Here is a 72,089-nt window from a genome sequence, read left to right as displayed (position 1 = left end):
GGGTGGTTTCCTGGGCTGGGTCTATATGGAAGGGGTACTTTCCTGGGTTGGGTCTATAGGAAAAGGGTGGTTTCTTGGGCTGTGTCTGTAGGGAAGGGGTAGTTTCCTGGGTTGGGTCTGTAGAGAAGGGGTGGTTTCCTAGACAGGTCTATATGGAAGGTTTCCTGGGCTGTGTCTATAGGGGAGGGGTGGTTTCCTGGGCTAGGTCTATAGGAAAGGGTGGTTTCCTGGGCTGGAGTCTATATGGAAGAATTGGTTTCCTGGGCTGGGTTTTATAGGGAGGGTGGTCTCTAGGCTGGGTCTGTAGGGGAAGGGTGGTCTCCTGGGCTGGGTGTGTGTAGGAAGGGTGGTCTCCTGGGCTGGGTCTGTAGGGAAGGGGTGGTCTCCTGGGCTGGGTGTGTAGGGAAGGGGTGGTTTCCTGGGCTGGGTTTATAGGGAAGGGGTGGTTTCCTGGGCTGGGTGTGTAGGGAAGGGGATGGTTTCCTAGGCTGGGTGTGTAGGGAAGGGGTGGTTTCCTGGGCTGGGTCTGTAGGGAAGGGGTGGTTTCCTGGACCTGTCTCTAGAGAAGGGACCATTTCCTGGGCTGGTGCTGCAGGTCGTGGGTCAGAGCTCTCTTTGTCCATTTGTAAGTTTAAACATTTTCCGTAGACAGAATTTGGCAGCACTTGTGCCTGCTCCCATCCCCTTCGCAGCTCCCCAGGCAGCCACGGTCCTTCCTGGGGCGTCCCTGGGGACTTGTCGTCTGTGCTGCCTCTGGTGCTTGATGTGTGTGCTGTAGCTGTTACGCGTGTGCACTATGCAGCGTGTGCACTATGCAGCGTGTGCACTATGCAGAGTGTGCATCACACAGGAGTGTACATCACACTGGCTCTCAGGCTGCTCCTGGGATAGGGGTTCAGCACCCACATGCCAAAAGCCCCTCGGGGCAGGGTGCTGAGAGTGGGAGCTGCAGGGCTCAGCTGGGAAGGCATGGGAGACCTTTGTTTGGAAGACTCAGGAGGAGAGGAGAGGGCCTGGAAGCAGGACGCTGTCCCAGGAGCTGTGCCCCACTGAAGGGTCCTGATTAGCAACCGAGAAGCACTCGCGTTTTCCTCTTAATAGAGAATAATGATCAAGACCAAATTTCTATTTTGTTTTTAAATTTATACTGAAAAGAGTATTAGAAATGAAACATTAATGGAATGTGAAAAATGAACTCTGCATTCAACTCCCATTAACTCAATTGCTGGAGCTGGTGGATGGGAAGGGAGGGGATAACTATGCCCAGAAACAGCATTTCCACCACACGCACGGCCGCCCGCCGCCCAGCCAAATGGATCAATATTTTATGTGCTTTAATTTTCTCATCCACGGGCTTGATGTTCTGACTCATCTTTTGTTTTATTTTCCTACTTCATAAATATTAAAAGTGCGCATCCGTTTTCCCAAGAAGAGCAAGGTTCCCGGTTTCTGTTTGGGGGCCCGTTCCTCGTCCCCAAGAGGACAAAGACGCTGTGACTCCTGAGAGCTCCCTTCCTTCCCCGGCAGTTCCCACCCTCCTGTTCTAGTCAGGGCTCTCCAGAGAAGCACAACATGCTTGAGGACATGTAGACATCTATAAAGAGATTTATTTTGAGGAACTGGCTCCCACCATTACGGAGGACCCAGGAGCTGCAAGGTGAGCGGGGCAGGCCAGCAGGGAACCCAGGAGAGCTCCAAGCTCTTGGTTGAGTTCCTGTCCCAAGGCCAGTGGGCTTGAGAACCAGGAAGCGCTAATGTTTCAGTCTGAGTCTGAAGAGAGGAAAAAAGCTGACAATCCAGTTTGAAGGCCATTTGAGGCAGAAAAGGATTCCCTGTTGCTCCAGGGAAGGGGAACCATTTAGGTCTATTTGGGCCTCAGCTGATCAGATGACACCCATCCCAGGGGAGGGGCATCTGCTGGTTTAAGAGCTAATCTTATCCAGAAACGCTCTCACAGATGCGCCCAGGGTAACAGGGTTGACCAGATGCCTGGTCACCCCGGGATCCCATCAGAATGACTCCAGACTTACTTCCTGTCCTGCCTGCCTTTGCTCTCCTCTTCCTACCGCATCTCTCATTCCCAAGTTTGCTGTATTTGGAGCACAGCTCTCCTTAATTCATTTAATTTTTTTCTGACTGGACCCTTCAGCCCCTTGCAGCATGTCCACATTCCCCTTTTTTGTTTCCTTTCTTTCCCCCTTGTTATCGTTTTCTCCTGTTTCTCGGCTCCTTTTTCCCTCCCTGGTCCCAGGCTCTGCAGAATATACCAGGGGCCCCGGGGAGCGGTCCCTCATTCCTTGGAATTTATTATTTGCCCCACATCTTCCCCTTAGCCTGCCTGCTTTCCACAATGCAAAAGCCATCTTCGAAGTGACAAAGGTCCCTGTCTGCAAGTGACAGTCTCAGCTTCCTGCTCACACACAGTTAGGCCACTGGGCACAGGCAGTCCCCACTCTGTTCTCCTGCAGGGTGGGAGTTTAGCAGAGACCCCAGTACAGCCAGGATGGGGCCTCATGGAGGCTTGGGGCTGCATTTCACCAGAATTCCTCTTATCTGTGGCAGTCTTAACCCCCGCCAGGGTTTTTGTGTGGCAGAAGATTTGCATGGCCCTACACGATCTTTTACTGTTATGCATTTAAAAAATCATAATTGAGAAAGCAATGCAGTAGCACTATTAAAGGAATTTAAAAGACATCACAAGCACCTGCTAATCCTGCCACCCTAACACAGCCACTATTTTTACTGGAGTAATAAGGTCTTCATTTAAAATCTCCCCATTAGTGAAATGCCTATGCTCTGAAGGAAAATGAAATGTACATGCAGCCGAGCAGAACGTACTCAGGCCCCACATGACCCCTGCCCCCCACCAAGCAGCACTTCCCTACAGCCCTGGAAAATGGGGATTGTGTTTGGGGAGGAAGCTGGGAGGCCTCCAGGGCCTTCCAAACTGAAGGGTGATTGAACTGTGGTCCACGCTGTCCCTTAGCCGAGGCTAAAAGTAGGATTCAGTCTTTCGCAGAAGGGTTTTCCATGAGGTTGGAGATGACAGGGTGGCCATGTTGTTCCTTGAGGGACCAGAGCCCTGATTCACCTGCTGACTGCTGAGGGCTGTGGGACACATGACTCTCCTTACCCCATGGGAAGGAAGTCTCCCTTCAGAGCCGCAATCAACACCTCAGACCTCTCACCTGGATTCTGGCAAAAAAAAAAAAAATCCCAGCTGGTATTTCTTTCCCCTTTCTCTGAGCTCTCCCCTATAGGAGAGAATTATAAGCTCACCCAGCACCCCCAGCCTCCCATCCATAGCGGAGGGTGTGACCAGCAGCATTCACAGCAACGTGTGCTCCAGGCATGGACCCGGGTTCTAGGTCTGTAGGACAAGGCAGGAAGGACGTGTGCTCCAGGCATAGACCTGGGCTTTAGGCACAGGTAACACAGGAATGACATGTGCTCCAGGCATGGACCCGGGTTCTAGGCACAGGTGAGGCAGGCAGGACATGTGCGGGAGGCCTAGGGACATGGAGGTGAGACCATTTACACCCCTCATGGCCCTTCACAGTCACTGGGACAGAGGCTGTATCAGACACTGCCGTTCTTCATGTCTGAACAACTTATCTCCCTGAAAACAGACCAATGGCTCCTCCCACCTACAGCAGTCCGGCTTCCTCCCCATCCTATCTATGCCCCCTCTGCTTCCGCAGTGGTCCCCACTCCGCTCTGACCACACCAGGCCAGGTGCCCTCCACATGCCCGGGGCTGCTCCTCTCACCGGTGCTCCTGGGCCTGCCAGATTCCCTCCCTGGAAATCCCTGTCTTGTCTCCAGTTCCAGCTCAGGCATCTTCCCCTCCAGAGGCTGGGTAGGAGTGAGCAGGTGCCACTGTCACCTTGGTGACTCCATCATATCCAGGTAAGCCTCTGTCTTGGCATCTGTCTCATTGCACAGCAGTCATGTCTTCTGGACCAGCCCCACTCTGAGTGTGGCCCTGGCGCCGAGCAGCATCTCCAAGACACAACAGGTGCTCATTAAATGTCTGTTGTACTGACTGGAACCAGAAGGGTCTAGTTTCCCCTCGGGAAACTGCTGGGTGTGTTTGTAAGGGAGGGGGCAGGACCATGGGGTAGGGAGCAGTGTGGCAGTCACACGCACGGGCTTCGGAGTCCTCAGACTGGGCTCCACCCTGAGAGGCCCAGTGTGCACCTGCTTTCGAGGCAATGCTAACCTCTGGTACCTCTGAGTGCTAAGGAAGACCTGAGATGGGGCAGGTGAACCGCTGGACACAATGCCAGGCATGCAACTAATTTTGACAAATGTGAGCCTTCGGTGGTCATTGTAGCTACAGCAGTGCCTCCAGCTGGGCTGGCCTGTTGTGGCCAATCCCAGCCTCCTACCTCCAATCCACAACCCTCACAATCACATTCCAGATTTGCTGGAGAAGACTCAGCAATCACCGTCTCCCTGGTCCCAGGGAAGGCATGAGGAGCTGTCTCCGAGACACCGCACCTGTCCTTCAAAGGCAAAGTCAGCTGAGCTGGAAGAAACACAGAAGCTACACACCCCCCAGAATAAAGCCACAGCCTCGAGGTGGGAGCACCAAGACAGAGTCTCGTGGCAAGGGCGGTGGCGGTGGGGGGAGAAGGGTGGCCAACGTGCTCAACGACAGCGATCAGACCCAGAGGGAAGGTGTTTTGATGCAGTCTCATGACAAGGGCGGTGGCGGTGGGGGGAGAAGGGTGGCCATTGCACCCAAAGCCGGAGATCAGACCAGGAGGGAAAGTGTTTTAGTCCATTCGTGAACTGCTATAAATAAATACCTAAGACTGGGTAATTTATGAAGAAAAGGGGTTTAATTCGCTCACAGTTCTGCAGGCTGCACAGGAAGCATGGCTGGGGAAGCCTCGGGAAACATTCAATCATGGCAGAAGGCAAAGGGGAAGCAGCTCATTCCCACTCTCCCATGGCAGAGTGGGAACAAGAGAGAGAAGAGGGAGGTTCCACATGTTTTTAAACAACCGAATCTCCTGAGAACTCTATAATGAGAGCAGCACTAGGGGAATGGTGCTAAAGCACTAGAACCCATCCCCGGATCCAATCACCTCGCACCAGGCCCCATCTCCAGCACTGGGGATTACCTTTCAACAGGAGATCTGGGTGAGAACACAGACCCAAACCATATCAAGAGGCAAGACGGGAGCCCTGCAGCCTGACAGTGTCCAGCTCTGCTGTGTCCACCCAGCTGCAGCAGTCACTTCTAATGCTCTGCCCAGATCCCCATGCCATTTCCATGTGCACATCCTGGCATCTGTGGGCTTTGCTTCCACAGCCCCATACCTGAGACCCTCTTCAGAGGACCAATGTTTGGGCGAGGTCTTGACCTCTTCCCCCTGTTGGTGGGGGAAGGATAACCCCATCCTAGGGTTATGGGGCTGGCTGGACACACACCTGACACTGGGCAGATGAAATGACAGCAGCTTCTCAGTATTGTGTACTCACAGCCCGGGGTGGGGTCCCTGCCCACACAGGCCCACACGGAGACTGCACTGGGTACAGAGTGAACAGAGACTGGCCCTGGCTGTGGGAGGTGGGCTTTGCTGTATCAGGAGACTGGTCCCCTGGTTCCCACGGGAGGATGTGACTTCCTTATTTCAAGAGTCCTGAGATCTGGCAGGAAACTGAAGCTCACTCTTCCGGGATAAACAGGCAAAGATAAAGGGTGTGGTTTGGCTGAGGGCGGGGTCTTATCTGGGAGAGTAGCGTTGAGGAAGGGAGCTTGCTGTTAGGCCATCTGAGGCCTTCTCGTTTCAGATATCAAGGTAGCACATAATATTGGGCTTATGGCTGGGGGCGGTGGCTCACGCCTGTAATCCCAGCACTTTGGGAGGCGGAGGTGGGTGGATCACCTAAGGCCAGGAGTTGAAGACCAGCCTGGCCGACATAGTGAAACCCCGTCCCTACTAAAAATACAAAAAATTAGCCAGGTGTGGTGGCAGGTGCCCATAATTCCAGCTACTTGGGAGGCTGAGTCAGGAGAATCACCTGAACCCAGGAGGCGGTGGTTGTGGTGAGCTGAGATTATACCACTGCACTCCAGCATGGGCCACAGAACGAGACTCTGTCTCGAAAAATATATTTATGTACACACACATATACATATACGTACACGTATACATATACATATACATATACATATATTAGGCTTACACCAACGGCTGCTGGGACTGCTTTTCCTACAGACCAGCAAGCCAGAATGTCCAGAAGTTTACTTTCTTCCCTCTCAACCTCCACTTCATCCCCAGAATTTCCTAGGTCAAGGGCTGGCCAGTTCAGTACTAGAACAGCACAGCTCTCTCACTTCTAATAGGGATAAACTCAGAGGGACAACCTACACCCAGGAGCTCCCTGCAGAGGCAGGCTGAGGCTGGATTTCCCCTAAAATTGTCCCTTTACTCCTCTTTTTTTTTTTTTTTTTCGTGTTCTTCTCACATCAGCTCTCTTACTGGTTTTTCCTGGAAGACCCAAGTCCTTATCTCAGGGCCTGCTTCTGGGGACTGACCCAGGACATGTTACCCTTCACAAGGATTTGCCATCTGCTGAGCGTTTCACACACTTCCACTCATTTGATTCTTGCAATAGACCTGGGAACTCAGCAAACGAGAACCATTAAACCCATTTTATGGGTGAGAAGACTGAGACCCAGGCAGACGCTGAGATTTGCCCAAGGTCTCACAATGAATGAGGAGAGAGAGCTGAGCATGGGGGTTCATGCTTGTAATCCCAACCCTTTGGGAGGCCAAGGCAGGAGGATTGCTGGGGCTCAGGAGTTCAAGACCAGCCTGGGAAACATGGTGAGAACTCATCTCTGCCAAATTTTTTTTAAAAATAGCTGGACATGGTGGCATGTGCCTATAGTCCCAGCTACTTTGGAGGCTACAGCAAGAGGATTTCTTGAGGCCAGGAGATGGAGGCTATATTGAGCTGTGATTGCTCCAGAGATGTGATTCCAACTCAGATCTGAGCTGTGCCTCCAAAATTAAAGAAATGCCAAGTATACCATAAAGCTTTACATGAAGTTCTCAACCTCAGAGAAGGACCCAGCATCTCCCTGGCCTCCTCCTTGTGCTCATTCGAGTTCCAGCTGACACGTCTCCTCTGAATCCTGCTCCCAATCGGAAGCTGTCCCGCAGTCAAGCTCCTCCACTCTGTCCTGTTTTCTTATGAATGTTTGCTCTGCCCACCTCCTCCCAGACGACTGTGAGCCCCGTAAAGACAGGCTCGTCACTGTGATTCAGTCTAAGTCACCACGTGAGTGTTCAGTAAAGGTCTGTTGAATAAGTTAGATGATTAATTCTGCAAAACCAGCTTATAAGGGCTTGAGGGAACTGTTGGTGTAACCTCACCACACTGTGGCCACAGCCTCACTACTGTGCTACCTTCTCTGGGGTCCGTCCACTCACACGGAGCAATGATGGAGCTCAGCACCCCACCGTCTAACCACGAGGCCGCACATCCTCACATCACTCCCACCACTTTCCTGAGGCCAGACACCAGCACATTGCAGTGCCAAGTTTTGAGTCTGAGGCTGAGAGAGGAGACACAGCACCTTCACTAATGACCTGGAAGATGGACAGGGTGGGGACCAAGAATGATTGATGTTTGGAGGTGGAGAGCCTGACAGGGGTACCAGGAAAGGACTTTCACCTTGTGAATAATAAATATAATTGGGCTTCAATGTATTTATCACCCTTCTCCCAAGAAGGGCAACGTTGGAGAGAAAATGGTCCATGTTACACAGAATAATGAAGAAAAGGTTGTAGGAGGTGCTGGTATCATAAATGTTCATCTTCAATGAAGCACATCAGCGTGGTGTCATCTCCTCAGTTAGCCGTGGGTTGAGTGGGGACGGGCGCCCCTCACTGGTCCCCAGGCATCCTCTGGGTGATTCTCGTGATTGACCTCAGCCGTTCTAGGTCATTGCCGCTGCAGACCCACCTTGCTGTGCCCTGCACTGCACTTCTTCTGTTCATTTCCCCCATCGAGCTGGAAATATCCTGAGTAAACACCTTTAAAAATAAGAAACTCTGGACTTTCTCTAATTAGATAATTTGAAATCGGGCCAAATTAGGATGTAACTATTTTTACATGACTCCTCTTTATTCTGTGCTCGAAAAATTATTAACAGAACTAATACCTGGGACGGTGAAGGGCGGTATGCATTCCCCCATTAAATCCATAACAATTCTACTTTGCTAAAAATAGACGGGAAAATGAAGAGACTTACAAATCTCCTTCTCCTTTCTCAGGTGCCTGATACTCAACATCAAGATAAATGCAGAGCTGTGGCTGTGGCTCACAGAATCTGTTCACTTTAGGCCACTCCAGGCCAGTCGCTCCATCCCTTTCCTGACTCCTTCTTGGGGCTGATTTCTGATGTCTTTTTGGCTCAGTCCCTCAAGTTATTCATTTTCCTAGGCCATTTCCCATTCCTTTTATTTAGTGAAGTGTGTTTTAAAAGTTGGTGGATATTTGCATATCCCCGCCACAGTTCTGTGTGGAGAACCCACCCCACGCAGGACACAGGGCAAATCTTGGGGTCACAAAGATGAAAATCCTGGGTGCTTCCCTGAAGAAACCGATAGTGTGACAGGCAAGATCAAGTCATTGTGAAATACTACAGTGGGCCCTAAAGCAGTGGGGACCCTCAACAGGAGGGCAGAGAACTGCTTCTTGCAGGACACCTCTACTCTAATGAGGTTCTGGGGGGCACTAATGAGTGCAATGGGATTTCAGACCTGGGTGCAGAGCACTGAGCAGGCAGAGGCTGTGAGCGAAGGGGTCACTGGGTGGCAGGAGGTGGAGACAGAGGGTCTTCAGGGACCAGGTTCCGGAGGGCCCTGTGGGCTGCACCAAGGTGCCTGGGGTGTGTCCAGAAAGTAGCAAGAAGGGCTGGATACATGGGAAAGGAAGGAGTCCCACACTTCTGTACACGGCTGCTTTCCCGCTCCTTGCCAGCTTCAAAGTCGAATTCTTGATTTGCCCTTACCCCTGGCTCTAGCCCAGGGGGCCACTTTGAGGCTTAGCTTCAGGCACAGGGCAGGGTGCTAAGCAGAACCAGTTCCTGGGGAGGGCTCAGATGTGAAAGGAGATAGGGAATGAAGTCACCCCTGGAGGACCCAGTCTGACAGCTCACGCCCTTGCTCTGGGTCCCCACTCCATGCTGATTTTGAACCACCTGCATCACAAGTACTCCTACTCGCTCACACCTTGAGTTACCTTCAGTATTCCTCAACCATGTCCAGTGGTGACTGCCCCACAGACTCTGACTCCGTGGTGCCCCCACCTCAGTCACCTCATTACCGAGCTTCAGTTCTTCCACAAGCTCCCTGCTCCCCAGCACGTGGTTCCTGATTCCCTGAGGGCTATGGACATGCTTACCAACTGCCAGGCTGCCTTCCCCTGGCTAAAAGGTCCTTGGAGCTGCAATTTGGACTGTTTTGCTCATCAGTTTATCCCCTGCCTTCAGAGCAGCGCCAGTGACATTGTTGATGTTCAGTGGAGATTTGTTGAATGAGTGAATGAATGAATGAATGAATGAACTTCAAAGATGGCCAGGAAGCTATGGGTGTGCAGAGGATAAGCACAGGGCATCGTCTTAAATGCTAAAACTTTAAGCATCAGAAGGGTCTGCTGTCTGCCCCAGGTTCCCTGCGGTGCTCTAAGAACCAGGAAGAGGGGCTTTAATCACTTCTGGTTGGTGGGGAAGTGGCTGGGTGGATCTTGACGGGTACCTTACCAGGTCCTGTGATTTTTTTCATCTTGCTTCCCCATGTTCACCAAAAGAGACTATGCCTTCCGCCTTCCCTTTTGGCTTCTCTGAAAGCTCCTTCATCTGGGGGGAGATGATTGTGAGGGAAGGAAGGTGGGTGGCTGGAAACGTAGGTGAATCCATGGGGTGGGGTGGGGGGTCGTTCCACGGGTTATTTTTCTAAACAGTGACGCTGCGTCCTTTATCTCTTTCACTGACCACCATCAGATGCAAACCTAGTTACTGCCCCCTGGAAAAGCAGGAAGAAGTTCTGTTGCTGGCACAAGATTCAGGTGAAAGGTGTAGTCCCAGGAGGGGGGCCTCTGAGGGAGGGGATTTCACTTGGCCCAAAGCCTTGTGAGGATGGAAGGGTCCACTGCCTCCCCTGCCCTGCTCTGACCTCCAGGGATGCTGACACAGAGAGAGAAGGGGAGACAAACAGAAAGAGAGACAGAGAGAGAGAGAGAGAGAGAAAAGGCAGTCAGAAGGTTGTATGACTTCAAAGAAAAAATTTGAAATTCCAGAATAATAATTCAAAATACACCACATGCCTCCTGTGTTTCAGAAACAGTTGGCCTAGGGGAGATAAGATGTTCAAATGTGGCCCTCTCCAGGAGGTCCCAGGAGGTAATGAGAGTAAAGTTACAATAGTGAGGACTCCCCCTGCACCAGGCTCACCCCCAACCAACCCCACACTCTAACTAGCCTCACGCTAAACAGCCCCACCCCCAACCAACTCCACCTCAGCTTGATAGGGTTTGGTTGTGTCCTCATCCAAATTTCATCTTGAACTGTAGTTCCCATAATCCCCAGCTGTCATGGGAGGGACCTGTTGGGAGGCAGTTGAATCATGGGGGTGGCTACCCTCATGCTGTTCTCATGATAGTGAGTGACTTCTCATGAGATCTGATGGTTTATAAGGGGCTTTCCCCCGACTTTGCTCGGCACTTCTCCTTCCTGCCGCCATGTGAAGAAGGACATGTTTGATTCCCCTTCCACCATGATTGTAAGTTTCCTGAGGCTTCCCCAGCCATGCATAACTGTGAGTCAATTAAACCTCTTTCCTTTATAAATTACCCACTGTTGGTATGTTCTTATTAGCAGCATGAGAATGGATGAATACATGGCCCTAGGCCCAAATAACCTCACCCCCCAAAATAGCTCCACCTCAAACAGCTCTACCCCCTCAACCAACCAGTCAGCATCACCCTGCACCAGCCCCACCTTCTCAGGGACCTCTGGACTCAGACAAAGGTTCTGAGTCAGAAACAAGATTTCCTTCTGTGTACTCCACACAGATAATTTACATTTGAGTTTTTGGTTTTTTTCATGTTGAGGTTTTAAGGGGCCAATAAACCCCCTTTTCCTGACCAACATTTGAAAGAAGATCAATTGAGAGAGACAGAAATCAGGTAGGTAGCCCTGATAAAAGCTGGGAGACCCACCAAGTCAGCTGTGTGGCCTCAGTGGGGCTCCTGAATTGTACAGACACCTCAACAAGCTGCCAGCTCCGAAGGCGACTGCAACCCCCACCCCAAACCAGCTTCCACAGCACAGTAGCACAGTGGGAAGGAAGACCAAGGCACACTCTCCAGGCCAGCCCCCATGGGATGTGAGAGGAAGGGAAGAGCTACACATGCATACACACACCTCCCTTCCAATCAAGGGTCACTCCTGGGCAGGTTGGAAGCTGAGCTCCTCTTCCCAGTTCTTTCCCTTTCAGAGCGGGGCAGTGAAGTTAATTCCCTCACCTCTGTGAAATAACGCAGGAGGAAGTGCTCCATGCTCACACATGCATGCACACACACATAGGCATGCATACATACATGCACACACACAGGCACCGGGGAAGCCTCTGATTCTGTGGACCTGTGGGAAACCTCTGAGTACTGACTGGGTAGGTCTCATTACATGGCTCCAGTTGCAAACCAGCTTTTCTCTAGGAGCACAGATGACAACTGGAAGTTGAGACCTACTTATTTTCACATCTCTCTTTTTCTGGAGATTATGAGCTCCTTGTGGGGAGGGCCCCCCCAGCCCCCCACCTGCTATAGATCTCTAGAGTGAGCAACTAAGCCTGGTTTGCCCGACATTTCCCAGGTGTGGCACTCAAAGTTTCACGTCCCAGGAAACTGCCTTAATTCTGGGCCCACCTGGATATTTGGTCATCTTGAAATAGTCAATACATATTTGTTGACTGAATGAACTCAGGGCTGCATCCCCCACTCACTCCTGAGACGTTGAAGAACAAGGACTCAGTCGCAGGCGGCAATGGCCACGAGGTGGTCTCAGCCCCGTTACCTGTCTAGGGGACAAAAGTTGCTTCTTTCCACACAGTTGTCAGCAAGATCCTCTTTTGACTTGGTGGAAGTGGAGAGGTGGGGGGTAAGTGTAACAAATATCATTGTTTTATTTGGTGGCTGAGACCTGCAGACCAAAGCTCTGGAGGTTGCAGAAAATTCCCCAGGAAGTGAATGCCCTCCATCCTTTATCCTCAGCAGATGCAGAACAATGCACAAGAAGCCGATGTGGGAAGTGTGTGTGCTGGGGACTGCATGGAGGCAAGTCTGAGCAGTGTTAATTACGACACCAGCCCTAACATGCAGAATTGTTTTTAACTCAGTTTCAGGCAGTTGATTTGCCTGCATGAGATGCTTTCGAAATTTCCACAAGGCTGACAAATGGCATTCCATGAAAAGTCAGGAAAATTGGCATTTGCAGGCATTTGCCAGCATTTGTGGAAACCCATGGCATGCTAGGTAGGGACTGAGGAGGAACAAGTTTCCTCAGGGGTCCTAAGAAAATCCTGGCCACCGTTTGCACCCTGACAGAGTTCACTGATTCCGCACAAAAGAAGAGCCTTGAGGATCTTTGCCATGTTTGCCTACAGCTGTGAAATCAGAGACGGCCAGGGTGAATGAGTGCCAGCCGGTGCAGCATGCGTCCTGGTGATCAGGGGCGGGGGATGCAGGGGAGCAGAAGGGACGTTCTGGATGGTGTGGGTTCAAGTTGGGCTTTAATGAAAAAAAATGCAGGCAAAGTTTCCAGCTAGGAGAACCAACTGGAGCAAAAGCCCAGAGAATGAAATACAGGATCAGGTTAAAGTATGCTGAGGTACACAGGTAGGGGAGGATGAAAGATGGAACAGAAGGTGAGCTGGAGGAAGGGTCCCATCCAGAGCCCACCCTCGCCATTCCATCCCCAAGCTCCAGGCCTGCCTGGGGGAGGTCAGGGAAGCCCTTGACTGGCAGAGTGGTCTAGGTGGCAGCCACCAGGCTCCCCACCCTGAGTGTCAGACCCTCCTCGTGCTATACTTTGGGGACCAATAAGGGACACCACGTTTAGAATAACTCAAGAAATAAAACCCCAATTGTGACAGCTGGCACCAAGCAGAGTGAGCCGACAGGGCAGTGAAGCCGAGATGGGGGCTGTGAGGTTTCCTAATCCTCTCCCAGATTCAACCCACAAGAGGCCAGGCAGGCCTCCCCCAGGAGCAGGGCCTGCCCAGCAAATTCTCCCTGTGGCTGTGATATCATGAAAATATGTATATTTGGGCTGGACGTAGTGGCTCACACCTGTAATCCCAGCACTTGGGGAGGCTGAAGCGGGCAGATCAGGAGGTCAAGAGATGCAGACCATCCTGGTCAACGTGATGAAACCCCATCTCTACTAAAAATACAAAAATTAGCTGGGCATGGTGGCACATGCCTGCAGTCCCAGCTACTCAGGAGGCTGAGGCAGAAGAATCACTTGAAACTGGGAGACAGAGGCTGCATGCAGTGAGCCGAGATGGCGCCACTGCATTCCAACCTGGTGATAGAGTGAGACCCCGTCTCAAAAAATGTGTGTATATATAATATATAAATATAATATATATACACATTATACATATATATTTATACATACATATGTATATGTATATGTATGTTTGGTCTCTGCCCCCTGTCCCTGTTTCATGCACAGACCTCCTAAAACCCTTGGAATTTCTTGAGCAGTAGGGGTGCTGGGAGAATCTTTTGTTCTATTATTTGGTCTTTGACCCTGTTTCCTGACACAGAGCTGCTAAATCCCTCAGAATTTCCTGGGTAACAGGAGCGTCTTCTGTTGTAATGAGGTGACTCTTTGTGGGTTCCTGGATTGGTTCTGGTCACTTGAGAGACCCAGCCAGGATTAGCAGCATGGAGAGGAGAGACAGGCTGGAGATGGAGTTCATAATGAATCATGCTTATGTGATGAAAATCCCTAAACTGCAGAGTTTGGGAAACTTCCAGGCTGGTGAACAAGAACACGTCCACACGCTGGGAGGGAGTGTACCCCAACTCTGCAGGGAAAGAAGCTCCTGCATGGGGAGCCTCTGGACCTCACCCTGTGCCCCTGTTCATCTATCTTATCCTTTATTAAAGAGTAAACTGGTAAACCTAAGGAAGTGTTTCCTTGAGTTCTGTGAGCCCTAATAGTAAATTCTCACACCCGGAGGGGGTCTTTTATGCAGGTGGATCAGAAGTACGTACCGGTCACAACCTGGGACTCGTGCTTGGTGTCTGCAGTGGGGAACAGTCTTATTGGACGGTGTCCTTTACTCTGAGTCTATACTAATTCCAGTTGATGTCAGAATTGAATGATATGGTGGAAAACCCAGTTCCTCTCCCACTTACCCTACAGACGAGAAGCAGTGAGCAATGGTGATAAGGCACCTCCCCCTCTAGCTCCTACCCAGGCCACCGGTGGATTCAGGAAGTTTTTAGAAGAAAAAATTTCTTCTAAATTTAGGCCTTTTGTTCATCAAAGGACAGCACCAAAACCAGCCATTGAATGAAAGCCGATATTTCTAACATATATGTCAGACAGAAATCCTACACCCTGGATATATACGTAAAAGTCTATCACAAATCAATAATAAAGAGACAACTTCCCTCTAAATCTGCAAGAGACTTAACAAGAATAAGTGGTCAAGAAATGATTGAAAAAAAGAATAAAGTCAGAAGATTTAGTCTACCTTATTTCAAGTGCACAAAATAACTGAATGCATAATAACCACAGGAAAAGTTGCTCAACATCCCTGACCATTAGAGAAATGCATATTAAAACCACAGTAAAGAACCACTACACACCCACCACAATGGCAAAAATTACAAATCCCAAAAACCACAGAGCTGGCAAGGGTGTGGGTAGGCTGGAATACTTACCATTGCTGGTGCGTGTGTGGGGATGGTTACACCACTTTGGAAAGCTTTTTGACAGTTTCTTTTCTTTTCTTTTTTTTTTTGAGATGGAGTCTCATTCTGTCACCCAGGCTGGAATGCAGTGGCACAATCTCGGCTCACTGCAACCTCCACCTCCCAGATTCACACCATTCTCCTGCCTCAGCCTCCCGAGTAGCTGGGACTACAGGCACCTGCCACCACACCCAGCAAATTTTTATATTTTTAGTAGAGATGTGGTTTCACTATGTTAGCCAGGATGGTCTCGATCTCGTGACCTTGTGATCCGCCTGCCTTGGCCTCCCAGAGTGCTGGGATTACAGGCATGAGCCACTGTGCCCGGCCAACAGTTTCTTATATGGCTGAACATACATTTACCCTAATATTCAGCAATTCTTATACGTCTATACCAACGATAAATAGGCCTATGAGATACTTGTACAAGAATGTAGGTTCATAGCAACTTTATTTAGAGTAGCAAAAAACTAGGAACAACCCCAATGCCCATCAACAAGAGAACTGATCAACAAACTGTAGTATATCCATTCAATGAAAATCTACTCAGAAAGAAGGGGAAGAAAGACGGAGAAAAAGAAATTGCTGATGCATGCAGCTACTTAGATGAGTCTTGAAAACATGAGTAGAATGAAGGAAGTCAGACAAGACAGAGTGCAGACGATATGGTTCCATTTATATGAAGTTTAAGAGCAAGCAGGACGCACTTAAGGTGATAAAATTCGGATCAGTGGCTGCCTGCAGAGGGAGTGGGGACGGAATATGGCTGCCAAGGGCAGGGTCTTTCTGGCATGATAAAAATGTTCACTCAATCTGGGTAAGGTTCCATTGTCAAAATTCAACTAATTTTTCACTTGAAACTGTGCATTTTACAGTATTGAGACTATACCCCCATAAAGTACTGTTTAAAATAACTTACAAACAGGCTGGGTGTGGCCTGTAATCCCAGCATTTCAGGAGGCCGAGGTGGGTGGATCACTTGAGGACAGGAGTTTGAGACCAGCCTGGCCAACATAGTGAAACCCCATCTCTACTAAAAATGGAAAAAGTGAGTCAGGTGTGGTGGTGGGCACCTGCAATCGCAGCTACTTAGGAGGCTGAGGTAGGAGAATCGCTTGAGCCAAGGAGGCGGAGGTGGCAGTGAGCTGAGATCACACCACTGCACTCCAGCCTGGGCGACAGAGAGACTCAGCCTCAAAATAAATAAGTAAATAAAAAATAACTAAGAAACAAACTGAAGAATGGTTTGCATATTACAACAGAACATAGGAAGGAATATTCTAGCACAGAAGCTATCTGCCCCTTCTTGAGCATCTCAACTTTTCCAGGCACGATGCAACACGCCTGTGTGCATTACCGCAGGTAGTGTATCATAAGCCCTTGAAGCAAGGGGCTTTCCGGGACCCAGAGAGACTCGGTGACTCCCCTGAGGGCCCCCGAGCTGTGCACAGTGGCAGAACCAAAACACAAGGCAAACATGCTGATACCAAGCTGTCAGCCTCCACATGCCTTCCAGGTGCTGGGCTGCTTTCTGTTTCTTTGTGTGAATCCCATGGCAGTCAGCAAGATCACTATGATTGCCCATTTTAAAGGTGAGGCAGCAGACTCAGACACGAAGTGGAGTGAGGATGTAAGCCCAAGCCCAGCCCGCTCTCCCACTAATACCACCCCTGCTCCCTGCCCCGCTCCCAGCCACCATTGCTGTCACCTCCCAAAGGTGCCACCTGTGCCCTCCCAAGACCTTGAGATGCAAACAGGAAAAGCCTCAGCAGCTCCAGAGGCAGAAGCACAGGTCAGGGATTCTCAGCACGGAAAAGGCCATGTCCCAGGCAGCCAAGGGGCAGAAGCACAGCCCCTGCGCAGCACCCGGTGCTTGGAGGAGATGCGCTGGCCCGTAGAACAAAGGGTCAGGTGAATATAGGGCGTTACGGCTTCCCCGGAGCTGTGTGCACTTCACTCCCCCTCCGGACTGGGAGGTCTAGCACACCGTGCCCATGCCTGGGGTGCAGGCCATCCCCAGCAAGTGTCCCTAGACTGAATGGCTACAGTAGAGTTCCTCTGTTGCCCTGTTGATGGCATTTAACAATGAGCAGGGTGCTGGACTGTCCCACTCGCTCTCAGGCGGACCACCAGTTCTGAGCCCCCCAGAACAGGCAGCTTCCCACCCTGTGGGAAGGGTTCGTTGAACTGGAGGAGGGTTTGCAGAGGGACTGCTGGGACACTGAAGGCCCCTGGGGAGGAAGGAGTTTCAGAAGGGAGCCAGTGGCTGGCCCAGGTGCAGCAGGGGTGCGGTTGAGAGAAGACAGACCACACGTTTGTTGTTCTTGGGACGGGTCACCCTGTCCAGTCAGACAGTGGACTGGCTCCATGCCTCACCCTGAGCCCCAGCCAGCAAGCATCCTGGATGCAGCCAGGCACCTCCAATATCTCCTTCCTCTGGGTGGGTCCCAGCGGGAGGGAGGACCCTGGCTCCTTGAATCCCTCCCACCCCAAATCCATTGAGGGGACATGGCCCCACTCCCAGACACCCAAAGAGACACTCTTGCTGTCCCTCATGCAGTCTGCTCTGTCACGTGGCTCCCCTGAGGACCCTCAGTGACAGGCAGACAGTGTCATCACCAGTCCTTGAGAAACCTCTGGGTCTCAGTTCGGTTGAGAAAGGACGGCAGCCCTGCCCAGGTGCTGACCAGGAAATTGTAAGCAGGAAAGGAGTAAGATTAGAGACAGCAGCAGTGTCTAATGGAATTTTCTGGGTGGATAAGTGTTCACAATGTTAAATGAGTGTTCAAATACTCACAACTGAGTATTTGAAATGTGACTGCTGTGTCTGAGGAATTCAATTTTTTATGTAACTACATTCATGTGAATTTAAATTAACATTGCCACAGGTGGCCAGGGGCCATGTCCGAGGGCACAACCTGGGAGTAGCACCAGTTCTGCTGGGAGTGTCCCCCAGGAGTCTCTCTGGGTCCAGGAAAACTCCACTCCATCTCCACCCAGGCTGTGACTGCGCCCTGCCCTTTGCCCTGCCCGCCAGGCCTGGTTTTGAAGGTCTGCAGGAACAAGAAGGCATCTCTGGTCACCTAGGGTGGTCTTGGAAGGCCGAGCTAGGAACCTCTCAGAGGAGAGGGACAGACAGGGGTCCTATGGGAAGGGAGAGGGCAGGGCTGGTGACACCATAATGCTCGAAAGAAGCCACTGCTCCCACCCAGCTCCCACTCCGTGCACCCCATCCTGGACATCCAGAGCCACTGTGATGTCCCTGATTCCTTTTCCAAAAAGTGAGGAATAAACTGCCCAGCACATTCTCCCCAGTCCCTCCCAGCTGAGCCCACCTTCTGGTGTGACCATCACTGGAGGGTGGATGACCTCGTGGCGGGGCTGCATCCACCCTCCACAGTCTCAGCCGTACAGCCCCAACATAGGCTACTGCAGAAAAGCGTTCTTTCCATCCCCACATCCCAGAATACCTGCCAGCTGTAACAGGCCCTGTCTTTAGGGGGCTTTTTTTCAACCCAGTTTTTCAATGGCCTTTCATTGGCTTCCGTGTTCTCTGGTATCCACTCCCTTCCCTTCAAGCAGACCCTGATTCGGAAAAGGAAACCATATTTGTTGTGAGTCGCTCCTGCTGCTGTTTCCCCAGCACCCGGGACCCTGTCATCCGGGCAGACAGGGCTGTTTGTCAAGCTCAGGAGAGTCACCAAAAGACTTGTTGTTCCTGTGGGGAAGCTCAGCCAGTGCCTCCTCCAAGCAAACCTGAAGGGCTAAAAAACAATGCTCACCATCTAAGCCCGCTGCCTCCGTTGAAAGGGAGAGAGGGATGCAGAAGAAATGCGACTTTGATCCGTCATTCACACCCCGAAGACGTCACTTCAGTTTGCAGCGGGAGAGACGCATCTCTCTTTACAGATGACTGAGACGTTGAGACGGCCACTGTCTAGAGAGGAGTTCAGCATGGACGTGCTTAGTCACACTGGCGGTGGGAGAAAGAAATAGGGCAGCTGCCAGCCTGGGGACCAGGAGATGACAGCTTCAGTGACATCAGAGAGGGCTCTGAGCTCGACGGATACCCCTCTCTCTGCTTTGAAATATCCAAATTATGGCCGTCCCTGCAGGAAAAACACCAGCCTGCATCTCTGCAGCCACCTCCTTGACACCTGAATTTTGATGGGTCACTTTTACGTGTGGGTCCAAGCACCGAGCTGGCGTTTGGCTTCCATTAAGGGCAAGTTGTACGTGTTTTTCTCTTTTACCCAAATAAGTGTTCCTCGCCCGTGTCACCTCCTCAATCCCCCAGGCATGTGCTGGCATCACTGAAGGGCTTTCATCTTGGCCACAAGGACAGGATGGCAGCCCCGATGACACCTGCAGAAGTATCCAGGGAAGCCTCTCCTCTGCTCCAGCACTGGGCAAGACTTGAGTCTCCACATTCTGCAGAAAAGTCCATTTTGGTCACTGAGGGAGCTGGAAGGGGAAGATGAAAGAGGCGTTGGTTCTGGCAGGGTGCCCAGCACATGCAGAGACTATAGGGAAATGGCCTCTCCTTAGGAATGAGAAGGACACCCAGGGCTCTGCATTTGTGGCCCCCTGGCATAGCTCACTGGGGCCAAGAGGAAAAAAACACCGGATTCAAGTCAGAGGACAGTGCTGCTTCTAAAAAGAGGGCAGAGACTTCAGACAGGCAGACATGGAAGGGGCTTGGAATCTCCCATGTTGATGGAGGGGACTGAGAAGCCTCTCTGGGCTGTGCACACCTGAACCAGATGCTTCTCACTAGTGTCCCTATTCTGAGGCCAGCCAGTTCTGCAAAGAACCCACATCAGCGCAGTCCACACCAGGCAGTTCTGAGCTGTCAGAAACAAAGAGCTTTTGTTTCTGTGCTGAGCATTTTCTATGTGCTTAATTCTCTGCACCAATCTCCAAATAGCCAAATTCTGACAATAATAGTGACAGTAGGAACTGCTGTGTGTTCTTGAGCTCACGTCACATGCCAGGAATTGTACTGAAGCTCTTGCTTCTCTCACTTATCTGACCCTCCTACCCTTTGAGGTGGCACAGCTGTCGATTGCACTTCACAGGCAGCTCAGAAGAGCTGACAAAATATGCCTGGCACTCCTGCCAGCCCTCTCAGGTCCCTGCTAACTATGCATGCAAAGAGCCACCTATTTTCTACTGTCCAGCCAAATGCCCCACCACCGGGCAGACTGCCATTCCCAAGGCCCTATTGCTCTTCCACGCCTGTTCTGTGGTGAGGATGTCACCTCCACTGCTGGTCAGCGTGGCACCCAAACAAGGCTTGCAGGCTTGGGAGTCACACAGCCTAAGCGTGAGTCCCAACTTCATCACCTCCCCTCTGCAGGCCTACCTGGACCTCAGCTCCTCCACTCCCATCCTCTGGATGCTGCCTGCTCTCCGGTGCACCTTGAGGGTCAGGTGAGAGACCAGGCACTTTGTCGAGAACCGCGTCTGCTGCACATGCACTGATATTGTTTGACTGTGTCCCCACCCAAATCTCATCTTGAATTGTAGCTCCCATAATTCCCATGTCTTGTTGGAGGGACCTGATGGGAGATAATTGAATCATAGGGGTGGTTTCCCCCATACTCTTCTCATGGCAGTGAGTAAGTCTCACAAGATCTCATGGTTTTATAAGGGCGATCTTGGTTCTTATTCTTTCTTATCTGCTGCCATGTAAGCTGTGCCTTTCACCTTCCACCATGATTGTGAGGTCTCCCCAGCCATGCGGAACTGTGAGTCCATTAAACCTCTTTTTCTTTATAAATTACCAGTCTCGGGTTTGTCTTTATCAGCAGAATGAAAACAGACTAATACATGTTGCTCCAGCATCCATTCTGTCTGTCAGGGCAAGAAGGCCCAAGCCCATGTCTTGGTACCTTCTCCCTAGCATCCCCACTCTGATGCCTGGAAACCCCCTTGCAGGTTTCCACACCTCTGTGTGCCTGGGTGGTCTTGAGGTGGGAGGCAGGACTCAACTTCATAGGCAGGGCTCAAGCACCAGACCAGATTGAGAACTAGCTAAAACAAAAACGAGATGGAAACCACTTTCTAGAAGCCATGCCCAGCAGTGCGCCATGTCAGTTTACCATTGCCATGGCAACACCTGAATGTTACCACCCTTTTCCAAGGCAGGGATCCAATGACCAGGAAGTTACTACCATTTTTCTACAAATTTATGCATAATCTGTCCCTAAATTTGCACGTAGTTAACAGTGGGTATAAATATGACTGCAGCACTGTTATTGCGCTGTTATTGCTCCCAGCACACTGCCTATGGGGCAGCTCAGCCCTTCAGGAGCAGTCATGGAGCTGGAACATGGTAGCCTCAATAAAGCCGTTTTCTTCCACCACCGGCCACTCTTGAATTCTTTCCTGAATGAAGCCAAGAACCCTCCCAGGCTAAGCCCCAGTTTGGGCATCAGTCTGAGCACCCCTCGCCTGACCAAGGCTCGGAGTAAAATTTAGGAGAGATTTGGTGCTTTGGTCAGATGTTTAGATGCTGTAGTCTTGTCAGCTTAGAGGGCAGCAGAGCCTGAAGGCCACATTGTGGCACAGACCGGTGGCTGGCATGGGAGCTGGTAGCCATGGACCCACCTTTCTGACCATTGCCAGATGGGGCTGCCTTGGCTGTCCTTGCTGCAGAGGGACTTAGAGACTGGGGCCTGGACGTCCAGCTTGGACCCTCAGCTCTCCTACGATCCTGTAAGTTATTTGGACCCTGATCCAGCCCCAGGGGACAATTCTCTGCAGTTTCTCCCTCCCCCAGAGCATCCTGGCCACTCTCCCAGGCAGGGACTCCTCCTGGCCAGCTCTTGCCTCTGACCTGGCCTCTTGACCACCACAGTAGGTCCTCCCTCAATTCCCTCACCTTCCATTTCTGTCTTTTCAGCTAAGCCAGGTGGAAGCCCAGGGCCACAGCTTCCCTGCCCAGGAACCTTGCTGGAGGATACATCTCAGGCCCCTTTCTTCCTCCCCTTTGTTCTTTGCCACATCACTGGGGGCCTTCAACCCCCACAACAGATATGGAGGCCACAGATCAGGTGGCCAGAGCCCTCCCCTACAACAGCCTCCATGCCTGCAGGAGCCAGGAAGGAGAGGAAGCCATGGGGTGGGGAAGACTCATCTTGGATTCTTTCTGAGACCCCCAGACACTGCCCACTCTACTGTGCTAGATGTTTTTCCTCCATGTCTGGTTCTGAGTCACAGTTCACCCAGGTGGGGAGCCAGCTTGTCGGGGGCTCGCCTTCCATCTTAGTTACAGAAGCAAATTCCGCATCCAGAGCACGTCTCCTGCAGCTGGGGTGGGTAATGTACAATTATTCTAGTCTTCAGCTGAGATGTCTTTGCATGTTTTCCCCTTGGACTCTGGCCATGCATGCGCACGCACACACACACACACACACACACGTGTGTACATCCCCACACAAGTGTGGGATTTAGGAGATGGATGAACAGACTGTAACAGCAGGCAGAGGGTCCACCACTTGGGTGCAATCCCAGTAGACCAGGAACTCTCACTGGATGGGCCACAGGACCCCAACAAAGCTCTGCAACCTTTGCAGGCCAGTGACTGTGCACAGGGGTCCACAAAGCCCTGCGATCTTTAGGCAACTGTGCATCTGTGCAGTTTGCAGAGAGTTGAGTCCTTTGATCAGACTATCAGGGAGCTCTCCAGCAGTTTCCACAATGAAGGAAAGGAAAGCTCTCTGCCCTTGGGGGTACTCAGCCCGTGGGGCCCTGGGGAAGAGATGTTCTGAGGATGGGAAGACTGCAAGGTGGGGGCTGGGCCTGAGCCTGGGCCTGCTCCAGTGGAAAATCTCAAAGAGCACAAGCTTTCTCTCTCCTTGCTTGGAACACCCCATCCTGCCTGGAGCTCACTCAGGTCAGTCCCTACTTTGAGGGACCTCAGGTGGATGTGCAGAGTATTCCAGGCTGTGGAGAAGGGAGCAGAGCATGCAGTGGCTCAGTGGACTTTATAAAGCAAAGTGTGCCACATCCCCACATCTCCGGGGCGATCTGAGCACTCCGGGCCTGACCAAGTCCCCATTCACTGGGAACGAGACCAGCACAGCCACAGAGGGGCACCTGCATGCTTCCTGGGTGAGTATTTACGCTGATAGGTTCAGCGTCCAGGCAAGGGGGAAATGTTCAAACATCAAGCTGATAATGAATGCTTTCACTCCATCCAACTGCAGAACATAGAAAATATACGGCTTGAGGATGCAGACTGTTTACTAGTCTTAAATTGTGATGTTAACCTAGTGTATGAAAGGGAGGGAGAGGGAGAGAGAAAGGGCAGGTCAGAACTCATGGGATACAAGCGGCACTACAAAGCCTGTGCATCAAAAACGTATAGTTGAGGCCGCTGCCCTTCGGATTCCATGGGAATCCGGTGAAAAACAGAGCACCAGAAAAGGGTAACGTGGGTGCCAGGGAAAGATACTCCCCCAGTGGGAGAGTCCATAGCCTTCTGCAACTGTGGCCCACCCAGCCCCCGGCAGCCTCCACAGCTGGGGTGTCATATCTGCTAGTCCCACAGTGAGTGGAGGGAGACGCCAGCCCCTGGCCAATAACTGGCTGCAGTAGCAGCCCCCACTGCAGCTCCCACAATGTCCTCTAACTTGCTTCCAGCTCCTCATGAAATCCAGCCTCAAGTTCAGCTCTGGGGATATATAATATAATATAATATAATATAATATAATATAATATAATATAACATAATATAATATAATATAATACAATACAATACAATACAATACAATACAATACAATACAATATAATATAATATATAAGAAATGATTACAACATGGACCTCACTCCGGCTTGGAGCATGTAGTTGGATGAGGAAATGAGGCCATAGAGGAACAGCAGTAGGGAGATGCAGGAGGAGCACAAGGATCTGACCTTAGGCTATCACTGAGGCTCTGTGAGCCTCAGTTTACCCACCTGCAATGGGGCTGGTCACCAGAGAATGCCCCTTACAGTGTGTGGAAGCTCTTAGTGCTGGGCTCAGAGTAAGCACTTGTACTGGTCATGGAGGACTAGGTTGAGCTGCATAACAAACATCCCCCAAATCTCAGTGGCTTTGACATGACAGACTTATTTCTTATTCCACTTTTCCACTGTCAATCTGCAAGGCAGGGGATCCCATTCTGCCAACAATGGAGCAGCCCCTATCTGGGTCATGCCAGCCACATGGCAGTGGCCCAGGGAAGCAAAGGAAAGGGAATCGCACACTGGCCCTTTGAGCTTCCACCTGGTGCTGAGCCAGGTCACTGCCACTTACACACCACCAGCCATGCAAGTCCCACGGCCACACCTAACCCCAGGCCAGCAGGGATACCCCATCACCACATGCAGGAGGAGGTTTGCTGAACACTGGGAGAGAAACACCCATGGGGCACTGCAGGAATGAGGGCAGTCTGTCCAGTGTTACTGCAGGGGTGCTGCAGGGGACATGGAGGGACACAAAGGGGGGCATCTTGAATGCAGGTTTGACCTCATCCCTCCTGCATGGCCATCCTTTCGAAAGATACCTATGAGAGTCTACTCAGTGCCAGAGACTTTGCTAGAGCCAGAAAGATAGCCATGGACAAACCAGATGATGATTTCTGTCCTCATGGGTGGCTCATGTTCCAGTTGAGGATACAAACAATAAACTTACTATGTAAGTGAGGTATAGACGGCCCTGCTGCTCCATAGAACTTTCCAGAACCATGGAAACATTCTCTATACTACACATCTGACTGCTGAGCACTTGAAATTTGACTGGTGCAGGGCGGGCGCGGTGGCTCACGCCTGTAATCCCAGCACTTTGGGAGGCTGAGGTAGGCAGATCACAAGGTCAGGAGTTTACAACCAGCCTGGCCAAGATGGTGGAACCCCATCTCTACTAAAAATACAAAAATTAGCTGGGCGTGGTGGCAGGTGCCTGTAGTCCCAGTTACTCAGGAGGCTGAGGCAGGAGAATTGCTTGAACCTGGGAGATGGGGATTGCAGTGAGCCAAGATCATGCCACTGCACTCCAGCCTGGGTGACAGAGTGAGAAAAAAGAAAAGAAAAGAAAAGAAAAGAAAAGAAAAGGAAAGAAAGAGAGAGAGAGAGAAAGAAAGAAAGAGAGAGAGAGGAAGGAAGGAAGGAAGGAAATGTGTCTGGTGCAATGAAAAGATGGATTTTTCGTGTATTTAATTTAGGTAGACATGAGGGGCAGTGGCCGTCGTACTCATGGCACAGATGGAGATTATGAAGTGATGAGAAGTGCAAGGTAAACTCAAAGCAGAGAAAAGGCCTTGAGGGAAGTTGGGGGCTGCTGCAGTTTCAGGTAGGGTGCCCAGGAGAGGCTTTGCTGAGAAGGGCCATGTGAATTTAGACCTAAAGGCAGTGAAGAGCAGGCTCTGGGGATAGCTGTGGAATGAGCATCCCAGGCTGAAAGAAGGGCTTGTGCAAAGGCCCTGTGGCCATGAGAGCCAGAGCTCATGTGAGGCAGAGGGAAGGCAGGAATAATTGTCTGGTGGGGGGTGTGCTGTGACCTGGAAAGGAGCTGTGGCCCGTGGAATAATGGCCTCCCAGAGATGTCCACATCCTAATCCCTGGAACCTGTGAATATTACCTGGTAAAAGGAATTTAGCGGATGTGATTAAGTGAAGGATCCTAGGTTATCCAGACGGGGTTAATGTAATCACAAGGGTCCTTATCCTTATCAGAAGGAGGCAGGAAGATCTTAATCAGAGCAGTGGAAGTTGGGGGGAAGAGAGAGACTGCATTGCTGGCTCTGAAGACGGAGGAAGGGGCCGCAAGCCACTGAATGCAGGCGGCCTCTGGAAGCTGAAACGGTCAGGAAACTCACCTGCCCTGGAACCTTCAGGAGGAACACAGCCCCACCCACACCTTGATTTTAGGATGTCTGACCTCCAAAACTGTAGGAGGATAAATGTGTGGCCGAAAGCCACTAAGTATGTGGCAATTGTGACGGTAGCATTAGGAAATGCTTTGGAGGCCTGGAGGCCAAAGGACTGTGGATTTTATTCTCAGAAACGGGAGTCATTTCAGACGTCTCATGCAGAGAAGGCTGGGTGTGGGTGCCATCTGTCACAGCACAGTCAGATTGTGCTGGTGTCTGTGTGCAAAGGTCTGCCCCTTTGCCCAGTGACCTGCATTCTGGGAAGTTTCAGGCAGGGGAGTGCACAGGGCTGGGAGTGGAGGGCATGAAGGCAACCAAGCTCAGAACTGAGCAGCCACAGCCTCCCGCCTGCAAATCTCAGGCTCAGCAGGATGCAGGCAGCCTCCAGGAAGCCCCTCCAGATGACCAGTGACCTGGGCCTCTCACTCCATCCCGTAGACCGAAGGCCCTGTCTGCTTATATGCTGCCTCGGGTGTGGTTCTGTAATCAAGACATGGGACCCAGGCCCTCATCAGGGAAACGGTGATTTGCCCTGCAACTCCTGCATCTATCCCCCTGCAACTTTGGTGGTGACGAGGGTGAAGCCGGGACTGCAGCAGGAAACATCCCTATGGGGCCCAGCCCCTCTAGCATCTGCCCTGATGCTCCTACTGCCCAGAAGGGGACACCCTTGATGCCTCCACTCAGGCCCATCCCTGCCAGGCACAGCAAATGTACCTAATGTCTTGGGCAGTGGGTGGGGGCGTGGAAGGCGGGGCTGGTGCGAGGTGAGTGACTAAGGTGAGAATTTTGCCCTCCAGCTCCTTCTCCTTGCCCCTCACCTGTGTCCTTTCAGGGACTCAGTGACCCCTACCTGCACTGACATGGCAGCTGACAGGGCTCCACCCTGGAAGCTTCCCACGTGGGTTCACACCGGTGACAGGAGGTCCCTGTTCAGCCAGCTGTCTCCCCATTCAAGTCCAAAGGCCCAAGTGTGGCATTCAAGGGCCTGCCCGACCAGAACCTAGTGTCTTTCCATTCATTCACTCCCTCACTCATTCATTATCTAAGCATCTTCCTGAGGGCACGGTAGGTGCCCAGCCCAGGGTCAGGACTTAAAGAGACCGGTACTAAGTAGCTCAAGAGAGAGTCCAGGACGCCTGAGATGTCACAAGCTAGTAACAGAAACAGGAACTTTATCACATTTGCAGGTGTGGGGGGAACATGTGCAACAGAGTTCTGTCAAAGGAAGTGAGGAAAGCCCAGGAGATGGGGCTGGGAACAGGGAGGCCCTGGGAGAAGAGGAGAGGGAGCGCGAGGCCCAGAAGAGCACCTGGAGGGAGCCGAGTCCCTCCCAGCCCAGCCACGGTGAGCCCTCCCTCTGTGAAAGGAAGAACAATCTCAGGATCCCAAAATTATGAAGCCAGAGAGAAAAGTCAAGCTGGGAACTGCTTAGGGCAAAGCTGAATTCAAAGTCTTCCCTCTGCTCACTGAGATAAATGCATATCAGATGGCTTCCTTTGGAAAGGCTGATCAGAAACTCGAAAGAATGTAACCGCTTGTCTCTGATCTACCTATGACCTGGAAGCCCCCGCCGTGCTTTGATGTGTCCTGCCATTCCAAACCGAACTAACGTACATCTTACAGGTATTCGTTGATGTCTCATGTCTCCCTGAAACGTATAAAACCGACCTGTGCCAGACCGCCTCGGGCACGCATCGTCAGGACCTCCTAGGGCCATATCATGGGTACAGCCTTAACCTTGGCAAAATAAACTTTCTAAATTGATTGAGACCTGTCTCAGATTTTGGGGGCTCACATATCTATCTGTCTATTGTGGCCTGTGGGGACAGGAGATGGGAATCTCTGTTAGATTTCTCTGCACACAGCCATGGGGGGCAGGAGCTGGGGTTTCTGCTGGATTTCTCTGCAGACAACCTTCATACGGAGAGAGGAGTAGGAAAGCTGCCCCCACCTGCCCAGAGCTCAGCCTCCCCCAGGTCCCTTCCCTTGCAGGTTCAGTGTTCATCCAGCTGGGGCCAAGGCTCTGTCTTAGTGACCAGCAGTGACATCAGCGGTTTGTCGCACCCCAGAGCAGCCACTGCAGCCCCTCCTGAGCCTCTGCCCCTGTCCCCATTATGGGAAGGACTCTGGCCAGGAGGTGGTTCCTGCAGGGACACTAAGAAGAGGGCCTGGCCCAGGCGTCGCTTTGGGGCAGAGGGGAGAGTCAGGTGTGTGGCTTTCCTCCGTGGTGACTCAGCTGTGTATGTGGGATTTCAAGGGACATTCTGTGGTTTCCACTGTAAAGGACACCAGTGAAGATGCTGATTGTCAGTGAAATGTTTCCTCTGGGCCCTGGGCCTGGCCACTCGAGGGGCAAATGAAGAACTGCTCTACGAGGCAAACCTGAACCTGTGGCATCTCAGGATCATGGGCACCGGCGCTGTTCAGGGACAGCTGAGCCCTGAAAGCCCCAGCATAGAAAGGCTGCATTTCTTCCCAAAGCAATGGCACAGTCAGAGAGGAAGGGCCTGACCCCAACAGCATCCCTGTGGATGGCAAGGACGGGCAGCTGGACCCACAGCCCCATTGTCTCTGGGTGACCCTTCACCCAGGTGGTCCCCAGGTTTCCCCTGAAGCTGGGGCTGCAGTGCCTGGCGGGGACTCGGTCTCAGTCAGGGACTGGGTCACAGGGCAGAGCTCAACATGGAACTCAGGACAGGATGCAGGACTGGCAGTCCCCGTGCACACCCTGTGGGTGCCCCGTCCCCGAGGCCAGCAGTCCTGGGGCTGCCCTTTCTCACTGGATTGTGGGGAGGGGGACAGTTGCCACAGCACACAGGGTGAAACTCCAGAATAAATACAATTAATAAATACCCAAACATGCAGATGCCAGGTGATAAATGGGAGGAGATTGGAAATGAATTTAGCAGCCACGGGCTCAGGCCCCACTGTGCCTCAGAGGCCTCAGGTGCCTTTTGTCCCGACGCAGCCCATCCGTCTATGCCACACCCGCAGGAGGCAGAGCCGGCAGGGAAGAAATCTGCACCGTGTCCATGCCTGGCTTCCCATGAATGAGACATCCCCATTCTCTTGCACTTAAAAGCACACGTCTAACAACAGATTATGTGTTGGCTTCCGTGGAGGCCACGCCACCTATTTCTCCAGGCCGGGGTCCCTGCCAGCACTAGCGGGTAAGGGTCTATTTCTTTCACAGTCGGCCACTGCTTCCCTGCGCAGCTGCCGTCTGAATGTAGCACTAGAAGCCATTCAGTGCCTATTGTGGAATGAACCAATCAATGGATCAATCAATCAATTTAGCACTGCTCAGTCCCTGGTGGGACAGGGAAGCGGCCTGAGTGGGAGATGAGAGACTGAATTTCCCATCCAGGGCCTTGGTGAGGGTCACTGGCTGGGGATCTGTGAGGGTCAGGGACCAGACGTGGTACAGACCCCTTGGGGCCATGTCAGCTCCATGATCACAGACAGTGAATTGAAGCTCTCTGAGTCTCAGCGTCTCCAACCGTGCGCAGGTGTAATTCCCACCTCTCAGGACTACGGCACAAAGTAAGTGAGTGAACATTTGAAAAACACCTGGTCTATCATGCATGCGTGGTGAAAGGAAGATGATGTCATGTTTCTTCAATCTTCCACCATGTTTTTAATTTTCTGTGTGTCTGACACTTCGACCTCTGGGATCTTACTGACCCTGGAGGAACTGCCCCTCCCAGGGCTGGCCAATTCCTAGAGGTAGTAAAGGACTGGCCTGAGAGCCCACTTTTCCTACCAACCCACTGAGAGCCCACAACCCACCACCTCCTCTATCAGGGTCTCCCCCCAGGGCCACCCTCCACCTGCCCCAGTCACCCCAGGCCAGGTGCCAGACAGCTAGGGACAGCCTCTCTCCCCAGAGCCAGCAGGAATTATCCACATAAGCCTATCCTGAGCCCGCCCACCCTGCCTCACCCATTCCTTCCCACGGAAGCCACAGGTACAACGGTGTTGCTACCCACTTCCTCCCCACCCACCTCCACGGTGCCGCCCACTTCATCCCCACCCACCTCCATGGTGCTGCCCACTTCCTCCCCACTAGCCTCCTGTCCCACCCTAGTTCTTCCCCACGTGGCCCCACCTGGTACACGGTGCCTCCTGTTTCCAGGGATCTGCGAGCATAACAAACATCCTCCTTTACAGGTCTTTTCCGTGTCTGTGTATCTTACCAAACCTGATTAAAACAAATCCTGGTCCCATTACAACACACCTGTCCCCAACGGTGTTACCTACATGATGCACACACCTTGCAGGGTGGTCGGGGTGGACCACCATGAACCTCGGGCAAAGCCGTATTTCTGGAAGAGGGAAGGAGGAAGAGACAGGATGAGCCTCACTGACTCTACCAGGAGAAGGGTGCGAGTTTCACCCCAGGCAGGGCCCACTTGGACTCCCTGACCTGGCCTCGCCCTGCCCTCCCCCAACTCCATCCATCAGCCTCTCCCCCTCCATCTGATGTGGAGACAGAACCCTCAGCTGCAGCCCAACACCGCAAACAGGGAATGACTTGTTTACGGCTGCTTTGTCAGGCTTCGGCTTGCTTTTTTCTTTTTTTCCAGAAGACACTAATTCCAAAATGAAGCCCCAGGCAAAAGGATTTATCAGGCAGGATGGAGAATAAAGTACTCTTGGTTGATGTGCGTGTTGACTTCTTGCTTTTAACATCCAGCCGGGGGCACTGGGTCTGGAAAGCGTGGCCTGGGACAGAAATGACCCAAATCCTGGGGCCTAGGGGCGTGATCCAAGGGAGGTAAGGTGTGTTCTTCCCTTGTTTATCCGGAGTAGAGTGGGGCTATCTTTGCCAGGGGAGAAAGCATGACAGCATCCAGGACGCTCCATGAAGTCCTGGCCACCCGGTCTGGCCACCGGCATTCTGCAGGCCAAGGAGGAAGTTCCCCCCGATCCCAAGCCCTCCAGGACCGCAAAAGGGAAGAGAACCTGCTTTGAAAGAGACAACTCCAGGCAATTGGGGGAATTCAGGAGACCAGGATTGTTATCTCAGAATGTTTTATCATTATTCTTTTGAAAAGATGATAAGCTGGAACACGCAAGAGTGGAAAAATCAATCCATGTATTTATCACTTCTGGGAGCATTTGTTGTGAAAATAAACTCCCTGGAGATAAGAAGGGAAATGCATTTAACATCGATGGGACATGTGCATTGGCCCAGCAAGTCTGAATTGGACATTAGAAATCTTTAGGAATTATAAGAATCCGATTTGGCATTTTGGAAGAGGCTTAGATATCTAATTGCAGGGTTTATTGTCTTTTTCCCCTGACAACCACTTAGAATGTTGCCCTTAACTCGTGTTCCCTATAAAATCCTCTGTAGGACAAATTCATTGCTTTTATTTGGGGCGATGTTTGCTCAGTAACATAATCATTTCCATGTATATTCTGAAGGGTGAGCTGCAGGCCACCCCCTCCCCAGTCCCACTCCTTGCTGGGGGTAGGCGGGGAACTTGGAGGCCCAGTCCCAGGGAGACACATGAGCAATGACCTTTCTTTCCCCACCATCCCAGGTCCCGCACAGATAATGCCCACCCCCCTCCTTCTCATTCACCACTCCAAGCTCAGCTGCAAATGCCGTGTCAGCAAGTGCTTGGAACTCAGAACACGTTCCCTGTAGGAGCCATGTATGGCAGGGTGATCCTGGTCTGTTTCCCTGATGGCTCAGGGATTTGCTCATGGTGTCTGCAGGGAGCTGTCAGCTCTGCCTCAGAGTGGGCTGTCTCTTTTATCATGTTTCCTGGGTAGAGAAGGTGAGTCCCTCATCCTCAGGGCCCTCTCCCCTCCTCAGCAGGGCCAGTTTGGGGGTCCTAAGCCCACATGCCAGTGAGACCACAACATCTGCACGCTGCATGCCGGGTACATGGGTGCATGCCTGGTGCACACCTGCTGGTTCTCTCCCTGATGTTGTGAATCGTGCAGCCAAGGGCAGTTGTTGTGGGGAGGGGCCTCCTCCCACTGCCCCTTCGCTGGGTGAATTCAAAAGTTAGCACCACAGGCTGGAGGAGGCTGACCCTGCTTCCCAGCGCTTGGAGGCCTCCAGACACCCTGAACAGGGACTTGCTTCAGGAGCCTTCACTCACTCCCTCCAATGCCCTTGCACTACTGTATTGCACAGCTCTCCATATGGGCTCCCCCTTGACTGGCCCCTTTCAAATGACACCACCACAGCGGGCTGTAAAACTGCAGCAGGGACAAGCCCACTCAACTGGTATGGCACATGTAGAGCCCCCCGCGTTTCTTTACATAGTCTCCTCTAGGTGCCTTCATCATAAACACAGGCTCTCGACCCACCCTTACACCTGCCCAAGACCTCACCTGAGGGGACCCTCCACTCACATTTCTACCTGGGCACTCAACATCCCCACAGGAGGTCTCTGGGTTCCTGAAAGCACAAGGCGGGGTGAATGCTCCTTGCCCACCCATACGCTCCCCAAAGCTCTTCCACCCAGCCTGCTGCAGCCCCACCCCTGGCAATGGCAGCTCCACCCACCGATCATCCAGTCTGGAAACTGGGAGTGACTTTTGATGGCATCCTCTTCCTCAGCCTCCACTTCCAATCCTTCCCCTTCAGACCCCATCTCAAGCCTGCTTCTCTGTCTCCATGTCACATCTTCATCCAGGGAACCAACCCTTCTTTTCCAGGTAGCCACAGGACTCTCCTCATTGGCCCCCTCACATCTACACCTGCTGCTTCCAGTCCAGTCTCCACCTAGAATCTTCTTAAAGCACCTCAGATCTGGCCTTTCCTTTGTGTGGCAGCCTCACAAAGCTCCCACTGCAGAAGAGCACACCTGAGCACCCCCATGCCTGAGGGTCTGCCTGTGGATCACCTCCTGACCAAGGCCCTCTGCCCCTCAGTAATGGCAGCATCAACTTTTCCTCACCTCCTCATTCCTCCTTCTCTCACCAACCTCTTGTCCACCTAGGGCCATGCACATGTGGCCCCACAATCTGGAATGTGCGGCCCCCAGCCCCCATTCTTCCCCAAGCAGTTCCTCTTGGTCTTCCTGGTCTCAGCACATCTGTAAGATGGTTGTCACACTCCCTCCTGGCTTTGTTTGATTCCATTCTAATATTCACCATACTTGAAGTAACTCTTTTTATCTGTTTATTTTTAGTCCCTGATGTGGTTTTGCTGTGTCCCCACCTAAATCTCATCTTGAATTGTAGCTCCCATAATCCCCATGTATCATGGGAGGGACCCAGTGGGAGGTAATTGGATCATGGTGGTGAGTTTTTCCTGTGCTGTTTTGTGATACTGAATAAGTCTCATGATATCTGATGTTTTTATAAAGGCCAGTTCCCCTGCACACACTCTTGCCTGCCACCATGTAAGACATGCCTTTGCTCCTCCTTTGCCTTCCACCATGATTGTGAGGCCTCCCTAGCCATGTGGAACTGTGAGTCCATTAAACCTCTTTTTCTTTATAAATTAGGCAGTCTCAGGTATGTCCTTATAACAGCATGAGAATGAACTAATACAGTCCCCCAACTAAAATATAGTCTCAGTGAGGACAAAAACCTTGTCTGTCTTGTTTGTAAGTATTCCCACTGTCCCTAGAACAGGGCCTCTTGGTGAATATTCATGAAATGGATGGATGGATGAAAGGGTGGATGGATGGATGGATGGATGGATGGATGGATGGATGGATGGATGTCTGGATGGATGGATGGATGGATGGATGGATGGATGGATGGATGGGTTGATGAGTGGGTGGTTAGATGAGTAGATGGATGGATGTGTGGATGGATGAATGGTTGGATGGATGGATGGATGGATGGATGGATGGATGGATGGATGGATGGGTTGATGAGTGGATGAGTGGATGGGTAGATAGATGGATGAGGTGTGTGGATGAATAAGTGGATAGATGGGGGGGTGAATGGATGGGTGGATGAATATTGGGTAGATAGATGAATGACGGATGGGTGCGTGGGTGGGTGGGTGGACAGATGGATGGATGTGTGGATGGATGGATGGGGAAAAGGATAAATGGTTGAATTAATAAATGAAAACAATAATGAGAACAGCTAGCCCTGTTACAGTGCTTACTCTCCATTTGGGGCTTTACATGTCTGTTCTTACAAATCCCTTTGAAGTGGGCACACTTATTGACCCATTTTATAGATAAGGAGCCTGAAACTCAGAGAGATGAATCAATTCATGCAGGGTCTGAAAAGATTATTGATGAAGTGCTGAGGCCACGGAGAGAGAGTTCAGCAGATTTTCATTTCTGTTTCCTGTTCTTGTTCCATCCATACCACCCAGCTGCTCTTTTCAAGGGGTGTAACCTTCAGAGGATCTGCTGTGAAATGGGATGGGGTTGGATGAGCCACGTAGGGAGATGGGAGCTGCAATGGAGGGAGGCACTTCTACTCATCTTCATCTTGACTTGGAAGCCTCCCTTGAAATCGACAGATTGCACCAAAGCAGTGGCTTCTGCTCAGAGCGAAGGGTGGAATTCGGCCACACAGAGTATCACACTAGGGGACCATCCCTGCTGATCAGAGGCTGGAAGGCATTAGTTGGGAGTCTGGGAGGAGAACAGAGAACAAGGGGCAGCTGTGAAGATCCCAGGCCCCAAGCTGTTAAGGAACCAAGACACACAGGGTCTGAGCCTGTGTCAAGCCTCCTGGGAGCTGGCAGGGTAGGCATAAAAGCAAAATGACCCACCCAGACTCAGGACCACCAATTAGTCCTGTTTATTTGGGAATTTCCAGGTGACAGCACTAAAGTCTTACATCCCAGGGCTTTCCTGGGACTGTCTGAATTTTAAAACTGAAAGTCCTACATTCCAGAAACTCCCTTAGTGCTGGAGAAGCCAAGATATTTGGTCACCCTGCCGGGTCCCCATCCAGAGAAGGGCAACCAGGTCATAAAAGTACCTGCAAGGATGTGGCACTGTTTCTACAGGAGCCTACTGTGGGAAGAGACCCAGAGCTGCTCCCACTAGCCCCCCGGCTCCCTACCCAGGAAGAGATGTTTGCCAATGTCTCTGCTCCTCTGGGTGATGTCCTGGCTCAAGAACTGGTATCTGTCAGTTATCACCTGATTCCCTGAAGGCTGAGCAAGGCTGGTTTTGCAGTTCTCTTTTGTGTTGTAATTGGTTTTCTTTTTATCAGTTGTGGAAATGTTTCTTCATATTCTTTGAAGGAATTGCTATGGATTGCTTGTGAAATCCTGAAATATTTTCCCTTGACTCATAAGTCCAAGGGGGTGCCCTGACCAGCATGGATGGTGCTACACTTGTAGCAGGGCAGGGCCAGGGACACAGGCCCCCAGTCTGGACACAGGCTCCCAGGGGGATTCTGCTCTCGTCCCTTCCTGGCTACTGTGTGGAAACAGGATTAGAGGCCCCCTGCCTCCATGGGCTCACTCATGTCTGAAGTTATTACACAGCTTCCTCCAAGTGGGAAAATATTAGCTAATTTTTCCTATTATCACTAATTTAGACCTGGGGAAAGAATTAACACTAAGTATGATTTAGGGATTTTTTTTTCATAAGGACTTGGAAATAACAGACTGGATGATGAACTAATGGGAAAGTCAATGAACCATTGGCTCACACAGCCCTTCACAGGGCACTTTCAAGAACCTGAAGTTGAACATCAATTGGGGGAAGCCAGACAATGTCATGCAGTCTCTCTGATCCTGACCTTTTAGAAAAATCAACACATTTCAGGCATGTCAGGGCGAAAATAGCAAGGAGAGTTTGGACATCTACCAAAACATCAACATTTTATCTTCTGCTCTTTTGATTAATTTCCATTTTTTTCATCCTTTTACCACACAGGTCTTGGCAATTAACCGAGTATAACCTCTCATACGTTCCCAGACACTGTTGCCCCCAGATACTACCCCCATGTCTACAGGCAGTGCCCTCAGTTCTCTTACTGTCTTCTGGGGGAAACTGGCTCCCAAAGGCCCCTAGTCCCAAGTGACTTGGAGCAGATTTTCAACCTTCTTATTCACAGAACCCTGGTGCCCTTTATCATGGATGTGGCTGTGTCTCTAATGGTAGCCCCCTAGGGATCGCAGATAAAGAACTATGGTCCAGAGTAGATAGCCAGCCCAACCAAAACCTCACAGTTCGTAAGTGGTAGAGCCAGTGTGCAGCAACTGAGCCTGCATCTGACACCTGTGCTCCCTGCCACTGCCCTGTGTGGCCTCTCTAAAGGGCCTGGAGCATCAGCCATGCTGGATAAGCTGGCACTCAATACTGTGGTAGAAGAAGGCAGGTGTTTAGAGTTAGAAGGTGTCACAGAGAGGCCCTATTTTGTGTTCTGTGAATGAATTAACTCATCAACTATTTATTGGGTAAGCAGAGGAAACAAACAGGAACCTTGAAAATTTCTGGCTTTGAGAAGCTTCTGGAAGACCAGAGGAAGCAAAGATACCCAGTTGATCAAGGTGCAATGGCACCCGTGTAACAGAGGATGTCATGAATTCCTTCGGTAGCTCAGGGGGCAGTAGGAGGGAGGTGTTACTGTGGGGTGCAGCCTCTCTACTGGGCTGAAAGAAGTTCACTGGGGAGGGGAGAAGGAGAGAGATGTTGCCCGTAGAGAACCTGAGATGCAGAAAAGTACAGCATGTTCTGGCAAGGGGGCTTGGGGGAGGACTTGGAGGAAGTCAAGCTGGAAAGGCAATCACTTATTTGCAGCCCCCAACAACTGTGTGAAAAAAGAAAAACCTTCAACCTCATGAGCACTTTTCACAATTGCATATTTAGTTAATCCTAGTTACATGCTTGGCTAGAATGATAATTTTAGCTGACTGATGTTTCCGTCACAGAGAATAATTACTCTACCCTTGATAGGCTTTCGTGAAAAATCCATGTTCTACAAAATGACACTGCATGAGATAATTTGCACAGTTCCTGGGAGGATGATCTCTGGCATGCAATTCGCAGACCTGCCATTTCTGCCTCAGGTCACGTCCTTCGTCATGCCTGTAAAATATCAAACTCAAATAATCCAGTCATACCAAGTCTCCATTTTCTTGGAAGAGTATAGCATGGATAAGTCTGTTGCACTAAATAGTCTAGATAAATACTAATAGGGACGATAACAGCTATCACTTCTTGAGCATGCACCAGAACCCAGGACTATACTAAAGTATGCTCTTTTTCTATATATTTAAACACATTCATTCTGCATAGATGAAGTAGACAAATTAGGATTCTTATTTTACAGTTATCAAAGTGCAAGTTACTGAACCTCTCTAAATTCCAATTTCACACAGCTCAGAAGTAGCAAGAATGAGATTTGAACCAACACAGGACCGGCTGCCGAGCTAGGACGGGCACACATCACTGGCAGAGTACACACTTGTACAACCAGTCTGGAAAAATGTTTTTCAGAACCTACTCAAGAAAACACCTTCTTAACCTAGGCCCCAGAGATTCCACTCTTAGGTAAACACGTAAGAAAAGTGAGCACATGTATCCACCAAATGATATGCACAAGGATGTTCATAGCACCTTTACTGCAATAATAAAGATCTAGAAATACTCAAATGTCCAACAGCAGTAGAATGGATAAATAAATTGTAATATAGTCATACAAAGAAGTTCTGTATAGTAATGAAAAATAACGAAGTACTGCTATATGCGAAAGCATGAATGAATCCCAGGCACATAACAATGAGCAAATGAAACCAGACAAAAGAGTAAAAAACACATGATTAATTTAAATGACGTTTAAAAATAGGAAAAACTATTCTGTGATGGTAGAAGTCTCATTAGGGTTACTTAGGGGATAATGAAGATAACAGGCATGAGAGAGGCTTCCGGGGTGCAGGCAACACCCCAAACCTTGACTTTTGTAGTGGTCACATGGGCATATGCACTTTGTAAAAATTCATCAAGCCATACATTTATGATTTATGCAATTCACTGTATGTATGTTGCACTCCAATCTAATAAAAAAAATTTACAAAAAAAAAAAAAAAGCAAAATAAAAGCTAAAACATACCTATACTGGAAATTAACACTTCTTAAATACAAAAGGCCATTGTGCTTTCACAAGGCCATCACTGAATACATTGGTCTAAACTCATCCTTCACTCTGCAAAGGTTCACTGCAGGTTACACTATGTCAGCCGCCATGCTAGAAGCGTGGTGGTGTTGATGTCTGCCTTCACTGGGATTAATAGCCTGCAAGACGTGCTATGGGAGGTATAAATGATCATTGAATTTCTACTGATTCCAGAATATAGCTGCTGTGAATTTACCTATTTATTGTTTAAATAGCAGGTAATTTTTTTTAAAAGGTCCCACACAGACACTGCCACCCTGCCCCACTGGCACACACATGCACAGACACCCTGCCCCCACTAGTGCTCTACCCCCACCTATGCATGTGTACCCTACTATGTACCACCACTGTTGGCATGCACACATGAGCACGGACCTTGCTGCCACTGCCCCACTGAAGTGCTCTGGCCAGTGACCTCCAGCAGAGTGTTGTTACCAGCAGACTACGAATGAGTCAGCCCCTCCAGTGCAGCAGGTGCTTAACCTTAAGGGACTAGATAACAAAAGCATGGGCCTGATAATAGCCTCCCAGAGTTTCAGCATGTAGCCAGGAGTGCTAAACTGAGCCTTGCTGCCGCAGAATCTTTCAGAAATGAAGCCATTTGACTGAACCCAATTTTTACCACAGTCAAACCCTCAAGGGCATAAAAGAATATAAAATCCAAAGACCCTATCTAAAGGACAACAACTTTAAAGGTTAAAGAAACATCAGACCACACACAAATGAGAAAGAAGCAATGCAAGAATTCTGGCAACTCAGAAAGCCAGAGTGTTTTTTTAAAACCTCCAAACGATTACACTAGTTTTCCAGCAATGGTTCTTAACCAGGCTGAAATGCCTGAAATTATAGACATAGAATTCAAAATCTGCATAGGAGTGGAGATCATTGAGATTCAGGAGAAAGTTGAAACCCAATCCAAGGAATCTAAGGAATGCAATAAAATGATGCAAGAGCTGAAAGATGAAATATCCATTTTAAGAAAGAATCAAACTGAATTGATAGAGCTGAAAAACTCACTATAAGAATTTCATAATACAATTGGAAATATTAACAGCAGAATAGATCAAGCTGAGGAAAGAATCTCAGAGCTCAAGGGCTGGTTCCTTGAATCAACTCAGTTAGACAAAAATAAAGAATAAAGAATAAATAAAACTTTCAAGAAACATGGGATTATGTAAATAGATCAAACCTATGACTGATTGGCATCCCTGAAAGAGAGGGAGAAAGAGCAAGCAACTTGGAAAACATATTTGAGGATATTGCCCATGAAAATTTCCCCAATCTCCCTAGAAAGGTCAACATTCAAATCCAAAAAAATGCAGAGAACCCCTGTGAGATACTATACAAAACAACCATTCCCAAGACACATAATCGTCAGATTCTCCAAGGTCAATGTGAAAGAAAAACATATTAAAGGTAGCTAGAGAGAAGGGGAAGGTCACCTACAAATGGAAATCCTCAGGCTAACAGCAGACTTTTCAGCATAAACCCTACCCTACATGCCAGAAGAGACTAGGGACCTATATTCAGCACTCTTAGAAATTTCAATCAAGAATTTTATATCCAGCCAAACTAAGCTTCATAAGAATAGGAGAAATAAGATCCTTTTCAGACAACAAATATTAAGGGAATTCATAACTACCAGACCTGTCTTACAAAAGGTCTTTAAGGGAGTACTAAATATGAAAATGAAAGACCTTTACTGGCTACCTCAAAAACACATGAAGTATATAAAGTATTGACACTATAAAGCAACTATACAATCAAGCCTGTATAACAACCAGCTAACAACATGATGACAGGACCAAATCTGCACATACCAATATTAACCTTTAATGTGAACAGGCTAAATGCCCCACTTAAAAGGCATAGAGTGGCAAGTTGGATAAAGAAGCAAGACCAAACTGTATGCTGTCTTCAAGAGACTCATCTCACACGTGATGACACTCACAGATTCAAAGTAAAGGGATGGAGAAAAATCTACCAAGCCAATGGAAATCAAAAACAGAGCAGGAGTTGCTATTCTAATTTCAGACAAAACAGACTTTAAACCAACAATGGTCAAAAATGACAAAGAAGGGCATTACATATGATAAAAGGTTCAGTTCAACAAGAAGACTTAACTATACTAAATATATATGCACCCAACACTGGAGCACCCAGATTGATAAAACAAGTTCATAGGCACCTATGAAGAGACTTAGATAACCACACAATAATAGAGGAAGACTTCAACACTCCACCGACAGTCCCAGACAGATCACTGAGACAGAAAACTAATAAAGATATTCAGGGCCTGAACTCAACACTTGACCAAGTGGACCTAACAGACAACTACAGAACACTCCATCCACCAACAGAATATACATTCCACAACATCAGCCATAAAACAATTCTAAACAAATTCTTTAAAACTGAAATCACACCAAACACACTCTTAACAACCACAGTGCAATACAAATAGAAATCAATACTAAGAAGACCTCTCAAAACCATACAATTACATGTAAATTAAACAACCTGCTCCTGAATGACTTTTGAATAAATGAGGAAATTAAGGCAGATATCAAGAAATTCTTTGAAACTAATGAAAACAAAGATACAACAAACCAGAATCTCTGGGACACACCTAAGGCAGCGTTAAGAGGAAAACTTACAGAACTAAACACCCACATCAAAATGTTGGAAAGATTTCAAATTAACAACTTAGCATTGCACCTAAAGCAACTAGAAAAACAAGAGTAAAGCAACTCCAAAGCTAGCAGAAGAAAATCAATAACTAAAATCAGAGATGAACTGAATGAAATTGAAATACAGAAAAAAAATAAAAGATCAACAAAACCAAAAGTGTGTTTTTTGAAAGAAGATTGACAGAATGCTAGCTAGACTAATAAAGAAAAAGGAGAGAGAAGATACAAATAAACACAATCAGAAATGAAAAGGTGACATTACCATCGACTCCACAGAAATACAAGAAAAAACTTTCAGAGATTATTGTAAACTCCTCCGTGTACACAAACTAGAAAATCCAGAAGAAATAGATACATTCCTAGAAATATACAATCTCCCAAGATTGAACCAGGAAGAAAGTGATTCTTTGAACAAACCAATAATGAGTTCTGAAATTGAATCAGTAACAAAAAGTCTATCAACCAGGAAAAGCCCTGGACCAGATGGATTTACAGTCAAATTCTACCAGATGTATAAAGAAGGGCTAGTACCAATACTACTGAAATTATTCCCAAAAACTGAGGTGTAAGGACTCCTCCCTAACTCATTCTATGAGATCAGCATCATTATGATACTAAAACCTAGTGGTGACACAACAAAAAAAGGAAACTTCAGGCCAGTATCTCTGATGAACATAGTCACAAAAATCCTCGAGAAAATACTAACAAACCAAATCCAACAGCATATGAAAAAGCTAATTTGCCATAATAAAGTAGGCTTTATTCCTAGGATGCAAGGTTGGTTCAACATATACAAATCAATAAATGTGATTCATTGAATAAACAGAATAAAAACAAAAACCACATGATTATCCCAATGTATGCAGAAAAAACTATTCGTAAAATTCAACATCCCTTCATGTTAAAAAAAAACCCTCAATAAACTAGGCCTTGAAGGAACATATCTCAAAATCACAAGAGCCATCTATGACAAACCCATAGCCAACATTATACTGAACAGGCAAAAGCTGGAAGCATTCCCCTTGAGACAAGGATGCTCACCCTCACCACTCCTACACAACATAGTACTGGAAGTCCTAGCCAGAACGATCAGGCAAAAGAAAGAAATAAAAAGCAGCTAAATAAGAAGAGAGTAAGTAAGTTGAAGATGATATTACTTTATACCTAGAAAACTCCAAGTCTCTACCCAAAAGCTCTTAAATCTGATAAACAACTTCAGCAAAGTTTCAGGATACAAAATCAAAGTACAAAAATCAGTAGCATTTCTATACAACAACAACATCCAAGCTGAGAGTCAAATCAAGAGCATAATCCCATTCACAATAGCCACAAAAATACAGGAATACAGCCACAAGGAATACAGCTAATTCCTTGGGAGGGAGGTGAAAGATCTCTACAACGAGAATTACAAAACACTGCTAAAAGTAATCAGAGATGACACAAACAGATGGAACATTCCATGCTCAAGGCTAGAAAGAATCAATATTGCTAAAATGCACATACTGCCCAAAGCAGTTCACAGATTCAATGTTATTCCTATCTAACTAGCACCAACATTTTTCATAGAATTAGAAATAACTATTCTAAAATTTAGATGGAACCATGAAAGAGTCAGAATAGCCAAGGCAATCCTAAGGAAAAATAACAAAGCTGGAGACTTCACGCTACCCAACTTTAAACTATGCTACAATGCTACAGTAACCAAAACAGCATGCTCTGGTACAAAAACGGACACATAAACCAATATAACAGGTTACAGAACCTAGAAATAAAGCCACACACCTACAACCATCTGATCTTTGACAAAGTCTATAAAAACAAGCAATGAGGAAAGGACTCCTTATTCAATAAATGTTGCTGCAGTAACTGACTAGCCATGTGCAGAAGATTGAAACTGGTCCCTTCCTCTCACCACAAAAATCAACTCAAGTGGATTAAAGATTTAAATGTAAACCTCAAAACTATAAAAACCCTAGAAGAAAACCTAGGAATTGTCATTCTGGACATAGGTCCTGGGAAAGATTTCATGATGAAGATACCAAAAGTAATTACGATAAAAACAAATACTGACAAATGGAACTAATTAAACTAAAGAGCTTCTACATAAAAAAGAAACTAGCAACATAGGAAACAGACAACTTACAGAATTGGACAAAATACTTGCAAACTATGCATCTGACAAAGGTCTAATATCCAGAACCTATGAGTAACTTCAATCAACAAGCCAAAAACAAATAATCCCATTAAAAATGGACAAAGGACATGAACAGACAGTTCTCAAAAGAAGACATATGCAGCCAACAAGCATATGAAAAAATGTTTAATGATTAGAGAAATACAAATCAAAACCACAATGAGATGTTATCTCACACCAGTCAAAACAGTTATTAATAAAAAGTCTAAAAATAACAGATGTTGGTGATGTTGCAGAGAAAAGGGAACACTTATATACTGCTAGTGGAAATGCACATTAGTTCAGCCACCGTGGAAAATAGTTTGGAGATTTCTCCAAGAACTTAAAACAGAGCCACCATTCAACCCAGCAATCCCACTACTGGGTATACACCCAAAGGAAAATAAATCGTTCTACCATAAAGACACATGCATGCCTATGTTCATTGCAATACTATTCTCAATAGCAAAAGCATAGAATTAACCTAAATGCCCATCAACAATGGATTGGATAAAGAATGTGTGTTACATATACACTATGGAACGCTACACAGCCATAAAAACAGAATAATGAGATCACGTCCTTTTCAGAAACATGGATGGAGCTGGAGGCCATAATGCTAAACAAATTAATCCAGGAACAGAAAACCAATATCACATATTCTCACTTATAAGTGGGGGCTAAACATTGAATACACATGGACACGAAGAAAGCAGCAGGGTCTACTTGAGAGTGGGGGCTGGGAGGAGGGTGAGGATGAAAAAACTGCCTATTGGGTACTATCCTCATTACCTAGGTGATGAAATAATCTCTACATCAAACCCCAAGACACACAACTTACCCATGTAACAAACCTGCATGTGTACCTCCTGAACCTAAAATAAAAGTTGGAAAAAAATAAATTTAATTTAAAAACAAAATGTAGTTGTCTCCTGTTATTTGGGTTTTAATAACCAAGAATTTATTCTATAGAGAGAGAATCCCCTTCAAAATACAAAATATACTTCAATATTTAGAAAAGGAATCATCTCCACATCATCGCCTGCAACTCCAGCACGATGCTCATCACTGTCATTATCATCATCACCATCACAGTAAATCACATAGTAAACCACGGTGCTGTGTTTTACCCATTTCTCAGAGGTTCCCTGTGGGATTAAACTACATGTATCACCCTTGTCAAGTTGGCTTGACAACATCCCCTTTATAACACTATCCTTCCCCTGTATCAGTTCTCTATTCCCCTCCTAAATAATCAACTTGCACTTGAATAGTTATCTCGTGCCTGAGTTTGAGGAAGAAAAGGGAAGGGTGAAAGGATGAAGGGCAAATAACCTTCTTCCAGCGAGGCCTTTAATTTTTGTTTGGGCAGGGCTGCTTTTTCCAATAACTTTCATTTGGATCTCCTTGGTCAGACTTGGGTTACCTGGCCATCATTATTCTCAAGGGAGTCTGGGAGAGCTGTCATTTTAGTTGGGCACATGTCATCATAAACAAACCATGGTTTTGTGAGTGAGAAAGGGGGAAAAAACAGATGCTGGGTGGGCCAAGGAGCAGTGTGTGTCCCTTTGTGGTGTATGAGAAGTAGCAAATGTCAATCTACTGTCAGGATCATCATATCCCCTCTCTGAACAGATCTGATTATCTGATCTGCTTTGCTCATTACTGTGTGGGTGTGTAATATTCTAGAAAATTCTAGAACATTCTAGAAATGTCCCCTACAAGCTGTTTGGACATCTCACAGATTACTGCATCATATGAAGGAGTTGAAATATTAGACTATTTCACCTAATGCAGGCTGCTCCTTTCTCCAAACTCCTATTTCAGATCTAAACTAACCAACAAATATTTATGCACACTTTGTGCATCCGATGTTACACTTGGAGCTGTAGCAGCTCCTAAGAAGGGTAAGACAGAAATCCCAGGCATCAAAGGATCTGCAGTCTACTTGGGATTTTGCTGATGGAAGTTCATAGAATCCATGCCAGGAGTGAGCATCAGTGAATCATCGGCACACAAGAATCAAGAAAGCAAGATTGCTTTGGGGTCATTCGTAAGGCTGATACAAAAATCACCTCCCAAAATGCTGTTAATTCTCTATGATGTTTGCATCTTTCTCTTTCAAGCACACAAAATTTAGGCAGGGGAGGAGAGAAAAAGAATATAAAAGCAAGAAAGAGAAAAGTATGTTCCCTATCAAATGTGTGTAACTGGTGAATATAGTTCCTGAAGTATAGTTACCAATAGATCATGAGTCCAGCAGCTCTGTGGAGCAACCTGTCAAAAGCATTAGATCAGTCATAAGACTATTTGACTGTGTTTGTGATTCACAGAGCTTTCTGGTAGACCTCGGGCATGGTTCTGTGGATTCCGGAAGTCTTTCTTCTTTGAATATTCCTTCTCATGAAAATGCATCTCTGGTGAGCTCTCCATTTTCCTTCTGAAGTTGACTCACTCCTTTTCCAATGCCCTCCCTCCCAAGGACCTCATTGAGCCCGCACAGGGCTCAGGGAGGCATTTTGGGAGTGGGACGGTAACAGCCTGATTTCTTAAGTTATGAATGGTCCTAATTTCCTGCAGGTGAAAGGCAAGAAAATGTTGGATCCTCTAGGCCGGGCGCGGTGGCTCAAGCCTGTAATCCCAGCACTTTGGGAGGCCGAGACGGGCGGATCACGAGGTCAGGAGATCGACACCATCCTGGCGAACACGGTGAAACCCCGTCTCTACTAAAAAAATACAAAAAAACTAGCCGGGCGAGGTGGCGGGCGTCTGTAGTCCCAGCTACTCGGGAGGCGGAGGCAGGAGAATGGCGTAAACCCGGGAGGCGGAGCTTGCAGTGAGCTGAGATCCGGCCACTGCACTCCAGCCTGGGCGACAGAACCAGACTCCATCTCAAAAAAAAAAAAAAAGAAAATGTTGGATCCTTGTCTAGGAAAGAGATTTGGAAACTGAGAATGAGAGGGCTATGATCAGCCTCGGGGGACTGGGACCCATCTCAGCATCTATCCTAAGGGTCCAGGAAGTAGAGGGGAGCCAGCCAGATAGATGCCGTCATAGGACAGGACTATGAGGTCAAGTGGGAGAACAAGTGACCTGGCCCAGCCCACACCAATGGGCTCTGCAGTTCTGCTCCATGATGCACCTGCCCAAGGCCCAGTGTTTATGACGGCAGTAAGGGAGATAAGGCCAAGCTCCAAAGGGATGGCTGCAGCAGAGGAGAGGGGAGACCCTTCTCCACCCAGCCCATGTCAACGGGCACCTCTACTCCCATCCCATACCCAGCACTCCCAGGAAGTAAACCCAAGTGAATCAGTGACCTGGTCCATCAGCCCACATCAGTGCACAGCTGAGGCTCTGCTCTCCTTCCAGATGACCTCCCTGCCATTGCTCAATGCAGTGGACCCTCAGATCCTCAGACCCTCAGCCTGGATGTCTGTGAGCTCTCAGGGCGTTGAGCTGTATGTGCAGTTCATAGGTCTCTAAAGACTCTCAACTCACAAGATCCCCGTGCCTATTCAACGGCATCTCCATGATAAGCCAGGAACTCAGAGACAGTGCTGCTAGGCAACAAGCTCTGTGCAGTACATAGGTACCAGGGCAGGTCCTGCCCTCAAGAGACTCAGGTGCCATGTGAGCAAAGACAAGTTGCCAGCGTGCCATAGAATGCAGTTCATCATGATAACTACATACAAAAACTAAGCTGTGGGCCTACCCCTGGACTTGGATTTAAATCTCACCTTGGCTGTTAAGCTGGGTGAGCTTGCAGAAGTCTTCCAACCCAGTGACCTGCCATTTTCCCATTGTTAACATGGGTATTATAGACAGGCTCCAAGGAATGCTTGGAGAACTGCATGAGATAATGTATGTGACGGGCCCAGGGATGCTGGGCAAACACGTTGTCCTGATTACAATGTCATAATCAACAGCAAAATACACGTTGAGTGGTGCTGCCTCTAGACCTGGATGTAAGTTGCTGTTAACCTTGACGCCTATGATGTGCTCTCATTCCAGCTATTGTGTGTTTCCACCAGCCAGAGACTTTGCTGAACTCTACTCCTGTAGCCAAAGAAATAAAGTCATGAAAATAATCAGGGTGGGAATTAACATTCACTCAGGGCTTGTTTATGCAAATGAGCAAATTCAATCTATTGTTTTTATAATACACATTTCACATGATAGAGCCACCACGACCTTTCCCACAGGACTTTTCTGCCTCATTATTTTCTCACCAGGGAATGCAAGATATTACCATGCAAGGGCTCCGGAATCAGACATTCTAGGTTTGGATTCTGGCTTAACCAATGTCTAGCTGGTCGACCTCAGACAAACCACTTTATCTTTGCAAGACTCAGCTTCCTGGTTGGTAGAAAGAAGAATGAAGAACAGCAGCATAGGAACCTATAAGCAGCTCATAGGGTTTTGGTGGATATTGCCGATTGTGGCAGCAATGTGGCACTCTAGGGTGACTCCTTGATTCCCACTCCCCCAATATCCATGCCTTTGTGTGATCCAAAATACTCAAAGTATTTTGCTGTTGGTCATGACACTCTAATCAGAGTAATGTGTTCACCAAGCAGCCCTGGGCCTGTCACACACATCATATGTATGAGTGAGACCTATGATCTGCTTCTAACCAATAGAATATGACAAAAGTGAAGGCACGTTGCAGAGGTAGTAAATGTCCCTAGTCAGTTGACTCTGAGCTAATCAAAAGGCCCTGGGTTGGCCTGGCCAAATCAGATGAGCCCTTCAAAAGAGGCACAGGAACCCTCCCTGAAGTCAAAGTGTCCAAGCAACACATCCTTTCTTTCCTGCTAACCATGAAGAAGAAAGTCACCATGCATTCTACAATAGCAAGGAAATGAATTTTGACAATCACCTGAAAGAACTTAGAAGCAGATCCTTCCCCAGTTGAACCTCTGATAAGAACCCAGCTGAGCTGACACCTTAATGCAGCCTTGGGAAATCCCGAGCAGAGGACCCAGCTAAGCCACGCCTGGACTCCTGACCCACAATTGTAAGATAATAAATGAGTGTTGTTTAAGCCTCTAAATTTATGGTAATCTGTTTTGAAGAAATAGAAAACAAATACAGTAACTCATGTAAAATCCTGAACATGGTGCCTGGTACAGAGTAAGAGTTGAATAACTGAGCTATTATTATTCACTGTCCCTTAATTAGGTGAGTAAAATCAGTCAGAAACAACGGTTGTATCCCATATTCATTTAGCTTAGCCTGAGAACAAGCATGGTTTGGGGTTATTAGCTGGTGTTCCTCTCTCCCTGCCAGAGTGAGCTCTGCTGTACCGAGGGATGAAATTCCAGCTCAAGGAGCCTCCAAAGTCAAAGCCCTACAGGGTGGTCACTCTCCCATATCCAGTAACTTGAATGGTTCTCCCCCTGACCATGCCTGGACTTTCATGAAATTACATCCTCAGGCTGTGTTGCCTCCTTCTTAAGCCATCTATTTTGAGAAGGAATAATGAGTGTTTTGAGCTATCTGATATTGGCTACTGGATGCAGTGTGCCAGGGTTTAACATCAGCCCATCTCTGAAACAGATGTCCAGGTTGTTTGTCAACATCACAACCTATTTATAATCACACTCAAGTCTGCAGGCACCCAAGTCTGAACCTCAGCTGCTAAAATATTCAGAACAACAGAGCACCTAATAAAGCAACCTGGACCTAATGAGCCCCCAGCCCCTCCCCCTAGTCCCCAAAAAGCTCTGCTGCATATCAACAAAAGACATGTTTACCCAATTTTAAATTGTTTTCTCATTAAAATGTCTTTAATGCCTATTAAAATGTATGCTACAGATGCATGTTTCTCACAGTAATTGAAGGAATCAATGTGATGTTCTCATTCTAAGAGATGTCAGCATATCTTTAGAAATTATTTTTCATTCCTTTAGGATTTTACAGCTGCTTTTCTCATTATTTGCCACATAAAACTTTGTTTCAGTGAAATTGCCTAGAGGAGAATTAGTTCAGGTGGAGTCCCTCCCAAGTTCCACAGTGAAGCCCAGTCTCAGAAGCAAGTGTAAAGGAGCTCAATATGCTTGTCTGGCTCCATCAACACAGGGTGTGCAGTTTAAGTCAGATTGAAGGAGGAGCTCTGGGCCACCTAAGGCATGACTTTATGTGTTATGACTTCATGGCTGCTAAACATGCCCTGAAATCTTTTCCCACCTATGGTCAAAGTGGTGAAAATATCCCCACAAATCTTCCCCTGAGACTTAAAAACTTTTCTGTATCTGCATACTTTGGAAGAATAACATCTGTATTTCCACCACCATCATAAATTATTTATTATGAGTCATTATATCAGTTTGGCTTCAGTCGCCTAGCAGAGTGTGAGAAAATGAATCTGAGTACAGACAAGTATTCACAGTTGGACTTGTGAAGAAAAGGCTTGGATTTGCCTGAGGGTAAATCAGCTTGGTAGGATTCTTCTACCAGTTCCACAGCTCCAGAGCAGATGGAAAGACCTTGGACCAGCTTCCCTTAGAGAAGCCAAAGCTGCAGCATGAGGCACGTGCATAGCTCCCAGGATGGCAAAGGCTATGGAATTCTGAATTCCCTGAGGGACTGAAACAATTCTCTAATTAACTCAACATTTACCAAGCACTTTTTCTGTACCCAGCCCTAAGCCAAGACCTGTGAGGAATAAACGGATAAGTGTAGCAGAGGCCCCAGTCTCATTCATTCCTTTAATCATTCATTCATTCATCATCTGCTTACTGACTGCCTCTGAGGTACTAATAGCCTCAAAGAGTTATCTGAAGTTCAGCAGCCCTTCTTGAGAGCCCCACTTCTCTGAGAGTCTGGTTCTGACTTCTCACCCACCAGTTACTTTTTCTTCTTCCTTGCTTCAGGGCCCTGACTTGCCTCAGGAGCTCAGCCTTCCCAATCTGAGTAGGCCAGATCAGGATCATGCCCACTGCTGGGTTCTGGACCTGCCTTCCTCCAGACTCTCCACCAAGGCACAGATGCCAGACCCTGTCCCTGCAGTTGTAAAAGTTGAGTACTTCAGTTGCTTTGAAGACATCAACAGTGGCAACAAAGGGTGAAATAAAACACACACACACACAGACACACACACACACACACTCATGCAAGCACACATTGCTGGGAGAGCTATAACTTTGCAAAACGTATTTTCTACCACTTGATCTTAAGAAACATGGGTTGATCTTATTTAAAACAAACAAATAAGAAAAAAGTGCTTATCAAAGACCTTTGCTGATCAAATTTTCTACCTCTGTGCTGTTAAAAGAAAAACTTTAGCCAAATTAAATTTAGAAGAGCTTAACTGAGCAAAGAACTATGCACAAATCAGGCAGCCTCCCAAGCTGGAGTAGGACAGAGACTTCAGTACAGCCACATGGCGAAAGAAGATTTGTGGACAGAAAAAGGAAAGTGATGTACAGAAAACAGAAGTGAGCTACAGAAACAGCCGGATTAGTTGCAAGTTGGCACTTGCCTTATTGAACACGAGTTGAACAGCTGGCCACCTCTGATGGGCCGAAACTCGGTGATTGGCACAAGAGTAGGCTACAGTCTGTTTACAAGTCCATTTAGGTTATAGTTCACCATGAACAGATAAATCTTTAGATCAAACTTAAAATATGTGAGGAGACAGCTTCAGGCTAAACCTGATTTAACACTGTGAGACTGCAGATCCTGGACCTCTTTGGACAAAGAGGGGTTAACTCAGCCTTGAAATTAAGCAAATCCCAACCCTGCTCCTGAGTCCAGGGAGAAAAAAGTCTTTTTTCACGCTGGGGAGCCTTAGGTGCTTCTTGACAGTTGTCAGATACTTTAGAGTGTGGGCCACACTGGGTTAGCCTCAGTTGGGAGTCTCTGCGTTAAGCCTAAATCCTGACTTCCCTCCTCCCCACACACCCCACCTCCACCCACACAAAGGTTCAATCCTGCTTTGCAAATGAGGACAAAGCCCTGAGCTACAAAAGATTTAAAGATGTTCACCAAACCAAAACATTTGTTCCTGTGCTCTGCCGGGTTAGCTTTCCCCGCTCGGGGGAGGGACAAGGAAAAGCTGTTAGGAGCCTGACACAGAACAAGACTTTCATATAGATTTCCAATAATCTCGGGTTTCATTTGTGCCCGCAGGAACAAGGTGGCAATTGGAAAATCACATTGGATGATGACCTTGTGAAGCTGCCCGACGGGACAAGTGGCCTGCATGACTTTTCCTTCCTCCCCACCCCACACCCACCTCCTTCTGCAATTTCGCTGGGCCTTTGCTCAGAGGGCAGTGCCCTTGTCACCTCCAGATACACCGGGACTCCAACAACAGGGCAGCAGACTTCAGTTTAGATCTACTCCCTAAAACACTCAAATCCTTACAATGAATCTGTTGTAAGGGCATTAAAAGAAGCTAGCTATTTAGGATGGGACATACTGGATATCCTCTTGCACAATGGATAATGCCCCTCACACCCAGAATCCTGGTCCATCCTTTTTATAAATGCAAGTTTCCTATTCGCTGCATCCTGAAGGGGATTTGTCAGAGAGGTAATCCCCCCGGCCAGTCCAGCTGGGGGAGCCGGGAGCTGTTAATAAGGGGCCTGGGACTGTCGATTCTAAAGTGACCAAGTGGCAGCTGTCACATGTTTGACAACGAGCAGAGGGCTTCTGATTCGGGATCACAGGGACGCATCTGCTCTGCAGAATGCGGGACGGGAGCTTTCTCTGCTGTCCCCAGATCTCATCAATCTCTCCAGTAAGTTAGCTTTTATTCACAGAAGTATCAATGTCGACTTCAATGAATACTACTGATCAACAGCATCCACACTGTCTTTGGCATCTCGGGCTGCCATAGCCATGTAGTGCAGACTGGGACTTAAACCACAGACACTTACTTCGTGCAGCTCTAGAGGCTGGGAGTCCAAGGCCACCAGGGTGCCAGCAGGGTGAGGGCCTTGTCCTGGCTTGACTGCCTTCTCTGAGTGTCCTCGCATAGCAGGGAAGAGAGAAAGCTCTGTGGCATCTCTTCTTATAAGGGCACAAATACCATCAAGAGGGCACCATCCTCATGACCTAATTACCTCCAAAAGGACTCACCTTCAAATGCCATCACACTGGCGGTCAAGGCTTCAACATATGGACTTCGGAAAGACACAACCATTTAGTCCATAACACACGCCTGCCATACGTGACACCTCTGCTGAAGGCTAAGTGTGCCCTATCTCCCTGGATGCTCACACCCTTCTATAAGCGGGGTGTAACGATCTCCATCTTAAAGATAAGAAATGGCGGTGGAGTGGGGGTAAGGAATGAGCCCCAGGTCACACAGCTGATACGTGCCAAACTGGGATTCAAACACAAGTCAGTCTGGTTCAAGAACCAGGGCTCTAAACACACACAGCTGAAGCCCCCAGAAGCCGGAGTTCCTCCGAGCGTCAGAACTTGGAGAATATTTAGACAAATTATTTTCAAATACACTTTAGCCAATAAAACGTTTACAATGAAATCCTACTTGAAATGTCCATATATAAAATAGCTACAGAAGAAAAAACCCAAGCTGCTGTTTCTGAAGCAGAGATTCAGGCACTGATGGACACTTCCTCCACCCTACCTTTCAGCCCTCCCCTTCCTTGCCCCATTTCAATCCTGGCAGAATAGGAGACATAGATCCCCAGCCCCAAGGAGTCCAAAAAGTAAATAAGTAAACAGATGAATAAGTAAGTGGACAGAATTAAGTATTTATTGAGATTATACGGTAGAATACATTCCCAGTGGACTAATGCTTCCATGGACAATAACTATAAATGGCCCGGGTGTGGTGGCTCACGCCTGTAATCCCAGCACCTTGGGAGGCCGAGGTGGGTGGATCACCTGAGGTCAGGAGTTTGAGAAAAGCCTGGCCAACATGGTGAAATCCCGTCTCTACTAAAAATACAAAAATTATCTGGGCATGGTGGTGCACACCTGTAATCCTAGCTACTCAGGAGGCTGAGACAGGAGAATCGCTTGAACCCAGGAGGTGGAGGTTGCAGTAAGCTGAGATCATGCCAATGCACTCCAGCCTAGGTGACAAAGCAAGACTCTGTCAAAAAAAGGAAGGCAGGAAGGCAGGAAGGAAGGAAGGAAGGAAGGAAGCAAGGAAGGAACTCCAGCCCAGAATAAAACAAACAAAACTTCCCAAAGGCTTTAGAGAGTGAACAAAGGCAAGAAAAAGAGATCAGTGCATGACAAGTCTCCCATCTTCGTGGCTTTGATCTGTAGAAAGACCTTGATTCCAGCAGGGCCTGGTGCCACTGGAGCCCAGATGGAGAACCCGACGTCTCTCTGACTAGGAGGAGACATAGCCCAGGAGGCCACCGATGTTGGGGAGTGAGAAGGGAGCTCATGAAGAACAAGACCAGAGAAGGGGAGCCCCAGAGTCTGCCTTTAATCTCAACCCAAAGTATCCAACTGACCTTTGAACTGCTCTCTTTACCTAAAAACAATTCAGTTAAAGAAAAAGGAAAAGGAACAGAACCAAGATCTAGCTGCCACTACCTGTAGGTGAGAGAATTTGTGGTTTGCATCGATCCAAGTTAATTGTCTGCTAAAACAAAACAATACTCCTCAGGGAAATATAACAAACACCAGAATCTCCACACGCAGCATTCACAACATCCAGGTGCTCCCCCAAATTACTCAACACACAAGAAAACCAAGAAAGGGGGATAATTCTCAAGTAAAAAGACAATCAACAGAGATCTGACCCAGGATGACTCAAAGGCAGGAATTAACAGAGGTAGGCTGTAAAGTAGCTAGCACCACCGTGCTCCATGAGGCAGAAGGAAATGCTGACAGCAAGTGGAAAGAAAGGAACTCTCAGCAGAAAAGTAGAAAATGTACAAATAGAGAAAATGGAACAGGTGGAACTAAGAATTAGAGTATCTGAAATAAAAACATAACTGATGGGTTTCATAGCAGCAGGGAAATTATTAATGAATAAGTAAATGAACTTGAAACTAGATCAGTAGAAATCATCCAATCTAAAGAATAAGAAGAAAAATATTGAAGAAAAATGGACAGAGCCTTAGGGACTTGCTCTAAAATATAGGTAATTGGACACTAGAGGGAGAATGAGCAGAAAAGAAAAAAAAAATGTGAAGAAATAATAGCCAACAACTTCCTAAACTTGGTGACGCATATAAATTGACATTTTCGAGTTTAGCAAATCATAAACAATATAAATGCAAAGAAAACCTAGGCACATAATAATCAAACTGCTAACAACAAAGATGAAGCAAAAATCTTAAAGGCAATCAGAAATTAAAAAATAAGTCACAGACATAGAAAAGATAATTTCAATTACTGCAGACTTCTACCAGAAACTATGGAGGCAATTCAACAGTAGAACATCTTTAAAATGCTAAAAGGAAAAGTGGCAACACAAAATTCTATGTGTCCATAGGCTGGGGCCCATTCCTGTTGGAATGATCCAGGCAGGAAAGGAGCAGGTGCTGGAAGAGGCAGAGAGCTGAGAGAAAGGGCACCATCAGAGATGCTTCAGACCTCCATTCAGCAAATATCTGCTGGGTGAGATAGGCATGGAGCAGTGGAGGAGACAATTGCTGAGTGGCTTCTAGGTCCAGTCTCCAGGCAGGGAGCAAAGCTAATCATGGAGGAAAAAAATGGAATTGTCAGGTTAACCTTTAGGCTGCAGCCTCCTGGGCTTTAAGATGAGGTTACCAGATAAAATGCTAAATCCAGTCACCCTGCCCTGAGTCCAAAGTGGATTGCCTGCCCTTTTCTCATCCAAGAAGCCCCTCCGTTCCTACCACCTAGGTTACGTGAGAGGAGAGGACCACCTGCTGCTGGCCGAGCCTAGCAATCACTGCTGCTCTTTGCAGTCACTCAGGACTGTGGACTTGCTGGGGCGATTGATTGTCCATGAGTCAACAATCACAGCTATTAACCCAGCAATGTCTTCGCACTCACCACTATCCACAATAAACACACTAGTGCCCTGGGATGAGCAAGGTAAAGGAATGAGGGAGGGAGAGGGAGAAGAAGAGAAGGAAGGAGGAATGGAGGAGGGAAGAAAAGTAGGAGGAAGAAGGAAGGAAGAAGAAAGGAGGGAGCAATGGATTGAAAGCTTTGGCAAGTCGCACTTGGAAGAGGTTTACAGACACTGCAATTGAGAAGGTGGCAGGCAAGACCACAGAGCCTGACCCAGAAAGAGGCTCCATCCTCCTTCAGGCTGTGCCCTGCAGCTCTGCAGGCTCCAGCCCCTGCACTGAGACCTGCCTGTCCTCCAGCCCTTCCCACCGGATGCTGCGCCTCTCCAGCAGGGCCTTCTCCTGCTCATCCCACCCACATCGAACTGGACCAGGGGCAGTCGGGAGGGAGTGATCTGCGAGTGGGGAGGTAGTCACCTCTATATCATTTGCATTTTTTAAAACAAAACATGGATTTATGTGATTTTAAAATGCTTTATGACATTTAAATTAACTTGTGCAGGGGGAAGCTAGCTGGAACTATGCAAAGAAACCAGAACAACAATGATTCCCATGATCCTGGCTCATGACGTCAGCCCCATGCCAGCCCAGAGGCAATCGGGGAGGGTGCTAGATGTGGAAATGCCCATGTGGGACCCTGGCTAGAGCCCTAAATGTAGGAGCCCAGAGTGAGGGAGCCGGCCAGAGAAGGGAGATGCAGTTTTGCTGGAAGGGGAAGAGCTGGCTCAGGTGCGGCTGAACATTTGGGGAAGGTTGTGGCTTTCCCACCTGGAAATGAAGCCCCCAGGCCGGGCGCGGTGGCTCAAGCCTGTAATCCCAGCACTTTGGGAGGCCGAGACAGGCGGATCACGAGGTCAGGAGATCGAGACCATCCTGGCTAACACGGTGAAACCCCGTCTCAACTTAAAAAAATACAAAAAACTAGCCGGGCGAGGTGGCGGGCGCCTGTAGTCCCAGCTACTCGGGAGGCTGAGGCAGGAGAACGGCGTGAACCCGGGAGGCGGAGCTTGCAGTGAGCTGAGATCCGGCCACTGCACTCCAGCCTGGGCGACAGAGCGAGACTCCGTCTCAAAAAAAATAAAAATAAATAGAAATGAAGCCCCTGCAGGACTAGGGGATGAGGACAAGGGGGGCTGTTTGTTTTCTCTGAGGGTATTTGTCTTGACCGCCCGCTGAGCAGGAGAGCACACCCACGTGGGCAGCGGCCTCCATGCCCCTTCTCTTCCCCGCAGTCCTTGACTGTCCTCCTCCATCCTCAGCAGAGGGGTTTGAGGGCGTTGATGCCACCCCAGGCTCCAAGGCCCCACCATGGGCAGTGTTAGCCCCTCATATATCCCATCTCCGTAGCTACACTGATTGATTTGTAAACAGTTATGCGATCTGCCAGGCCAGTGAAATCAAGGTTCATCTCGGAAGATTCCTGGGAAGAAGTCTCTTGTAGCTTTCTGCAGGAGCTACTGGAAGAAACTGTCTTATTTTGTTCTTACAGATTCAAGACAGGAAAGATGCAGGCCGAGAGCTGCCGGCAGCCAAGCTGTGTGCACAGGGAGGGCTGCCTGAAAACAGTGCCAACACCAAGAAATAGAGATGGAAAACCAAGGCACCGCGTGCTGGCGAGCCCCGATCAAACCACACCTGGTGCCAGGGCTCTCCCGGGGCTGTGCTGCTCTGTGAGGCAAGGAACTGCCTTTTTGCTTAAGCCAGATGACATTGGGAGCTGGGTTTTCTATAACTTCCCTGAAAAACAGCCCTAAGTGATACCTGTCTCTGAATGAGGCTGGACACTTGTTTTGTGCCTGGAAATGCTCAGCTCACCTAGCACACGAGTAGCAGTGTTTTCCTGTTGCATTATACATATCAGCTTCTCAAAATCACCCCTTCCTGAGACACTGAAAAGCTGGGCTGGGGTCCCCTTAAAGACCCCAGTGCTAGTTCCATGGACTTCTCTCCGAGGACTAAGAGGTTTCCATTTACTATGTTACGTTTCCATAGAAAATGAAACTCTCGATAGATTTCCATGCACTCTTCCCCAGCTGCCCACTAAAAGAAAACATTTATGGTTCCGTTAATTTGGGTTGTGTCTCAATAATGGAAATAACTGGCTCATGCATAGGCCCTGGAGACTCTGGCTACCTTAACAGCCTGACACACAAGCTGCTTGATTGAAAATAATGAATCAACCGCCAAATGGCTGAACCCACAGCCAATTTGTACACGATCAATATGGAGGCATAACAGACAGAGCCGCGGCTCTTTTCATCCTAAAACGAACACTTAATTGAAGAAAACGTCTAACAGAGCTCAGGTCCAGCCATGACTGAGTAAATCCCCCCGAAATCCCCCCGAACCCCAGGACCAAGGAAGCAGGACAGACGTGAGGCTCCTCCCCCGAAACCCCTTTGTTTATGCATGACCAAGCCCAGACCTGGGGCCGCCGCCCCGCTCTTTGTTTATTTATTTATTAGTTTTGCCTGTGCAGCCTTTCTTTTAAGTCTTTCCCCCACTTTTTTTGAAAAACCAGAGGGAAGGGAATTAAAAAGAGAAAGCCAAATCTTAGCTATGTCAGGTGGCACTTTGTAAATCAAGCTTCAAAGACAGAGGTAAAAAGCTGCTGTCAGCTGGGTGTCCCGGGTAGAAAAATGCAGTGGAGATTCACTTAGCAAGCGATCAACTGGATAATAAAGCCGCCAGTGGGGCCGCACCGGTCCCTCTTGCCCTTCTCAGTGTGGCATTTGGAAAATTATTGCTTCAAAGCTTCTGTGATGGAATGTTGCTACATTAATTCAGTTTTAAAATCTTGTTCTTGAGGAAAGAGAAGCACAAAAAATAAACACAGACTTGAGAAAAGAGAGCTGCAATCTCCGGGATGGGTTGAAGAGGAAGAGACCTCATCAGGAGAGTGTGGGGTGGCATGCTGGCTGCACAGCTGGTTCTGTGTCCCCGTGGGTTCTGTCCAGGTCTTGTTTGCTTCCTATCCTCTAGAAACATCCTCATCTCTCCGGGAGCTCCCGCACCCCAGCAGCCGGGCCCTGGCGGCCTCTCCTCCCCCTGACCACTGGGAGCTCTCTGTCCACTGGGCACTGGCCATGTCCCCTGGCCTTGCCACCATGAAGGTGGAGAGCCCTTTACGGACTGCAGCAGGGATTTAGATGTCCATTTCTTCTATCCCCAGCCGTGTGCACCGGCACCAAACGTGACTTGATGAATTGAGACATTCACTCCCAATTAGCCGCTTGACTCTCTACAGCATTTATGAGCGTCCGGCAGGCCCTCCCACCTGCAGAAGGTCCCTGGGACAAATCTGGTCTCCTGAGGCATTTGATGAGCTGGAACTTCAGCTCCTAGAGGCTGACTTGCACTCCCTTTCACCGAAACTGCCACTGCCAGCGCCAGTGGGAGAGATCACACAAGAGTCAGGCCTGAGACAGGTCTCTTGGGATGAAGGGGTAGTGGGCAAATACGTCGAAGCCATGTCACTGGGGGCCCAATATCAAGCAAGCTCTGGCTTGCACAGGCCTCCCCATGATATTTGCAAATGTTGTCCTCGTTTTCAGTTAGGAGCGGAAGGTGGCTGCGCTGCCCGGAAAGAAAGCTGTGGAGTGGAACGGGGAAAGCCAGCAGCAGAGCTCCCTGAGACAGGAGACGAGATATTCTACACCTGCAAATTCTTTATCACAGACCTCCCTTCGACCCTCGCCTCCCCTGGCTTGCTGAGTCAAAAGCAATGTTGGAGGAGACTTTCTTTCCTGTTTATAGCTGAAGGGTGGAGCAGTAAGGTGGTGTCCCTAACTCCTGCAAGGAACAGTTCACCTTAATGAAGTTCACCTTAATGAAGTTCACCTTAATGAAGTTCACTTAACACAGTTCACCTTAATGAAGACATCTTCTGTGATGGGCACTTCATTCCGTGTGGTCACTGTAGTCACCCTGTCTGGGATGGGGTTGCTCGCTCACGCTGCCTGCAGGTTTGTCCTCTGCCTTCCCTGTGTCCTGTAGGCTGACCCCTGAGACCACATCACCCAGGCTCCTACACCTCTGGCCAGCAAGAAGCACCAGGAGGCCATGGTAGGTGGGAGAAAGAGAAGTCAGTTCTTGGGCCGGGCGCGGTGGCTCAAGCCTGTAATCCCAGCACTTTGGGAGGCCGAGACGGGCGGATCACGAGGTCAGGAGATCGAGACCATCCTGGCTAACACGGTGAAACCCCGTCTCTACTAAAAAATACAAAAAATTAGCTGGGTGAGGTGGCGGGCGCCTGTAGTCCCAGCTACTTGGGAGGCTGAGGCAGGAGAATGGCGTGAACCCGGGAGGCGGAGCTTGCAGTGAGCTGAGATCCGGCCACTGCACTCCAGCCTGGGCGACACAGTAAGACTCCATCTCCCATCCCAAAAAAAAAAAAAAAAAAAAAAAAAGAGAAGTCAGTTCTTTCTGACCCTCTCTGTCTCTGCCCGGGCGTGACTTCTCTGCAGCTGCTCTCTCCCTTCTCCAGGGCACCTTCTGTCCAGGATGCTTGGAGTGCTTTTTCCTCCCCGCGCCCCATCAGCCCCTGGTGTGCTACCCACTGCCCTTCCTGCATGGTCTCTGGGTTCCCTGACCTCTTGGCTCCTGTAACTTGTCCACAGCTCAGCAAAGGCCCCTGCATCTGAGCCTTGCAATGGAGCCTGCTGCCTACGGGACCCTGGTTTCCCAGAGAGCTGTCATTCCTCCTCATCATGGATGAGAAGACAGGCTCAGAGACAGAGAACCAGAATATTAACCCAGCAAACTCCAAGCACTGCCTTGCATGCCTCTCAGGGAGGCTGGCCAGACTCAGCAACAACCTGCTCACATAATAAATGCCCAGTTAATGGTTTACCAGGAACCAGCTCTTCTGATCTTTGCTTCATGGTCTTTCTGAAAACCACAAGAGAAGTGAGAGAAGCAGCTTCCGTTAAGAAGAACAAAGACAGCGAGTGAAGACAGGCAAACATCAAAGTCATGGGCTATGGCTGCCCTGCTGCTCCCGCTGGATCCCCTGGGGTCCCAGCCTAGTGAGCAAAGTGGGTTCCCTGGGGTGGTACAGGCTTTCTCTCCTGGCATCCACTGCGTGGCTCCCACTCCTTTTAACAAGGAACCTCAGAGGCAGAAGAGGGAGAGGCCCAGAATTGGTACCAAAAAAAAAAAAAAATACCAAACACAAATTCACAGGCACCCTTCAGAGAGATGTCCTGGGAAGGGGCTGTGTGGATCCATGCAAATCTTCTCATGAACATTTAAGCCCTCAGCAGCTGAGCCTGTGGCTAATGGCAAAGGAAAGGATCATTTAATTGTCCCCAAGCTGGGGACAGTGGCCTGGACGGCTTCACCACTGATTGCCTGGCAGCCTGCTCTGCCCCCAGCTGCCCAGGGTAAATGTTTCTGACATCTTATTTCTAAGCGTGTCCCCTTGGCTGGTTAATTATGCCAAAAGGTTCCAGTTTTAAGCCTTCCCAGTTGAACAGTTTGTATTGGACGAAATCCTTATTCCGTATACAAATAATTCATATTAAAATACAACCACCCTCAATTCAGGAGTCAGCTGTAAATAGGGGCTGGGTTCATGCCAGAAGTTGTCATTTTTGCCTTGGATGGCAAGGTAATCATTTGATGAGAGTAAACTATTTTAATTTCTATTAAACCATGATTGCTGTGTTTGCTTTTTCCAACAGATGATGATTTGTGTAATTAGTGGTGTATACTATGTAATTTTATAATGAAAGAAGACACGATGATGAGACAGAGATCTGTGGTTTCAGGGTGCAATTGGTTTGCCCCCTCAGTATATTAGGAGGTTTTGCACAAATCTGTTGTCTTAGTATGTTTTGTGCTGCCACGAAAGGATACTTGAGACTGAGTGATTTATAAAAATCAGAAACTTCTTTCCCCACAGTTCTGAAATTTGGGAAGTCCAAGATCAAGGTGCCAGCACCTGGTAAGGGCCTTCTTGCTGCATCGTCCCATGGCAGGAGGGCAAAGAGAGGAACACAGAGAGAGAAGAGGGGACTGAACTCATATGTTTTTATCGGGAGCCCTCTCCCAAGACAATAGCATTCATCCATTCGCTCCACCCTCATGGCCTAATCACCTCTTAAAGGCCCCACCTCCTAATACTGTTACAGTGGTAATTAAATTTCAACATGAGTCTGGCATCTGTCCTCACAGTTTTCATCCTATGTAGATAAGAGCGAGCTGCAACATTCTTGCCTTTGGGAACCTGGTTGGTCTGCACCAGACAGTGGATTCAACTAGAGGCCATTTTCCTTCATGGGGTCCACTGGGCAGAGTCTGGGACACGCTTGATTGCTGTGATTGGGAGTGGACCCTGGCGTCTAGTGGGTAGAGGCCAAGGATGCTTGCTGCTCCACCATCCATGATGCACAGGACAGCCCCCTGGGACAAAGGAGCATCTTGTTCCCCATGTCAATAGTGCTGAGGTGGAGAACTCCTGATCCAGAACAAGAGTATAAAAGGCACATTTCTAGGTCCCCAAACAGCAGTCTGTTTGTCAAAGAATATGGGCACAGGTCCACGCCCTGCAGTGAACTCAGTCCCACATGACCTCAGAGTAACCCATCCCCATGCAGAGCTTGGGGGAGCGGGGAGAAGATTCTCCAAACATTCCCATTTCCTTCTTCCTACACCAACTTCTTTTAAAGAATGGCAGCTCCAAGTGGGATTGTAAATCAGTACCACCACTTTGGGAAGCATTGTGATTGACACCTGCTGAAGCTGAAGATAAAGCTAAATAGCTTGAAATGCTTCCCCCACAGTCCCTGAGAAGTCCCTGGTGAATACACAATCATGGCACTACAGACATGGCTAAGCTCTCAGGAATGTAAGGGGTGTCTCCAGAGCTCAAAAAAAAAAAAAAAGAAGGGAGTTGAGGGTTTAATTCTACATGCAGGCAATTCTGTGGCTAGTGTCTACTCCACAGAAAGGACTGCCTCTAAATATTCACATGCCTCAGGGATCAGATTTCCATTCTTTGCTTTTCTTTCCTGGTCCATTTCTTAGATTCTCTCATGGCTTTTAACACAAATTTTGTACGTTCAACTGCCAAATTCACATCGCCAGCCCATCCTTGTCTCCTGAACTCATAAAGCCAGCTTTCCACCGGACTTTCACTCGGTGATCTAATAGGCATCTCAAACTTAATGTAACAAAAATAAATTTGATTTTCCAATATTATGGACTGAATTATGTCCCCCCCAAATTTATATGTTGAAGCTTTAAACCTAGTGTGACTATATTTGTAGATGGAGCTTTTAAGGTAGCTTAAAAACTTAAAAAACCTTAGGTGGTTCAGGTTAATGAAGTCAGAAGAACAAGGCCTTATTGAGACAGGACTGGAGTCCTTATAAGAAGAGGGAGAGGCACCAGAGCTCTCCACTTACATAGAACAAATGCCATGTGAGGACACAGCAAGAAGGCAGCCACCCACAGGTCCTCAGGAAGAGGACCTCATCAGGAACCAAATCTGCCAACACCTTCATCTTAGATCTTAGATGTCTGTTCTCTAAACTGTGGGAAATAAATTTCAGTTGCTGAAGCCCCCCAGTCTGTGCCAGCGATTATGGCGGCATGAGCAGACTAGTTCATTCCAACCTACTTTTCGTTTTCTTCCCCATCTCATCAAACTGCACCCCCACACTCTGGTCCTGCATTCCTCTCACTGTCTCTCCTTTTCTCTGAAAGGCATTATCTACCTTGCTTTCTTTCTGTCTGTCTGTCCATCTATCTATTATTAATACATTCATCATCTATCTACCTATGCATCAATTTATCTATCTATGCACCTCTCTATGTATCTGTGTATCTATCCATTCATCCATTACCTGTCTATCCATTTATGCATTATCTATCTGTCTTCTATCTATGTATCTACCTGTCCATTCCGTTCACCTATCTACCCTTCCACTCTTTGATTCATCATCTATCTATCTATCCAATTACCCACTTATCTATGTATCTATGCATCCATTTATGTATCTATCCACCTATCCATCCATCAATTCATCCATCATCTATCAATCCATTTATGCATTTATCTATGTCTATGTATCTATCCAACCATCCATGTATCTATCCATTCATCTATCCATCCATCGATTTCTTTATCTATCTATCTCTCCATTCATCCATCTATTCATCTATCTATGCATCTATCATACACCTTCCCAGTTTGACAACTTGTGTTGGATGAAATTCTTATTCTGTATACAAATAATTGTATACATCACACACACACACAGATACACGCACACACACACATTATCTCTCAGCAAATCCTGTTGACTCTGTCTTAAAAATAAATCCCTAATTCAATCACTTCTCATCACTTCCACTGATCTCCTCCTGGTCTGAGACGTCACCATATGCCTCCTGGCTTCCACAGGAGCCTCCTAACTGGTTTCCTCACTGCTTTCCACATCTGCTAACAGTTCATTCTCAGTACAACAGCCAGAATAACCCTCCCAAGACAAAAGCCAGTGTTGCCCCATCTCAGCTCCTGGACTTCTAATGGCTTCCTGTCTCACTGTGAGTCATACCAGCATCTGCACAGAGACCCCCCAGGACCACCCCATCTGCACAGAGACCCCCAGACCCACCCCATCTGCTCCCACCACGTCTCTGGCTGGTCCCTTCCCTTCCTTTCTCTCTCTCCAGCCCTGCTGCCTAGGCACACTCCTGCCCAGGGCCCTTGCACTTCTGTTTTCTCTCCTGACATGCCCCCCAGGGTACCTGCAGGGTTCCCTCCCTTTCTCCCTCGGGTATCCCTCACAACCCTTTTCAAAATAGTACCCCTGCCTCCCTTTGTACCCTGATTTCACTTTATTTCTCTGTATAGCCATTATCCCCCTACAACATAAAGGATGAAGAAGTCTTGGAGTGAAGGGAATTCATGCATACATCATCTGTGAAAATGGAAACTGATATTGTCTGGATAGAGCTTTGCCAGTGCTTTCAAGTTAGACATGGACAGCTTATTTAACCCAATAACTCTAGCTGTGTTTCTACCATAGAGAAACCCTGAAAATGTGCATGTGGACATGCATGAAATGCTTATTGCATCATTGTTTTTAATACTGAAAAACTGGAAAAAATCTCAAAGTGCATCAAAAGGGAAATAGTAAATGAATTAAGATATAGGAATACTACACAACACTTAAGAAAAAGGAAGTGGGTCTTATGCACTTGTACGAAAATAATCCTGAGACATCGTGTGATGTGTGAAAAGCAAGGTGCAGAATAGTGTGGGGAGTGTTTTTAAAAATCACCCAATCTTCCACCTCCTGGAATGTGAGAGACTATATAACTTCAAATCCTCCTACTGCAAATCCCTAGAAATGCTTGGTTAGATCTGCAAGTGTGCTTTTATATACACAGCTGAACTCTCCAGAGAGTAAGGGAAAACCCCTAGGGCTTAAAAAAGACTGAGAAACTGACAACCAGAATGGTAAGCACCTAAACTGAGACCATGACTCCCAGGGTGTGTGTCTATGTGTCTGTGTGTTGGGGGGTGGGAGGCTGTATGTTCATGTGTCTGCGTATGTCTGTGTGTGCCTATGTCTGTGCGTGTGTGTGTCTGTGTATGTGTACACGTGCTTATGTATGCATTTGTGACTGTGTGCACGTGTGTGTGTGCATTTGTGACTGTGTGCACGTGTGTGTGTACATGTGTTTGCATGTCTGTGCATATGTCTTTCTGTATGCATATATACGCATGTGTGCACATGCAAGCTGGGGTAGAGCACATCTTGACCTCTGTAACCAACACAGAGACAGGAGTGAAGTCATGAACTCCACATAAGACAGAGACTTGGAAGTGAGAGCCCTCTTTGAGGAGTTCAGCTTTTGTAGGCTAACCAAAAACCTCCTCTCCAGCAAAGGTGACAAGACATTGCCTCTTCCAGCCTCTGCATGTATACCTGGCTGGTGTCCATCACACTTGGGGACCTCCTCTTTCAACTTTGGAGTCCCACCTTGCTCTGTCTGTATACATGGGAGCCTCTTTTTTCTGCCTTCTCTTCTTTCTTGCCTATTAAATTCTCTGCTCCTTAAAACAAAATTTAAAAAAAAAATCAAGGAAGGAAAAGACAGTGGGAAGAGAGCCCTGAGAGCAAACACACCACACAGGGATGAAAAGCACAGGGGCAAGCAGGTGGGCCTGCCTCTTTCTGGGATTTAAGCTCCGTCTTCCAGGTTAGCCACCCACAGGAATGAAGGCGATGTTTTTGACCTCAATCCTGATATTGGTTTTATTTCAGAAATTCCTCAGAGCCTGAGGGGGAAAGAACAATGCTATATTTGGAGTCCCTGCAGAGGCCCCCATAATGAGCATTTCAGGGGCAATGAAACCAGGTTGAACAAAAGCACTGGACAACAGGAACGCAAGGTAAGAGGGAGTAGGTAGAGGCAGAGTGTGTGATCCTGGTATTACAGGTGGAGAGCAAGGTTCCGATTCACTCCAGACAATGTAAGTCAAGTGTGAAGGCGAAAATGTTACAGTTAAGTACGATTAAGTTCGTTCTTTGCTCAAATTGAAACCAGCCCCCTTGTCCCATAGAACTAATGCTTATGGTTTCTTTTGAATAAACATAGAAATTTACCCTCCCTATCTTAAAACTAGAGAAACTTACATTTGTCTTATCTGAGTTCTATTCTCAGGAAACCAACCATCAGACCTCCTAGATAGTATCAGGTAAGTGTAACTCACCAGATCACTACATTCGGATTGTGAAGTGACAGACTCCCTCACCCATCATGGTTGCCTAAGGGACTACAGGCTTCCTGTTGACCAACTCTTCTTTCTTATCCCTTCTTCATTCCTGTTTCCCTGCATGTAGTTATAATTCTTCCCTGGCAATACTCATTGTCTCAGTGACTGGCTTTCTGTGCAGCCAGCAGCAGAATGTAGACTGAATCACTGTTGTTTTGGTAACAGAATGTCACCCTCTCAATGACCTTCATCACCTATTTATCATCATTATCAACCACCCCATATGACTTCCTCCATACCTTGCTCTACACTGTTCAAAACTCTTTGAATTAGCTTATTCTATGAGCTAAGTTACTTATTTATTATGTCTAAAGCTTATATTCCCTGCTAGAATGTAAGCACCTTTGGGCTGGAATCCCATATCCTTAGAACAGGGACCCAAACTACAAGTATTTGTTGAGGAAATAAATTGCATTAGTCCATTCTCACATTGCTATAAATAAATACCTGAGATTGGGCAAATTATAAAGGAAAGACGTTTCACTGGCTCACGATTCTGCAGGCTGTACAGTAATCATGATGCTGGCATCTGCTCAGATTCTGGGGAGGCCTCAGGAACTGCAATCATGGTGGAAGATAAAGGAGGAGCCAGCATGTCACATGATTGGAGCAGGAAGAAAAGAGGGAGAGGGGAGTGCCACACACTTTTAAATAACCAGGTCTCAAGAGAACTCACTATCGTGATGACAGCACCAGGAAGGATGCTGTTAAGCCATGAGAAACTACTCCCATGATCCAATCACCTCCCACCAGGCCCCACCCCCAGCACTGGAGATTATAATTCAACATGAGATTTGGGTAGGGACACAGACCCAAACCATATCATAACTGAAGAGAAATAGAATGTAAACATGCAAAGCAATGGGAGAAAGAGGATTCAATACATTTAATTATATCAAAGCTGTAAAACATCAAGGGCAAAGATCTCAAAAGCAGTCAAAGAGAAAAGACAGCTTATGTGAAAAAAAACAATAGACTTCTCAACAGCCGCAGCAAAGACAAAAGGCAGTGGAAAGCACCAGGCTACAGAGTGAAAATAACTGTCAGTTGTGAAGAATTCAATGACGTGAAGATGCTTTCTAACAAACAAAAACTGAGAAGACCCTCAGTAAGAGAATATCTAAAGAATATAATCCAGGATTAGGAAAATGAGCTCAGAAGGAATGTCTGAGATATAAGTAGCTCCTTTGTTTGATTATTTACAAAAAAGTTCCTATATCACTAGTTCAATAATTCAATTAATTGTATTAGCCAGCTCCCAACTTTCCAAGCCTGGTTTCATTTTGCCTTTTTAAAAAAACCCTTGTTCCTGACCTTCCCACCCTATTTTTTCTATACCATAATATTTAAAACTTATTTTATTTGCTTAACAAATATTCATTGTAAGAGCTCTACAGATATGAACTGTCATAATATTGGTGATTAGGATAAGAATATATGGAATAATGGTGCAATGCATATTATAGTCATAGCATCATCTAATCCTACATCATTTATAGGAGAAAACAGAGGTTTAACAAATTAAATCACTTTTCCAAGTCTACACAGCTACTACATAACAGGTCAGAAAGTAAAGTCAGTCTCATGTGACAGCAATTGCTGGAATTTAACCAGGAAGATCTATTACCAACTGATCCACTTAAAGTTGCAAGAAATGCCCCTGACACCCTTACCTGGTAGCACATTCCCCAAACATTTAATCTATAATAGGAATAACAGGCATCATCCCGGTGATGATGGGTCAGGCATTTTTCTCTGATGAGAACAGACTTGGGGAAAGTCATTGTGAGCCTTATCAGAACACAATCTTAAAAACGCTGATCTGAGCTCTCAGCTGACAAGCACGCCATTACACAAATGTATGCTGGAGTTACCAAAAAGAAATCAGTTTGTTTACACATTTTCCCACAAAACCTACTCAACTCCAGCCCACACAGTGGGCCCCCAACTGCAGTGAGAGTCACGCACCAAGGCACCTGTGGGCTGGTGTATCAGTCCACTCTCAGGCTGCTATGAAGAAATACCTGAGATTGGGTAAGTATAAAGAGAAGAGGTTTAATTGACTCACAGTTCTGCATGGCTGGGAAGACCTCAGGAAACAATCATGGTGGAAGGTGAAGGGGAAGAAAGGGACCTTCTTCAAATGGCAGCAGGAAGGAGAATTGCCTAGCAAAGGGGGGGAAAACCCTTATAAAACCATCAGATCTTGTGAGAACTCACTCACTATCGTGAGAATAGCATGGAGGAAACAGCCCCCAGGATTCAATTACCTCCCACTAGGTCTCTCCCACAATACATGGGATTATGGAAACTACATTTAGGATGAGATTTAGGTGGGGACACAGCCAAACCATATTATTCCACCCCTGGGCCTCCCCAGATCTTACGTCCTCATGTGTCAAAACACAATCAAGCCTTTCTAACAGTTCCTCAAAGTCTTAGCTCATTCCAGCATTAACCCAAAAGTCCAAGTCCAAAGTATTACCTGAGACAAGGCAAGTCTCTTCTGCTTATAAGCCTGTAAAATCAAAAGCAAGTTAGTTACTTCCTAGATACAATGGCGGTACAGACATTGGGTAAAAACACCCATTCCAAATGTAAGAAACTGGCCAAAAAAAAAAAGGGTTACAGGTCCCATGCAAGTTCAAAATCCAATACAGCAGTCATTAAACTTCAAGTTCCAAAATGATCTGCTTTGACTCTATGTCTCACATCCAGGTCATGCTTATGCAAGAGGTGGTCTCCCATAGCCTTGGGGAGCTCTGCCCCTGTGGTTTTGCAGGGTACAGTCTCTCTCCTGGCTGCATTCACAAGCTGTCATTGAGTTTCTGTGGCTCTTCCAGGTGCATGGTGCAAGCTGTAGGTGGATCTACCATTCTGGGGTCTGGAAGATGGTTGTCCTTTTCTCACAGCTCCACTAGGCAGTGCCCCAGTGGGGACTTTCTGTGGGGGCTCCAACCCCATGTTTCCCTAGCATGCTGCCCTAGCAGATGGTCTCCATGAGGGCTCCACCCCCACTGCAAACTTCTGCCTGGACATCCAGGTGTTTCGTACATTCTCTGAAATCTAGATGGAGGTTCCCAAACCTCAATTCTTGACTTCTGTGCACCCACAGGTTCAACACCACATGGAAGCCACCAAGGCTTGGGGATTGCACCCTATGAAGCAATGACCTGAGCTGTGCCTTTTTCCCTTTTAGTCACCACTGGAGCTGAAGCAACCTGGACACAAGGCACCAAGTCCTGAGGTTGCACAGAGCAGAAAGGCTCTGGGCCCAGCCCAGGAAACCATTTTTCCCTGCTAGGCCTCCAGGCCTGTGATGGGAGGGGCTGCCATGAAGGTCTCTGACATGCCCTGGAGACATTTTCCCCATTGTCTTGGTGACTAACATTTAGTTCCTCATTACTTGTGCAAATTTCTGCAATGGGTTTGAAGTTCTTCCCTGAAAACTGGGTTTTTCTTTTCTATCGCATCATCAGGCTGCAAATTTACCAAAATTTTGTACTCTGTTTCCTCTTGAACACTTTGCCACTCAGAAATTTATTCCACCAAGTAACCTAAATAATCTCTTTCAAGTTCAAAGTTTCACAGAACTCTAGAGCAGGGGCAAAAATGCCACTAGTCTCTTTACTAAAGCATAGCAAGAATCACCTTTATTTCAGCTCCCAACAAGTTCCTCATCTCCATCTGAGACCACCTCAGTCTGTACTTCATTGTTCACAGCACTGTCAACATTTTGGTCAAAACCATTCAACAAGTCTCTAGGGAGTTCCAAACTTTCCAACATCTTCCTGTCTTCTTCTGAGCCCTCTAAACTGTTTCAACCTCTGCCTGTTACCCAGTTTCCAAATTGCTTCTACATTTTCAAGTATCTTTATAGCAGCACCTTACTCTCTGTGGTTACCCCCTGTTCTCATGACAGTGAGTGAGTTCTCATGAGAACTGATGGTTTTATAATGGGCTTTTCCCCCTTTACTTGGCACTTATATCTCCTGCCACCATGTGAAGAAGGACATGTTTGCTTTCCATTCCACTATGATTCTAAGTTTTCTGAGGCCTCCCCAGCCTTGAAGAACTGTAAGTCAATTAAACCTCTTTTCTTTATAAATTACCCAGTCTTAGGCAGCTCTTTGTAGCAGCATGAGAACAGACTAATACAGTGGGCTTGCCCAGAGTCTCAAGTTCTTCTGCACCTGCTCTGCAATTCTCAGTATACCAAATTCATTCCTGGAACCCCTGTCTATCCATCCAACTTCTGAATCTAAGAACCCTCTGAATGATGTGACAAATATGTGCACCTGCCTTGGTTCCCCATTTGTGACTCTTCCTGCCCCAGGCTAGTTCAAGGAAACCCCTTCCAACTTCACCCCCAGCCCCAGGCTGCTCATGTTGCCTATCCTCTCAGCCAGAACTCTGCTGAGCATGTCTCAGTCCTAACTATGAAATCCTGTCTCCATAATGCCCCAAGAGCTTGTAAAAAATTCTCCTAAAAAAAGACAGACACAGTGGTATGCACCTATAGTCCCAGCTACTCGAGAGGCTGAGGCAGGAGGATCACTTGAGTCCAGTAGTACAAGGATATAATATGCTGTGATCACGCCTATGAATAGCCACAGCACTCCAGCCTGGACAGCATAGTGAGAACTCATTTAAAAAAAAAAAAATCTGAAAAGAATGGAAGTTTTAACCATTTAGGCTGTCCATAGGGTCATTCATTCCAATAGTTCCTCCACAATCATTTGCTCAGACCTACAATGAAAGCAAGCCCTGGTTCTTGCCCCCAAGGAACCTGACATCTCAGTATAAAACTCATACATACATTTACTCTAAACAGCAATTCACAGGTGAAATAGCAGCATGAAAGTATTGAGGAGGCCCCTGTAATCACTTTCCTTCTCACCATCAAAGTCCCTTCATAGTGACAGGTCACTGGGAGGAGGAATAGCCAGGGAAGACATTCTGGGGTACACAGGACCTGAAATGAGCTCTGGTGTGGAGTCATTTTGGAAGTGCAGGTGGAGAATATTAAACAGCAGATGGCAGGTGCCGAGGGAGGCTGCCAAAGAGGACAGCCTGGCGCTCTCCTGAGAGTGTCCCTCTTGCAGCCTGAGACTACCTCAGTTCAGAGTTGTCCAAAATGTGGCCCACAGTACAATGCCCTAAGAGATGGCAAAGACGGTTCTACAGTAAAATGAATTTTGGAGAATCTTCGTTGCTGCATCTCCCCTTTAGAAATCCCTGTTGAATGCACATTGCATTTAAAGTCTCTGAGCAAGCTTGCAGTAATGAGACTGGTTTAACTTTGTTACACCCTTAAACTTACTTTATTTATTCAACAAATATTTTGAGTACTGACTGTTTACCCAACACAGTTGTAAGATCTGGGAAACAGCAAGAAATAAAATAACCCTTGCCCATAGTTGCTTTAAGAAAAAATAGAGGAAATGAAGAGTAACGGCTCTTCAATTTCAGCCCGGGTTCATGGACCTCTCTCTGAGGAGTGAAGTGACAGAGGGGCCATGTGGCATCAGGAAAAATGTGTTCCAGGCAGAGGGACCCTAAAGAGCAAGGACTCTGGGAGGTTGGGAAGCAGCAGTGAGCTTTGCACATTGAGGGCAGGAGCTTGGAAGAGTGGCAAGAAATCAGATCAAGAGACAGGCAAAGGCCAGAGCACAGGGACCTTGGACTTTACTGGGTATTTTTCTTTTATCAATTCACAAACTCCCTGAGCAGTCACTCAATAGGGGCTTCCTCTGTGCCTGACACTGTTGAAGCCCCTGGGGATCCTGGAATGAAGGAAACAAAGCCTCCCACTGAAGATGGTGCATTCTTGCTCTGACGCCCTGGGGACTCTTCTGTTGGAACTTGTCCTAAACTCCTCTTGGCATATTTTCTACCATAGGTACCTCCTGTATCATAAGGCCTGCTCAGACGTATGGCCCTTGTAGCAAGTGCTGGCACCACCATGGGGATCTTTGGCAGAGACCTTTCCTACCCCAAACCCCTCTCCTACCCCAGACCCCTCTCAAAGCTGGCAGCCTCCTGCACCACTCGCCAAAAGGGAACACTAAAATCTCCCAAGTGAGTAATGTGCTGCCCCTGTACCTAAGAGGCTGGCCAGGCCTTGTCTTCCTTCTTACTGGTGGGAAGTGTGAGATGCAAATACTTGCCCTTTGTTTTAGAGAGACTATCTTGGCACGGCTCAGACCATTACAGACTGAGGCACTGCTGATGTGGCAGGCCCTCAGAGCTTGGCAGGGCTTTCCTTCTACCTTCTAGAGTACATACATCTTACCAAAAACAAAACACACTTGCCACTGATAGCTCATTCAGTTCGAGCTGGCATGATGCCGGTGATATCTGGGGCTGATGTGGTGTTTTGCAGAATATAAAGATGGTCCAGTTCCCTTTGGGCTATATTATGTCAGGGCAGAAG

General features: G+C 47.9%; 1 long non-coding RNA gene across 1 annotated transcript; it reads right to left on the bottom strand.

Moving 5' to 3' along the window:
• Positions 1–36,687: 36,687 nt before the first annotated feature.
• On the bottom strand, positions 36,688–66,158 carry LOC103875603. Its single transcript, XR_001900630.3, has 2 exons — positions 65,591–66,158; positions 36,688–36,927 (listed from the first exon to the last, which is right to left on the bottom strand). It is a non-coding gene; the product is annotated as an uncharacterized LOC103875603 (long non-coding RNA).
• Between the last annotated feature and the right edge of the window lie 5,931 nt (positions 66,159–72,089).

Source organism: Papio anubis, chromosome 1 (genome assembly GCF_008728515.1).
Source record: "Papio anubis isolate 15944 chromosome 1, Panubis1.0, whole genome shotgun sequence".
Lineage (NCBI taxonomy): Eukaryota > Metazoa > Chordata > Mammalia > Primates > Cercopithecidae > Papio > Papio anubis.
Note: the sequence above shows the minus strand (reverse complement) of the source record. Positions and strands in the feature narration are given on the sequence as shown.